Here is a 54428-nt window from a genome sequence, read left to right as displayed (position 1 = left end):
TCATCCCTGTTCCCCGTCCCTTCCTCTTCTCCCTTTCCCTCTCTCTTTCCCTGTCTTCCTTAATCTCCCTTGTTTTCCATTCTTGGCCTATTTTCCTCATCTCCCACACTGTTCAACCTTGCCACCATTGCCTTGTTGTTTATACTACCTTGTCTTCACCTCATCCCTGTTCTTCGTCTGTCCTCTGTCCCCTCTCCTTCCACTTTTCCTCCCTCTTCCTTAATCTTCCTGCCCGATTGTCCCTCTCCCTTCCTATCCTTTGCCTAGCCTCTGTTCTTAGTGTTCTGCCTTCCCATCCCCTGTTCCCCTTTCCTTTCTCTCCCTTTCTTTTCCCTAATCTCCTTGTTTGCTTTTCTAGGGGTTGTTTCCTTTCTTTCCCTTTCACCTTCCTCTCATTCCTCAATTTTTCCCTCATTCCATGCTCTTTTTCTCTCCTTGTGTTCTGCCTCTTCCCCTTCTCCTTTCTCTCCTCTTCCACTTATCTACATCTCCCTCACTGTTCAGACATATTCGTGTAGATTCAGACCCTTTACCAGCCAGCCCCTTCCTTGTTTCATCTCGCTGGTTCTTCTCTTAGTGCGTTTCAGTCCCCCGCCCATCGCTCTGCCGCCACCTCGTTTCTGTCTCATCACGCTAGGCTCCTCCTCGCCTTGGTTAACGTTGTCGCCTTCCTCTGTCCCCTTTCATTAGTGTTAGTGTTAGGCTCAAGCTTCTATTTCACCAGTCTTCCCTAGTCGTGATTATTGTTGTCCGGCGTGGTCTGATCTGTCTTTCTTTAGCTCCTGTTTTGTACCATCTGTTTTCTTTCATTCACTTTCTCTTTTCTTTCTTTCCTGATTCAAAGTTCTCTCTCTGCCCTTTCTTTTCGTCGCTTTTGTTCCTGTTATCTTCCTTCCCTTTCTACAACTTCCCCCATTTCTCCCTTTCCTCACTCCGAACTCCTCCCCAGCACTCTCCTTCTCCCGCGTCTGTTCCCCTCTCTGCCCTCCAATGCCTTCCATCTTCGCCCCACAAACCTCTACCTGACACTTTTCCTTCTTTCCTCTTCTCTTCTAGTACTCCTCCCTTTCTTCCTCTACTCTACCTCACCCCATCTCACACCCTTCCCCTCTATTCCCTATTACTAGTTGTCCCCTTCTTCCACCCTCCCTTCCTCATCTCCACTTAAACCTGAAAATCCAACACCTCTAACTGTCCCCAAAATGGAGTAAAAAGTCAAGCAAGCCACAAAACTCTTAATAAATACTAACATGTTGCTTCAAAAATCTGGTGTTATTTTCAAACCCAAGTCACCAACATAAATAATAAACAGAGGACCCAATACAGAGCCTTGTGGAACCCCTTTCATTACAAAGGCCCAGTCAGGTTACTAATGATGATTTAAACTCAGTTATTTCCTACATATCAAACAAGCCTCAGTTCATTCCATTACTTTCCCCGCTATTCTGTGAGCCTTTCCTTTTCTCAACAGGCAGCATGATGTGAAAATATTGCATCAGTCTTTATTTACGGAAATGTACAGATACTACACTACCTAATGGCTTTTTACACTGCACAACTTACTTCTGTCTTATGTACACAGAGTTTGGCACAACACAGCAAGGCTCACACCGGCCTGGACGGCTGCACTTCCCGAGCCACTTGTGTTGGTCTGTCCAGCAGTGTTGAGCCTGCATGCTGTTCTCAGGTCCTTGGCGGCCTCTAGCTAGCAGCACAACCATCTGAAATATTACTTTGGATTAATAATGGGTATGTTAGGACTTACAGTAATGGGTACTTACTGTATGGCCATTCTTTTTAAACATTTTGGTGCCCAAGCTCACATATTTAACAAGGGTTTCATAAGCTTGGGTCATTCCCTGGAGTAGTAAAAAAGGAAGGCACTAGACTAGAAGAGAGCCAAGCAGAATTACCTTGACGCCCAGCAATCACCGGGGTAGTTTTTCTTTCAATGCATTAGTTCAACCTTGTTCCTGTCTTCTCCACTGTAGAAAATAACGAACAAACAAAATACTGTACCAGAAAGGAGGAAAACAATATTACCCTCTTGACACCCAGCAATCACCGGGGTGGTTTTTCTTTCAATGCATTAGTTCAGCCTTGTTCCTGTCTCCTCCACTGTAGAAAATAACGGACAAACAAAATACTGCACCAGAAAGGAGGAAAACAATATTACCCTCTTGACACCCAGCAATCACCAGGGTAGATTTTCTTTCAATGCATTAGTTCAACATTGTTCCTGTCTCCTCCACTGTAGAAAATAACGAACAAACAAAATACTGCACCAGAAAGGAGGAAAACAATATTACCCTCTTGACACCCAGCAACCACCGGGGTAGTTTTTCTTTTTGTGCATTACTTTACCCTTGCTCTTGCCTCCTCTACTGTTGAAAAATAAAAAGTGAAAAGAGTGCACCAGACAAGAGAAAACGGAATCACCTCGACAAACAGCAATCACCAGGGTAGCTTGGTGCCGTCCTGCTGGTAAAACTGTCCGTGGTGTGCATCGTTCATATGGCCGAGGAGATGCAGATGTTGGCAATGCTCTGTGCCGGTGTGAGGGGAGCGTTGCGGCCACTCATATCAGTCTGCACCCAGCCGGGCCACACGCTGCCCACCAGGGTGTTGCTGTCCCTCAGGTCAATGCTCAGGAACTTGGTGATTGCGTTGGGAGCCGTCTGGGAGGAGAGGAATGGATAGAGTCATGGGAGGCGCCAAGTATAGTAGCCTATAACATTCTATGCAGTAAGGTCCTATAAAAAAAGAACATATATATCAGTGAAAGAGTTAAACATTACTTCCACTCTTTCATCCCTTACTAACTATGCAAGAGTTGACCAGTGGGCTGAATGGATAGCGTGGGCACCGTGTTCAGGACGACGTGAGTTCAATCCCCGCCCAGTGCCAAGCTGGGATTTTTCAGCTGCCGCCGAGTGCCTTAAAAACTACCCACATGCTGTCCAGAAGACCACCTACCAACCCGGGCTCTAGAGTCTAGGATTAAAAAAGCTCTGGGAGGGCAGCATGAGCCAATGCAGGATGGCGCCACTATAAACACTCGCCTGTGCCAGAACGGGCTGGGCCGACCATCAGGCCCCACCGGGAAGAAGCCTTGGACCGACCATCAGGATCCACCGGGAAGAAGCCTACCAGCGCAATAGGCCACGACATTCATACCTTTCACTGGCAAACTCTGGAACAGCACTGATTCCTCCTATTGTATTTCCTTCTCCCTATCACTTCATTTCTTTTGAGAGGCAAATAAAAGACACCGGAAACTAAATTTGATCTTTTTTAAAATATTTCTTCTCTTTGAGGGAATGGCACATTACAGGCAGTTTCCCAACTCTTTTGTTTTCACCTTGGTCTGTTTCCCCAGATGTAGACGTGTCGTCCATTCACAGATGTAAGCAGGAGGCCTTGAGGACACATGTTGTTCATGTGTAATACTGCCCATGGTCTACACTAGTGCACCAAGCTTTGGGACACCTTGCTTCGCACATCACGGTCACTGATCTTGTTTTTGCTGATGATGCTGTATACACTTTTCTCAGAATTGCTGGAGGTTCTGATGATGGCTCTCAGTGTTTAGGACTTGTAGCTGCTGGGGCTGAAGGCCTCCTGGGCCAGAACCAAGGTCCAGGTGTTTGGAGGCTTTCTGGATGACACAGTTCAGTCTGTCCATGCATGTGGTGAGGATGTCCAAGTCCCCAGATGTTTCACATACCTTGGTAGCACAGTGCATGACAGTGGTAGGTCTCACCAGGAAGTCACTCAACGGACGGGCCCGGCCCACACGGACACTGAACAGTGACTTGGAGAGGCACGTCGATGCCTTTGGTGCCAAGTGCCTTCGCAGGATCACAGGGTATTGCTGGAACAACCTCGTATCAAACCAGCGACTATTCCAGGAAACTGAATCGAGGCCTGTTGCCAGCTTAGTCCGTGAACGCCAACTCCAGGTATATGGGCACGTGGCACGCCTCCTGGATGTTGATCCTGCTCATGGGGTTGTCTGTACGAGAAAACCCTGCGTGGAGGAGGCCAAGGGGCACCCACGTAACTCACGGCTGGGGCAAGTCAGCCGATCCTGCTGGGAGACATTCAAGTGCCCAAACACACCCATTTGACAAGGTTCTCAAAAGAGTTGTGGGCAGTTCCATGGGTAGTTTTATGACCTTGGTGATAGTTTGACGAGGCTTCTGCATCATGAATATGGAAGAAGACTCATGAGGATGTAATTGATCTCCTTTGTGGCCTTTGGAAAGAGTTGACGTGAGAAGCGGAAGTCTGAGAATACCGACCTACTTCTCAAAGGTTGTTAAAATTGTTCCTCAAAAGGACTCGTCACAACCTTGCTGGAGGGGGACTTTTACACGAGACCATCACTCAGGAGAACCCCATCAATCTACTGTTTGGCCTTTGGGAAGAGTTGACGTGAGAGGCGGATGCGTGCCAGAATACCAACCTATGTCTCAAAGGGGTTTAAGGTAATTCTCAGATGGACGCGTTACAACCTTGGTCTCTTCATTCTGTTTCCCGTCCCTTCCCTTCTCTTATTTTTTTCTATTGTTTTCTTTTTATCTTATTCCCTTTCCTTTCCTACTCTTTTTCTTCCTTTTCCTTTCCCTCTATTTCCTTCTCTCCTCTTCCTTTATTTTTCTATTACGTTATTTTTTTTCTTTCCTTTCTTGCTCTTTCCGTTCCCTTCCTTTTTCCTTTCCTTTCCTTTTTTCTTTCCTTTCCGTTCCCTTCCCTTCCCTTTGTTTTTCTTTCCTTTCGTTTCCTTTCCTTCCCTTCCGTTCCCTTCCCTTCCCTTCCCTTCCCTTTCCTTTGCTTTTCTTTCCTTCCCTTCCCTTTCCTTACGTTTCATTTCCTTCCCTTCCCTTCTTTTCCATGGCACTAACCTTTGTACAAATATACCTTAGTGGGCCTCATCACCCTCATCAAAGTCTCCCACAGTATTGCTCCACTTACCATCACCTTGCAATGCTATTTTCATGCTGTATACTCTTAACCCGGTAGCAGCGATGGGACAAATTTGTGGCTTTACCGTGTAACAGCGATGGGTTAAATTTGTGGCTTTACCATGTAGCAGCGATGGGTTAAATTTGTGGCTTTACCGTGTAACAGCGATGGGTTAAATTTGTGGCTTTACCATGTAGCAGCGACGGGTCAAATTTGTGGCTTTACCGTGTAGCAGCGATGGGCCAAATTTGTGCCATGATATAAACCCCCCAAAACAGATGATACATAATCTGATCACAAATCCTTTGGTATATATTATGAAATGGTTTGAGTGAGGGGTGATTTTTTCTCATTTTTCTCGCTTGGAGGGACCATTAAGAAACATGATCCCCGCTGCTACCAGGTTAAGAAAAGCATAGCAACTGAATGCTTTTAGAGACCCTTCATGTGGCCTCTCTACCCAAGACTTTTTCCTCAAGCCCTATGCTGTCCAACTTTCTGATGCAAGAGTTAACCAAAGCCAAACTGTAATTCGTAAATCAGGACGAATATAACGTCTGGCTGAGATGTATTAAATTTGTATCCATAACTGCAACCTCATTTTTTTTTCATTCCTTTCTTTAGCATTTCCTTATATAATTATGACATTTCGGGAGACAAGCTCTGAAGTACCTTGCTGGCCCTGTACGGGTAGAGTCCACCTCGGTCGTTGTTCTGGATGGAGCCGAGGATTGAGGACATGTTGCTGACGGCCGCTCGCCGCACCCACAGGTCGCTCCCCTCCGCAGCCTTCAGTTGATGAAGCAAAGCCTGAGAGAATAGAGTAGGCATTAGAGTTAAGCATTGCTGTCATCTGCCAGACTTAGGGCTTCAGGATGTGAGACTGTAATAGAAAAGAGAGGAAGAGAAGGGAAGGAAATAGACAGAAAGTAAAAGGAAAGGAAGGAAGAAAAGGAGCAGGCAAGGAAAGGGAATGAATTAAAAATGCAATGAGTCTGTGATAGAAAAGTAGTTTACCGTAATAGAAAAAGAAAGGAAAGAAAGGAAGAGAAGGAAAGGAAGTATTGGGAAAGTAAAAGGAAAAGCGGGAAGAAAAAGAGCAGGCAAGGAAAGGGAATGAAATAAAAAAGCAATGAGTCTGTTACACAGGTTACTGTATGAAGGAAGCTCTGCCAGGTATGACACCGCCCCTTCCCTTCACCCCCAATGAGTCTGTTACACAGGTTACTGTATGAAGGAAGCTCTGCCAGGTATGACACCGTCCCTTCCCTTCACCCCAATGAGTCTGTTACACAGGTTACTGTATGAAGGAAGCTCTGCCAGGTATGACACCGTCCCTTCCCTTCACCCCAATGAGTCTGTTACACAGGTTACTGTATGAAGGAAGCTCTGCCAGGTATGACACCGTCCCTTCCCTTCACCCCAATGAGTCTGTTACACAGGTTACTGTATGAAGGAAGCTCTGCCAGGTATGTCACCCCCCCTTATCTTCATCCCCAATGAGTCTGTTACACAGTTTACTGTAAGTCTCATGACACATCAGCTTCCTGGTTACTGCTGAGAATGAAAGAAGAGAAGAGGTGTTAGACTTCAGCATTACTGTGATTTGCTTCAGGGTAGGAGACTTGGTGCTCTGGTAATTGGTTTGTTAAATAGAGAACTTATGTATACAGTCCTGCCATTTACTACACCATCCCTTCCTTTCACCTGTCAATTAGTACATTATATCAAGGCTTTAATATTAGTTTATTACATGGTGTACTGCATGAGGCCCAGCCTGATACTACACCCTTCACTCCTCAGCTAGTCCTTTATACTGAGTGATACAGAGGTTATGAAGCTCTGCCAGATATCACACCATCCCTTCCCTTCCCTCCTCCAGTTATCTGTTAAATAGTGTTTCCTGTAAGTCTCATCACACATCTGTTTCCTGGTCATCTTTGAGAATCATAGTGACTGATCCCATGCTCTTTAGAGCCCCGGCACTACTCTGAAGGGCGCATATAGATTGACCAAAGGTGAGTGTCTAGGGGGTGGCTCTAGGCACCTCCAGCCAACTGTAGCATTTGTTGTTGAGGCGACTGACTGAGTGTGTAGTACAGGTGAGTCTGAGGCACCTGGAGCTTCATGTCTATTCACACTGTGTGCTGCTACTGATAGGTGGGAAACACTTATAGTGCCCCTTCTACGTCCTGGCCTGTAGTGCCAGTAGGCTTTCTTGGTTGGGCCTGGTGGTCGGCCCAAGCCTGTTATGGTGCAGGCAGGTGTTTATGGTGCCGCCGTCTATAGTTGGCTCATGCTGCCCCCCGAGCTCATTATTGATTCACTTGTACAGTTCTTGTAGAGTCCGGGTTGATGGGTGGTCTTCAGGAGAGCATGTGGGTAGTCTCAGGCCACTCAGCGGTGACTGAAAAATTCCCAGGTGGTAGCGGCGGATTCTAGCCCACATCATCCACAACGTGGCAAACATGGGAGTGGCACGCTAACCACTCAGCCACTGCCTCCTCTCTTGTCTTGAATGACTTTAATGTTGCTTCAGGCCACATTGTGTGTTGGTCTCCATGGCCCTGGTTCCAGGGGCACCAAGAGACAATCTAAAGTGGAGGAGGCCAATGGATCCTACCATGAGGTACTTCACATGGGAAGGGCCCTGTATAAAGACTTGCCCGGAGGGATGGCCAGGGAAGGGGTGGCAGGGTGGGCGAGGTTAGAGTCCCTTGATAGAGAGAGTTCCAACAACCTAAGATTTGGATGCCATTATTGGCCCTGTTCTCGCCGTGCTTTTCAAACGCTGGCACACGCTCTCTTTTGTATTTCTGTTGCACAGCCATACGGGTCGTTCACTGAAACTGAGCACACTTGTTTCAGACCTGCACACCTTCCCCTAACAGCCAGCAGGGAGCCGGCAGCCAACGAGCTGTGGGAAAATAAATATGAGACAGTTTGTGTCTACATCAACAGGTATCGCCAACCCACCATTACGCCCTTACACTTTACCATAATTTGGTCATCAGCCGTTGGAATGTGCCGTTAGAAGGTGACAGGAGATTATTATTAGCCTTACGATCAGCCACTGTCTCAGCATAGGCACTCAGTAACCCACGTAGCCTGTGATATATGCGTGTCACGGCGGGCTGCTGACGACCTTGAGAGGCGGCAGCGCTCAGAGGGTACCGAGAGACTTCACACAAGTCTGGGTGCTTCTCTTTGAGTGTTGCTGCTGTGATGGATGGATTTAACAATACTTTTCGCTGTAAAACATTATCGGCAGCAGTTGGGGAAGTCTTTCTATTACCTACATATCCCTTCATCGCCTGACCCTTGCCTGCAGGGAGGGACGCTGCCTCCTGAACGTCATGAGCCTTGATATACTTGTCATGGGCCACGTGGCTGACACACTACCCAAGCTCCATCAATGCAAAGGCACGTTGCTTCCTTTCCGTTACCTGCTTGCAGTAAACTTTAGCATATGGAGAGAAAATTAGTGTAAACTAATTATCTGGGGGTGGAGGGGATCCTGATTCCATTACTCGCCGGGCTGCTCTCTTTATTGTGTTAACACACACACACACACACACACACACACACACACACACACACACACACACACACACACACTATTGCTGCAATAAATCTTCTGTGCGATTCCAAGGTATTGTGAAGATAAGTCATCAATGATTATAATTCAATAACATTTAATTTCATTTAGATACTTATTATTGATTAAAAAAATAATACAGTAAACTACTAAGGCCATGTAAACGTGTTTCATTTTGCTTGAGGGTCAAAACAGGTTTAGAGAATACTGTAGGAAAATGTCTTCAGCATATTATAATGACATTGGTACCCATGAAAATGAAGACCATGCAGCCTTATACATTAGGCTACTAAATAAAGATGGACTTATAACCCAAGCCAGAGGAGTTACATAAGAACATAAGAACATAAGAACGCAGGAGTCTGCAAGAGGCCGGCAGGCCTGTACGAGGCAGCTCCTTTGACCCTAAGCTCCCGTGTATCTAACCCCACCTAATATCGCTGTCCATGAATTTATCTAGTCTATTTTTGAATGTGACAATTGTATTGGCACTCACCACATGACTGCTAAGCCTATTCCACTCATCCACCACCCTGTTAGTAAACCAATTTTTGCCTATGTCCCTGTTGAATCTGAATTTATCCAGTTTAAACCCGTTACTTCGTGTCCTACCCGGTTCTCTTACCAACAAAACCTTATGAATGTCTCCCTTATTAAAGCCCTTCATCCATTTATAAACCTCGATCATGTCTCCACGCACCCTTCGCCTTTCTAGAGAATGCAAGTTTAACTGTTTGAGTCTTTCCTCGTATGGCAAGTTTCTCAACCCCTGAATCATCTTAGTCATTCTCCTCTGCACCGATTCTAACATTTTGATATCCATTCTATAGTAAGGTGACCAGAACTGAGCCGCATAGTCAAGATGAGGTCTAACTAATGCTAAATATAGTTTGAGGAAGACTTCGGGGCTTCTGTTGCTTACGCTCCTTGAAATAAATCCCAGTACCCTATTAGCTCGATTTCTAGCTTGAATGCATTGTGCCCTTGGACGGAGATCAGAGCTCACTAAGACCCCTAAATCCTCTCACCCCAGACCTACTTATGAGTGTCATTTAAGCAATAGTTATGTGAGGGTTGTTCCTACCACACTCAGAATACTGCACTTCCCTACATTGAACTCCATCTGCCATTTATCCGCCCAGTCATATAATCTGTTGAGTTCACCTTGGAGAATACTAGCGTCCTGATCCGACTCAATTACTCTACCGATCTTGGTATCATCTGCAAATTTACTAACATCACTACTAATTCCTGTATCTAAGTCATTGATATAAATAATAAACAAAAGTGGACCTAATACCGAACCTTGTGGGACCCCACTCGTAACACATCCCCAGTACCACTGGTAGCCTGGTAACATATAGTGCCATGTCTTTCTCTGTTTCTGTGGTGGATAGTGGAGTGCTTCCCACATGGTATTGGTGTACTGGATATCCCTTCACTGGTAGCCTGATAACATATAGTGCCATGTCTTTCTCTGTTTCTGTGGTGGATAGTGGAGTGCTTCCCACATGGTATTGGTGTGATGGATATCCCTTCATTGGCAGCCTGATAACATATAGTGCCATGTCTTTCTCTGTTTCTGTGGTGGATAGTGGAGTGCTTCCCACATGGTACTGGTGTGCTGGATATCCCTTCACTGGCAGCCTGGTATTATATAGTCCCAGGTGGAGTTCGTAATTTGACACAAGTGTCGTAACTCGAAACAAGGATTTTTAATAATGTACGGGGGTTACGTTGCAACCTCCAAACGTTGTAGGTTGAGGATGTTGTAACCCAAGGATCCCCTGTACTACACACACACACACACACACACACACACACACACACACACACACACACACACACACATAATTATATGGTCATGTGTTGCAAGGCCATCAGTAACACAGTGTTCTATGGCATCAGGGCAGGGGGTGGCAAGAGGCGTTACATGGAGGGGGCGCAAACTGTAATTTTTGCATTTCATTATATAAAAAACAAAACAATACAAAAAAAGCTTCGTGAGTGGAGGTTAAATGGTGAGTGTGTCAACCAAGGGTGTGGACGCCCTAAGCACAGGCAGGGAAGCAGCGGAGGAGCTTCAGATAGCAATGGTTTGTACTTCATGGCAGGAACACATCAACCAGGAACATGATCAGGCAGGTTTAGGACACACTGCATCTAAGGGAGTCATGTTTACTCTTTTGGATTCTATCCCTCTCTGTTTCTTTATCTCCAGTTTCCTTTCCGGCCGTTCTATCTCTGCTGTGGTAGACGGTCACTGTCCTTGCCCTAAACCTATCAACAGTGGTGCTCCACAGGGCTCTGTTCCATCACCCACTCTCTTCCTGTTATTCATCAATGATCTTCTTTCCATAACAACTATCTTATCCACTCATACGCTGATGACTCCACTCTGCATTATTCAACTTCTATCAACAGAAGACCCTCTCAACATGAATTACAAGACTCCAGACTGGAGGCTGCAGAACGCTTAGCCTCAGACCTTGCTATCATTTCCGATTGGGGTAAAAGGAACCTTGTGTCCTTCAATGCCTCAAAAACCCAGTTTCTCCACCTGTCCACACAACACAAACTTCCAAACACCTATCCACTATTCTTCAACAACACTCAGCTGTCACCTTCAACGCTAAACATCTTCGGTCTATCCTTAACTCAAAATTTCAACTGGAAACTTCACATCTCCTCTCTCGCTAAATCAACTTCCTCGAGGTTGGGCGCTCTGTATTGTCTCCGCCAGTTCTCCCCCGCGCAGTTGCTATCCATATACAGGGGCCTTGTCCACCCTCGTATGGAGTATGCATCTCGTGTGGGGGGGCTCCACCCACACAGCTCTTCTGGACAGAGTGGAGTCTAAGGCTCTTTGTCTCATCAGCTCTCCTCCTCCTACTGACTTTTAAATTCGGCCGACATGTTGCCTCTTTCTATCTTATATCGATATTTTCACGCTAATTGCTCTTCTGAACTTGCAAACTGCATGCTTCCCCCCCTCAAGTGGCCCCGCTGCACACGACTTTCTACTCATGCTCATCCCTATTCTGTCCAAACCCCTCATGCAAGAGTTAACCAGAATCTCCATTCTTTCATCCCTTTCACTGGTAAACTCTGGAGAAGCCTTCCTTCGTCTGTATTTCCTCCTGCCTATGACATGACCTCTTTCAAGATGTGTATCAAGACACCTCTCCACCCGAAATTGACCTCTCTTCTGGCTACTCTTTACTTTTTACTTTTGTGGGAGAGGCGAGTAGCGGGCTTTTTTTTGTTGCACTTGAGCTGGATCCTTTGATGTAAAAAAAAAAAAAAAAAGACTGAGGAAGCAAAAATGTGTAGCAGGAAAGGGATCTCTCTTTTTCTCTCTCTCTCTCTCTCTCTCTCTCTCTCTCTCTCTCTCTCTCTCTCTCTCTCTCTCTCTCTCTCTCTCTCTCTCTCTCTCTCTCTCTCTCTCTCTCTCTCTCTCTCTCTCTCTCTCTCTCTCTCTCTCTCTCTCTCTCTCTCTTCCACATTTTATTTCGTTATTACTAAATTTTTCTCCTACGTACTGCTAATAATTTATTGTTATTTAAATAATCCACATATTAGCATATAACTACTTCATGCCAGCAAGCAGCAGGAGAAGGTTTTCTTACATGAAGGGAGGCAGATCAGGAGCAGGAAAGAACCCAGGAACACAGACGCCCATCTATACACTGCTGCTCCAGGCCAGGAAGCAGAAAAAGAAGGTTTTCTTACATGAAGGGAGGCAGATCAGGAGCAGGAAAGAACCCAGGAACACAGACACCCATCTATACACTGCTGCTCCAGGCCAGGAAGCAGAAAAAGTAGGTTTTCTTACATGAAGGGAGGCAGATCAGGAGCAGGAAAGAACCCAGGAACACAGACGCCCATCTATACACTGCTGCTTCAGGCCAGGAAGCAGCAGGAGAAGGTTTTCTTACATAAAGGGAGGCAGATCAGAAGCAGGAAAGAACCCAGGAACACAGACACCCATCTATACACTGCTGCTCCAGGCCAGGAAGCAGCAGGAGAAGGTTTTCTTACATGAAGGGAGGCAGATCAGAAGCAGGAAAGAACCCAGGAACACAGACGCCCATCTATACACTGCTGCTCCAGGCCAGGAAGAAGCAGGAACAGGTTTTCTTACATGAAGGGAGGCAGATCAGGAGCAGGAAAGAACCCAGGAACACAGACGCCCATCTATACACTGCTGCTCCAGGCCAGGAAGCAGAAAAAGGTTTTCTTACATGAAGGGAAGCAGATCAGGAGCAGGAAAGAACCCAGGAACACAGACGCCCATCTATACACTGCTGCTCAAGGCCAGGAAGCAGAAAAAGAAGGTTTTCTTACATGAAGGGAGGCAGATCAGGAGCAGGAAAGAACCCAGGAACACAGACGCCCATCTATACACTGCTGCTCAAGGCCAGGAAGCAGAAAAAGAAGGTTTTCTTACATGAAGGGAAGCAGATCAGGAGCAGGAAAGAACCCAGGAACACAGACACCCATCTATACACTGCTGCTCCAGGCCAGGAAGCAGCAGGAGAAGGTTTTCTTACATAAAGGGAGGCAGATCAGGAGCAGGAAAGAACCCAGGAACACAGACGCCCATCTATACACTGCTGCTCCAGGCCAGGAAGCAGCAGGAGAAGGTTTTCTTACATGAAGGGAGGCAGATCAGGAGCAGGAAAGAACCCAGGAACACAGACACCCATCTATACACTGCTGCTCCAGGTCAGGAAGCAGAAAAAGAAGGTTTTCTTACATGAAGGGAGGCAGATCAGGAGCAGGAAAGAACCCAGGAACACAGACGCCCATCTATACACTGCTGCTCAAGGCCAGGAATCAGAAAAAGAAGGTTTTCTTATATGAAGGGAAGCAGATCAGGAGCAGGAAAGAACCCAGGAACACAGACGTACATCTATACACTGCTGCTCCAGGCCAGGAAGCAGCAGGAGAAGGTTTTCTTACATGAAGGGAGGCAGATCAGGAGCAGGAATGAACCCAGGAACACAGACGCCCAACTATACACTGCTGCTCCAGGCCAGGAAGCAGAAAAAGAAGGTTTTCTTACATGAAGGGAGGCAGATCAGGAGCAGGAAAGAACCCAGGAACACAGACGCCCATCTATACACTGCTGCTTCAGGCCAGGAAGCAGCAGGAGAAGGTTTTCTTACATGAAGGGAGGCAGATCAGGAGCAGGAAAGAACCCAAGAACACAGACACCCATCTATACACTGCTGCTCCAGGTCAGGAAGCAGCAGGAGAAGGTTTTCTTACATGAAGGGAGGCAGATCAGGAGCAGGAAAGAACCCAGGAACACAGACGCCCATCTATACACTGCTGCTCCAGGCCAGGAAGCAGAAAAAGGTTTTCTTACATGAAGGGAAGCAGATCAGGAGCAGGAAAGAACCCAGGAACACAGACACCCATCTATACACTGCTGCTCCAGGCCAGGAAGCAGAAAAAGTAGGTTTTCTTACATGAAGGGAAGCAGATCAGGAGCAGGAAAGAACCCAGGAACACAGACGCCCATCTATACACTGCTGTTCCAGGCCAGGAAGCAGAAAAAGAAGGTTTTCTTACATGAAGGGAGGCAGATCAGGAGCAGGAAAGAATCCAGGAACACAGACGCCCATCTATACACTGCTGCCCCAGGCCAGGAAGCAGACTGAGGTTGTCCTGTCCTCATTGCTGTGGCCTGTAGGATCATTTTAAGAGACTACTTCCTCAACAGCCCCTTTGATAGTAGCCCCAATCTACTACTTCAACACTTCTATCCCATCTCCACTTATTCCACGCCTTGCCGGAGAATATAACCACAAGACAACAGAAGTATACATGCTGACTAATACCTTGGCTGTTGACGCTGCGCTGGCTGTGGACTTCAGGATCTTGTTCATACAAGAACAGCTGCTTCTGGAAACACAAGATGCTGTCACAAGCAAGGTCCATCTTATTAATGCCATAGGAGTGTTTAGTTTAGGCAAGAGTCTTCCTCACCTACAGAGCGCAGGAAGCGGATGAGGTCTTTGCTGAGGTTCCACTCCCTGGTTTCTGGAGTGGCATGGAGGAGACGCGTTGTAAGGCAGCGACTCACGGAGGCACTCTCCAGATTCTGTCCCGGGGAAGCAAGGCAAACTTTATTTATGGAGACAAAATTACCTCCACCAAAACAAGGCAAAAAGTGTGTTAACGGTGTGACTAGAAACCACATTCATAAACTATTGTCAGATAAATGCCATGAAATTAGACAAAACTAATAGCCCACCTTGCTTCTCCTTCCTCACCCTCCTGCAAAATGATGAGGCATGAGGCTGCTGTGTCCAGCTGGGGAACCTCCAGTGCTCGTATGAAGAGCTGCCTGGGGCTGCCGGCTGCTGATAGAGGTAGTGCCAGAGTTCCAGCTCTGCCTTGCAGGCACACTCCACCACCGTCTGGAGGTACACCGGAAACTCCCCGATGAACTCCAGCACCGGGGCAGCAGGCAGTCTGGGAGGCCTCCTCCTCTAGGGCCAGATACCCTTGTCAGTTATCACCACCACTACCATCACAGAAATACAGAATATCAGACAAACAAGAGAAATTCCCTTAACCCCTTGGGTGCAGACTTCCTACCAGAAGACCTCACCAAGCTACAGGAGTGGAGCAACAAGTGGCTGCTACAATTCAATGAAGAAAACTGTAAAGTCCTGCACCTTGGGGGGGGATATCCAGCACACCAATACCACATGGGAAACACTCCACTATCTGCCACAGAAGCAGAGAAAGACCTGGAACTATAATTATGTTACCAAGCTAACAATGAAGGTGAAATCCGTGCCAATTGCAGCGGACGGATTAAGAAAAAAAACATGAACATGACAAACGTGACACACCCCAAAAAAACGGTATTTGAGAGAATCCAAACATTATTGTAGAAATTTAGAATCTCTTCTAATTTAGTGTCATTTTGAAAAGTGTTATTTTGATATTCATTAGTGGCAAGACCCTATCACTACTGCACAAAAACGAGATTGAACCACAATAAAGAATGACTTACAGTGCATTCAGCCACAGGGAGGGGCTGGTGGTGGGAGGCAGTAGTACACAGGCCGGCAAGGAGGCGTCAGTCTGGGCGGCCAGCAGGATGGATGTCCTCCTCAAACATGACAACTGCCGCCCACAAAAACATGATCAAAACTAACATATAGAAAAAGTGTAAATGTATGCTCTGTCTTCCCATACCAACTATTGCAAAAAGCAGAATAAAAACTTCCTATACCAACTCTTCTTATACTAACTCTTCAATAGTTCCAATACCAACTCTTCAACACTTCAACACTTCCTATTCCAACTTTTCTTATACTAACTCTTCAATAGTTCCAATACCAACTCTTCAACACTTCCTATACCAACTTTTCTTATACTAACTCTTCAATAGTTCCAATACTTCCTATACCAACTTTTCTTATACTAACTCTTCAATAGTTCCAATACTTCCTATACCAACTCTTCTTATACTAACTCTTCAATAGTTCCTATACCAACTCTTCTTATACTAACTCTTCAATAGTTCCTATACCAACTCTTCTTATACTAACTCTTCAATAGTTCCTATACCAACTCTTCAACACTTCCTATACCAACTTTTCTTATACTTACTCTTCAATAGTTCCTATACCAACTCTTCAACACTTCCTATACCAACTCTTCTTATACTAACTCTTCAATAGTTCCTATACCAACTCTTCAATACTTCCTATACCAACTTTTCTTATACTTACTCTTCAATAGTTCCTATACCAACTCTTCAACACTTCCTATACCAACTCTTCTTATACTAACTCTTCAATAGTTCCTATACCAACTCTTCAACACTTCCTATACCAACTTTTCTTATACTAACTCTTCAATAGTTCCTATACCAACTCTTCAACACTTCCTATACCAACTCTTCTTATACTAACTCTTCAATAGTTCCTATACCAACTCTTCAACACTTCCTATACCAGCTTTTCTTATACTAACTCTTCAATATTTCAATACTTCCTATACCAACTCTTCTTATACTAACTCTTCAATATTTCAATACTTCCTATACCAACTTTTCTTATACTTACTCTTCAATAGTTCCTATACCAACTCTTCAACACTTCCTATACCAACTCTTCTTATACTAACTCTTCAATATTTCAACACTTCCTATACCAACTCTTCTTATACTAACTCTTCAATATTTCAATACTTCCTATACCAACTCTTCTTATACTAACTCTTCAATACTTCAATACTTCCTATACCAACTCTTCCTGTAGCAACCCTTCTTGGAACAACTCTTGCAAAAAACAGAATCAAAACTTCCAATACCAATTCTTCATATACTAACTCTTCAAAAATTCCTCTACCACCTCTTCAATACTCCAACACTTCCTCTACCAACTCTCCCTAAGGCAACCCTTCCTCTAACAACTCTTGCAGAAACAAAATCAACACTAACATTGAGTGAACGTTGAGGTGTATGGTTTGCCTTCCTATACAAACTCTTTGGCAGCAGGATTTCTGAGGCATGAAAATTTATGTCTCCCGAGTCATTATCCCAATCCTGGTGAACAGTCTTGCAGGCCAGTTATGTAATACCACCCTGACTAACAGCTCCAGCCATGCCCCCAGGGCCTAGGAGCAGTAGCGTGACAATGTTTTCTGCACTAATAATGCCGTAAACCAGCCATGTGGGATGCTGGCTACCTACCTCCTTCACTACATCAACATAAGGTTCCACAGACATCCCTTAGTGCCAGGCAGCAGTGAAGGAGTGCCTCATTACAGTGCCAGTCAGAGTCACTCCAGTGCAAGGGGTGCAAAGGATAGCCAGCGTAATGGAAGCTGATTTGTCAGTGTTTATGGAGGAGCCATCGAGCACTGAATGCTGCTAAATGCCACTCATCTGTACACTCTTTCATAGGGGCAGTGATTAGAGGGATTGGTTTAGTTTAGCGCAGTTATTGTTTTGACCTTGACTTACTTCCTCTACTGTAAAAATAATAATAATAATAATAATAATAATAATAATAATAATAATAATAATAATAATAATAATAATAATAATAATAATACAAACTTGACTGCTTGAATATTGTGGGACTCAGTGAGGTGAGGAGGGTTAGGGAGGGACCCAAACTGTACACACTGCATTCACATTAATCCTTTTGTTTAGCACTAAAGGGAAATACTGTCCATGATTCCCTTGAGAAAAGTCTTAATTCTTCAACAGCAAAACCTGCCGTGTGCGAAGTATAAAAGATTACACACGAAAATGATTAGTCAAGTTAAGCGTCACCTTCCCAGCGGCTGTATGGACGCATGGAGTGAAGGGCAGCGTGATTCTCCGGGCCATGAAGGTGTGGGACTTGTCCGAGGAGTTTGGGAACAAAGGGAGCCACGCGCGTGTGCCGTGAACCCCACTGTGGAGCCAGAGGGCGTGGCTCAGGTGGAGCTTGTGGCTCACGGTGCAGTACAGCCTCACAGCTTGACGCCAGCACGATGGGAGTCATCTGGGCGCTGTGGAACTGGGGAGAGAAACAGACAGGCAGAAAACAACAAAGTGATGTTAACCTTAGTATAGTGTGCCCCGATGCACATGACTTTTACTCAAGCTATCAGTTTTGGATATGGGAATGTCCAAAACTCCTATGAAAGCCTAGTCAAATATGTTTCTTAGGTTCATGGTACAGAAAAAGGGTCAAACTACCACCAGGGTCATAAAACTACCCCTGGAAATGCCCCAAACTCCTACGAAAGCCTTGTCAAATACATGTGATTGGGCGCTGAAATGTATAAAGAATATGACCGTAAGACACACAAGTAGTTTGCCTCAATTAAATACGTAGTTTGACATGCCTGGAGTAAGTTTTTTGAATAAGCAAAGTTTGCAAACATTTCTGAAGGCTTCCATGGCCTTTGTATGACTTTAAGAATGACTAACCAATCTTCATTATGAGGAAGAACCAGCTAACCTAACCTAACCAATCTTCATTATGAGGAAGAACCAGCTAGCCTAACCTAACCTAACCAATCTTCATTATGAGGAAGAACCAGCTAACCTAACCTAACCTAACCAATCTTCATTATGAGGAAGAACCAGCTAGCCTAACCTAACCTAACCAATCTTCATTATGAGGAAGAACCAGCTAGCCTAACCTAACCTAACTTAACCTAACCAATTTTCATTAAGAGGAAGAAGCAGCTGTTTTGTCATAAAGGTGTCGGAGATAATTTTAGCGACTTTGACTCTGGCCAAAAGTAGGCGACTCCAGTGACTGCGCTCCACCCCCCTGCTACTTACCATATTGGTTATAGTAATGGCAAGAGACAGTGGACGGTCCTCGGAGTGGTCCCAGCGCAGAGACACAGTCAGCAGGGAGCCAAATGCACTCCACAGCAGCAATCCTCCTCCTGTCCAGCTCATGCCCAGCACAGTGCCATCAGGAGCCCACTTCATGAAAACAAAGGGATGAGAATATGTAAATAAATAGATAAATAAAGACAAAGCAAAGTAATAGAAGCACTATTACTCCCTTCTTTTCTTGAGTCTTGACCGACAGAAGCTTGAATAAAAACAGCAAATGCATAGAAGCACTTTTACCACCTTTCATGCCTTGGCCCACAGAAGCTTAGATACAGACAGCAAAGGAATGGAAACACTCAACACCTCCTTTCTATTTAGCTTTGGCCCACAGAAGCTTAGATAAACACACAGCAAAGGAATGGAAACACTCAACACCTCCTTTCTATTTAGCTTTGGCCCACAGAAGCTTAGATAAACACACAGCAAAGGAATGGAAACACTCAACACCTCCTTTCTATTTAGCTTTGGCCCACAGAAGCTTAGATAAACACACAGCAAAGGAATGGAAACACTCAACACCTCCTTTCTATTTAGCTTTGGCCCACAGAAGCTTAGATAAACACACAGCAAAGGAATGGAAACACTCAACACCTCCTTTCTATTTAGCTTTGGCCCACAGAAGCTTAGATAAACACACAGCAAAGGAATGGAAACACTCAACACCTCCTTTCTATTTAGCTTTGGCCCACAGAAGCTTAAACAAACACACAGCAAAGGAATGGAAACACTCAACACCTCCTTTCTATTTAGCTTTGGCCCACAGAAGCTTAAACAAACACACAGCAAAGGAATGGAAACACTCAACACCTCCTTTCTATTTAGCTTTGGCCCACAGAAGCTTAGATAAACACACAGCAAAGGGATGAACACACTTTTACAACCTAATTTCCTCTTGAGCCTTGGCCCTCAGAACCTCAAACAAAGATATAGGAGCCTCAAAGAGCTGCCAAAACAGCCTTGTGTATACACAGGAAAGAAGTGTTTAATATATCTTTGGGTACATTATTAGTCTCACATTGAACAAACACTCTCAGCAATGGGGTGTGAGACAAATAGTGATGGATTAGGTAAGGGACACTCACCCACTGGCCCTGGTGACTCTCCCTCCGTAGTCTCTGTCTGAGGGCACCATAATGTGGGACACCTCCAGGCCGCCTGTTGCCTCACTCACCGGGGTCCAGCCACACCACGCCCTGGGAACTGTGAGGTGGAGGTGGCTGAGTGGTCAGCATGCTGGCACCATATCCAGGAGGGTGTGGGTTCATGTCCTGCCCACCGCCACAAGCTGGGATTTTTCAGTCACCGCTGAGTGGCTCAAGACTACCCACATGCTCACTAGTCTCCCGCAAACCTTCATTCCAAAAATGTTAGTGACTCAGTGCACATCATCCTTCCCTTTGATCTTCATTGCTAAACCTTCATGAGTCTTGGTACAGGCCAAGGGCACACAAAAAAATAGAGATTACAATGAAAAATCTATACAAAACAACATGTATACTTCAAGGACAGGCTGTTTTAGAAGGTATAATTACTTCTTACAGCTAGGGAGGCAGCTTTAGGTCAAAACATAAAACAACATCAACAAAAAAGTCCTGCATAGTAAGTGAATAACTCACATCAGGATCAAATTTGAGGTGGTGAGGAAAGCTGCCCTGCCGTCGCTGAGGACCACCACCGGGGAACACGCCAGGTCCACCACATGCACCCCCGGAGCCTCTAGGGGCACCGCTGCAGGGCAAGACTAAACACACCAGACTCCCCCCACACATACCACAGCCCCTAAAGACCTGACCTTACCTGAAGAATGATGGCACTTTGTTGTATAGAAAGTAAGGAAGCATATATGATATTTCTGACTCAAGATCTATATTAACTGTTTGGGGTTTTGTTGGGTTAAGTTTAGGGTATCTTCAAACACGTGATAGCCAGCACCTTATGGTATAAATCAACAAAGAATGACCTCACTTTGTTGTATAGAAAGTCTCATTAATAGGGAAGCATATATGAATCTTCTGAATCAAGGCCTATAGTAACTGTTGGGATTTGTTAGGCTAGGTCAGGTTAACTTCTACAGTGAGAGGCTTTTCAAACAGGCTATGGTCCACAAAGTCAAGAGCCTCGGAGACTCACCCTTCACTGCCAGCTGATCATTGCAGAATGGGACGCGCCGCAGGTCCACGCACCTTGTAGCTGTAGTTGACGGAGCCGTCCCAACACAGCTGCTGGGTATGGCCCGGCACAGTAGCAACCATCAGCTCCTTCCATAGACACACCAGCCCAGTCACGCCTCTGTTCACCTCAGTCTGAAAAGCCTGAAAAACACCATCAAACTGAAGGCATTGACGGGAAGGAAAAGGGGAGGGAAGGGGAAGGAAATGAAAAGGTAAGAAGGGAAAGGAAGGGAAGGGAAGGGATGGAGGGGAATAGATGAAGAGATGGAAAGGAAAGGATGGGAAGGAAGGGAAAGGAAGGGCAGGGAAATGAATTGGTAGGAAAGGATGGGAAGGGAAGGGAAGGGAAGGGAGGAGAAGAGAAGGGAAAGAAAGGGAAAGCAGGGGAAGGAGGGGAAAGGATGAAGAGATGGCAAGGAGAGGATGGGAAGAAACGGAGAGAAAGGGAAGGGAGGGGAGGGAAACGAATTGCTAGAGAAAGGGATGAGAAGGGAAGGAAGGGGAAGGGAACGGAAGGGATGGGAGGGAAACGAATTGGAAAAGAAAGGGATGAAAAGGGAAGGAAGGGGAAGGGAACGGAAGGGATGGGAGGGACACGAAGTGGAAAAGAAAGGAATGAGAAGGGAAGGAAGGAGGGAAGGAAGAAAAGAATTGCTGCCAATCACAGTAACACAATTGGTAGAGAAAGGGATGAGAAGGGAAGGAAGGGAAGGGAAGGGAAGGGAAAGAATTGCTGCCACTCACAGTAACACAATTGGTAGAGAAAGGGATGAGAAGGGAAGGGAAGGGAAGGGAAGGGAAGGGAAGGGAAAGAATTGCCACCACTCACAGTAACACAATTGGTAGAGAAAGGGATGAGAAGGGAAGGGATGAGAAGGGAAGGAAGGGAAGGGAAAGAATTGCCACCACTCACAGTAACACAATTGGTAGAGAAAGGGATGAGAAGGGAAGGAAGGGAAGGGAAGGGAAGGGAAAGAGTTGCCACCACTCACAGTAACACAATTGCTGTATCCTTGACATGACATTTTGTGGTAAAAACTAAGAATGGCCGACATTTTCCTGTGTTACTCCCCAAGGTTCTGAGGAGCGGCAAAATCCATCCCAGCACTCACTGTGGAGATCATGAGAGGCGGACGGGCTCACAGGCATACAGGTTGGAAGACTCCCGCTTGGGGGGGGGGGGGGGGGGCTGGCAGGTCCCTCTGCTCGTAAACCTCCCGCCGAGACTCATCAGCCACGACAGAGTATAAGATCAGCCGATTCTTGTTGGTCTGAAAGTCACTGGGTGATTAACGTACAAGATTGCCTTCTCTCTCCACAGCAACAACAACTACACCGACTGACTACATATACTCTTTTATCTCTATTCTATTATATTTGGTTTGAAGGCAGCTCATTTATTCGCTCTTTTATAGGGGCAGTGATCAACATACAAAGGGAGCACCAATTCATAAACCAGGCCATGGAAATGACCCCCACAAATCCTAGGAAAGCCTTGTCAAGTGTGTGTGCTTGGGGGGCGAAAGGTTTTGGTTTATGAGGCCCAGCCTGAAACACTTATGCCAACCACCACCATGGATGTGTCCTGGCACCTCTCCAGCACCTGGCTGGTGCCGCTGCTGTTCACACACCAACCACCACCATAGATGTGTCCTGGCACCACTCCAGCACCTGGCTGGTGCCGCTGCTGTTCACACACCAACCACCACCATGGATGTGTCCTGGCACCACTCCAGCACCTGGCTGGTGCCGCTGCTGTTCACACACCAACCACCACCATGGATGTGTCCTGGCACCACTCCAGCACCTGGCTGGTGCCGCTGCTGTTCACAGACTCCTCCGGCCTCTGCTGGACAACACAGGCACACGGCACACTTCTTGGGGTGAATTGAGACACTTCTTGGGGTGAAGTGAGACACTTCTTGGGGTGAATTGAGACACTTCTTGGGGTGAATTGAGACACTTCTTGGGGTGAATTGACACTTCTTGGGGTGAATTGAGACAGGTGTAAAAACTGTTTTGTATGGTAAATAAACGAACATCCTCTTACTTGTTGTTGAATTTTCTTGACATCTGAATGAATCAAGATCACTTCAAACAAAAATACCCACCTTTCAGACATTTAGGTACCTGTTTTTTTCCCCTTTGGAAAATACCATGATGAATTTGTATCCCGGGTAGCTAGTAAAAAAAAGAGAAGTAACCTACGTATTGTTACTTTCTGTAAGTGCCAGGGGAGTGGTTACATCATGCTGTGTTTTACATGCATTTTAAAGTCAGCAGAAGCTTTATCAATCCTTCTAATTGTAAAAGGCGGTGTGCCTGACAACAGCACTGGTCCACTGATCAAGTGTGTCATACTAACCTCACCAACATAACCACGTTTGGGCCAGTCCTACTGAGTGTTCATCCTTCTCTTTAAGAATTTAATTTTTACACTGGTTATACAAACTTTTAGAACTCTTGCTATGTATGCCCTCCTATCATGGGTTACCTCATAGTATTTCTCTTCCTCAGGGTAAATCTTCCCAAATTTCCTAGGAATAAAGCTCACATAAGTGTCTTGCTCACTCTCCATCATAAGATATCGTCTGGCGATCAAGAATTACCCTAGACCGAGCAAGAATTTTCCCAAATCTAGGGAAATTCTTAAATTTCTTGTTTTAGCACATCAGATTTTCAAGACTACCCCCAAATTCTTGACAAGAATCAGGGGTCCCGCACAAGCCGCAGCAGAGCAGAGTACGGCCACTTTCTTGCTGGCCGCACCTCTTTAGGCCTATGGCAAGGACCATTTCCTGAGCTTCCTACGGGTAACCCTGCCAGGTGGGGTTGGATATAGAGTTCACGAGGTTACTGTTGTGTTACTGCTGCACCACAGAACATTTTAAAGCATCATTGTAGGATAAGTAGGAGCTTTCCGGTATGAAAACATTGTAAATCATCAGAGACAAGAAAGTGAAACGATGCCATTTGTCAATATTTTGTTGAAAAAAGGACGTTTTAAGAAATTCCGTCGCATACAGTGACGCTAAGCAGCTAGGGAAATGTACCCAATGAACTTTAGATCTTGTAATTGTGACAAAATTAACGCATGTTGTCCTTGATGAGTGATAAAATAAGAAATAGTGTTGATTCATCTTGTCATGTGAGCAAGAAAGAGGACTCTGGCGGATCACGGGTGGGAGGTGAAAACAGTCTCAAGAAAGCCAGATATCACCAGATGTCGCCTATAGTTTTCCTATGTTGTCAGTGACAGGATCCACCACCAGGGTGCAGCACCAGCCAATGTTTGCTGGCACTTGCTAAAATGTGTCTCAATTCTCCTCATAACTTTTTTTTGTTGGGGTGAATTGAGACAAAATTATTCAGACTATTACAGCAAAAATATTGAGGATATTTTATTTCTGTTTAATTCATATCAAACCTGAACTATTTAACAATCCACATGCAAAAAATAATGCATCTAAAATCTCAAATAACTTCAGGAGTAAATTTACCAAAACTACACAATTTCACAGGGATAAAAATTCTTACCCTTAGGGAGAATGGATTTTACATGCCTGTGGTTCAATATATCCCACCCAAGACAATATTCAAATCTTTATCATATTTATTTATAACTGTACCTGACATAACAACTGCACCTGACATAACCTGAAACTAATCAAACATAACCTGGCCCATGGCTCAATATATCCCACCCAAGACAATATTCAAATCTTTATCATATTTATTTATAACTGTACCTGACATAACAACTGCACCTGACATAACCTGACAAACTAACCTAACATAACCTGGCCCGTGCCTCGATATATCCCACCCCAGACAATATCTATTTCTATATCATAAACAATATAACCTAACCTGACCTAGATCTATGTTCAGAGAGTTGCCCATCTCACTGCGGTACTTCTCACCCTAGCCATGGGTTAGATCTCATTATTCCATGCATTTTGAACCCCATATATATGCATTGCAAATTGACAGCAATGATGCTACCGATTTTTAGAAAGTTAGTGTCTTTTTTGCGGGCCGCGGTGTTGTGGGCCCCGAGCGTTGGAGGGATAGCTTACGACTCTCAATAATTTGGCCCACACTCGCCTGGTAAGGTTAGATTAATTCTACGGTGTTCTACCTACTACTGTTGTGTTTCTCAAGTTATGCGAAATAATTACGGCTACCACTGTTTACGCATGTCATATTTGACTGCTCCGGTGACGGACGCGGCGGCGGTGCAGCCGGTGTTTCGAGAAATACCCCCTTGCAGAATTAAGTCGCATATACATGTGGGGGGAGTCCATGGGTGGTGCTGCCCCCCTGGTTAGAAGGGGGGCGAGGGGGGCGAGGCCCCCCATTAGCTGTTAGGTCATAAAGTTTGGTTGGGATAATTTAAATATGTTCCCCCACCCTAAACCCTCTGCGAGGTATTTTGCAGCTGTGGCGCCGGATGATGAAATTGCAATAAGTCACTTTTTAGTAGTTTCCGAAGAAAAAAAATATCTCCAAATGAAAAAGCACAATATTTTGACCAGAAATAAATAGCCAGTGTATCATATTTTGAGACGGGCAACTCTCTGAACATTTACCGCCATACCTAACTAAAGCTAACCTAACATAACCTGGTCCGTGCTTCGATATATCCCACCTCAGACAGTATCTATTGCTATATCATAAACAATATAACCTAGCCTGACCTTACCGTACCTGACATAACTTAACTAAGACTAACCTAACATAACGGCCTGTGCCTCAATATACCCCACCCCAGACAATATCTATTTCTTTATCATAAACAATATAACCTAACCTTATATAACCTGACCTTACCATACCTTTACCAAATATATTCCTCGATATACCCCACCCCAGACCATATTTTCAAGGAAATTAATATCTCACAAACATCATCTTTCCTCAATTATTAATGGTGATGGCAGCAGTGCCTGGCACCCTCCCGTCCCAGATACCAGACTACACCCACCCACCCTAGACAGCCCTCCCACACACACTGGCCACCACCCAAGACAGCCCTCCCACACACACTGGCCACCACCCAAGACAGCCCTCCCACACACACTGGCCCACCACCCTAGACAGCCCTCCCACACACACTGGCCACCACCCAAGACAGCCCTCCCACACACACTGGCCACCACCCAAGACAGCCCTTCCACAGACACTGGCACACCACCCAAGACAGCCCTTCCACAGACACTGGCCCACCACCCAAGACAGCCCTCCCACACACACTGGCCACCACCCAAGACAGCCCTTCCACAGACACTGGCACACCACCCAAGACAGCCCTTCCACAGACACTGCCACACCACCCAAGACAGCCCTCCCACACACACTGGCCCACCACCCAGGACAACCCTCCCACACACACTGGCACACCACCCAAGACAGCCCTCCCACACACACTGGCCCACCACCCAAGACAGCCCTCCCACACACACTGGCCCACCACCCAGGACAACCCTCCCACACACACTGGCCCACCACCCAGGACAGCCCTCCCACACACACTGGCCCACCACCCAAGACAGCCCTTCCTCAGACACTGGCACACCACCCAAGACAGCCCTCCCACACACACTGGCCACCACCCAAGACAGCCCTCCCACAGACACTGGCACACCACCCAAGACAGCCCTCCCACACACACTGGCCCACCACCCAGGACAGCCCTCCCACAGACACTGGCCCACCACCCAAGACAGCCCTCCCACACACACTGGCCCACCACCCAGGACAGCCCTCCCACACACACTGGCCACCACCCAAGACAGCCCTCCCACACACACTGGCCACCACCCAAGACAGCCCTCCCACACACACTGGCCCACCACCCAAGACAGCCCTCCCACACACACTGGCCCACCACCCAGGACAGCCCTCCCACAGACACTGGCCACCACCCAAGACAGCCCTTCCACACACACTGGCCCACCACCCAGGACAGCCCTCCCACACACACTGGCCAGCACCCAAGACAGCCCTCCCACACACACTGGCCCACCACCCAAGACAGCCCTCCCACACACACTGGCCACCACCCAAGACAGCCCTCCCACAGACACTGGCCCACCACCCAAGACAGCCCTTCCACAGACACTGGCCCACCACCCAGGACAGCCCTCCCACACACACTGGCCCACCACCCAGGACAGCCCTTCCACAGACACTGGCCCACCACCCAAGACAGCCCTCCCACACACACTGGCCCACCACCCAGGACAGCCCTCCCACACACACTGGCCACCACCCAAGACAGCCCTTCCACAGACACTGGCACACCACCCAAGACAGCCCTTCCACAGACACTGGCACACCACCCAAGACAGCCCTTCCACAGATACTGGCACACCACCCAAGACAGCCCTCCCACAGACACTGGCCACCACCCAAGACAGCCCTCCCACACACACTGGCCCCCCACCCAGGACAGACCTCCCACACACGGGCCCACCACCCAGGACAGCCCTCCCACACACACTGGCCCACCACCCAGGACAGCCCTCCCACACACACTGGCCCACCACCCAGGACAGCCCTCCCACACACACTGGCCCACCACCCAGGACAGCCCTCCCACACACACTGGCCCACCACCCAAGACAGCCCTCCCACACACACTGGCCCACCACCCAGGACAGCCCTCCCACACACACTGGCCACCACCCAAGACAGCCCTCCCACACACACTGGCCACCACCCAAGACAGCCCTCCCACAGACACTGGCCCACCACCCAAGACAGCCCTTCCACAGACACTGGCACACCACCCAAGACAGCCCTCCCACACACACTGGCCACCACCCAGGACAGCCCTCCCACAGACACTGGCCCACCACCCAAGACAGCCCTTCCACAGACACTGGCCCATCACCCAAGACAGCCCTCCCACAGACACTGGCCCACCACCCAAGACAGCCCTCCCACAGACACTGGCCACCACCCAAGACAGCCCTCCCACAGACACTGGCCCACCACCCAAGACAGCCCTTCCACAGACACTGGCCCACCACCCAAGACAGCCCTCCCACAGACACTGGCCCACCACCCAAGACAGCCCTCCCACAGACTGGCCACCACCCAAGACAGCCCTCCCACAGACACTGGCCACCACCCAAGACAGCCCTCCCACACACACTGGCCCACCACCCAAGACAGCCCTCCCACACACACTGGCCCACCACCCAAGACAGCCCTCCCACACACACTGGCCCACCACCCAAGACAGCCCTCCCACACACACTGGCCCACCACCCAAGACAGCCCTCCCACACACACTGGCCCACCACCCAAGACAGCCCTCCCACACACACTGGCCACCACCCAAGACAGCCCTCCCACACACACTGGCCCACCACCCAAGACAGCCCTCCCACACACACTGGCCACCACCCAAGACAGCCCTCCCACAGACACTGGCCACCACCCAAGACAGCCCTCCCACAGACACTGGCCCACCACCCAAGACAGCCCTTCCACAGACACTGGCCCACCACCCAAGACAGCCCTCCCACAGACACTGGCCCACCACCCAAGACAGCCCTCCCACAGACACTGGCCACCACCCAAGACAGCCCTCCCACAGACACTGGCCCACCACAGAAGTGATAGAAGAAGTTGAGTTACGAGCAGTCAGTGTGAAGGAGTTGGTTGAGGTGGCGCAAGATGTGGTGGACATTTTGCAGCGAGCCGAGCATGCACATGTGGAGTCAGCAGATGCAACTTGGGCTGAGGTCACCAAACGTAAGAGGAAAGTAAAGAAGAATTTACTTGTTGTCAAGGCCTCTACACAGGAAAAGAAGGCAACAGACATGAAGGATGAAGTCTCCCAGGCATTGAATGGTATTCAAATAACTGATTCAAGATTTACAAATAGAGGTAACATTGTCATGAACTTTGATAATGAGAACACAAGGGATGAGGCTGCTCAAAAACTGGAGTCTGTTGAGCAAATTAATACCAAGAGTGTTGGAAAGATGAAACCAAAGATCATGATATGCAATGTGCATAAAGAGGAAACCAAGGAAAAAATAAAGGAGACCATCTTAGACTGCAATGAGTTCTTACATGCCATTGGGGGTGTTGAGGATAAGACTGAGTTGTTTTTTAGCAAGCCTGCGGCTGGCGGCACGAAGCACTACATTTTGAGGTGTGACCCAACTGTAAGAGAGCTGATTCACAAGAATCATGACAAGCTAAAATTAGAATGGGGAATATACACAGTGAGAGACAGATATCATGCAATTATATGCTATCATTGTCAGAGATGTGGCCATCTTGAGGCCAACCGTACTGCCAAGACCAATGGAGATGCCCAAAATGTTTCAAATGCACAAGCAATCATAAATCACAGGAGTGCACCATGGCCGAGAAGAAATGCATAAATTGTGTGAGGTACAAGAAGCCTGAAATCAACCACTCAGCGAATGACCAGTGTTGTCTAGTTTTCCAGACTGAAAATGAGAGAATTCGTAACATGACTGATCATGGCTATTAATTATAGTGTCTGTACTGAAACATAAATTGTGTGTGATGAATGTTCAGTGTGCTGGAAATAATTGTTGAATATTTAATTGTGATACTATAATGAAAATAGTGGACATGAACATTGAACTAGTTGTTATATGTGATATTATTCGTAAAAGAAATTAAGACACTCACTCACTCACTACAATGTTTGAGAATAAGTGCATGGAAGACTATTATTGAGGCTAACGTTGAAATTGTTGACGGCCCTCGTAGAGCGCTGCATCAGCGGCGGAGCAGGGCCTGAAACCTCATCAACGGTAACAGTAACCCAAGACAGCCCTCCCACACACACTGGCCCACCACCCAGGACAGCCCTCCCACACACACTGGCCCACCACCCAAGACAGCCCTCCCACACACACTGGCCCGCCACCCAGGACAGCCCTCCCACACACACTGGCCCACCACCCAAGACAGCCCTTCCACACACACTGGCCCACCACCCAAGACAGCCCTCCCACACACACTGGCCCACCACCCAGGACAGCCCTCCCACACACACTGGCCCACCACCCAGGACAGCCCTCCCACACACACTGGCCCACCACCCAAGACAGCCCTCCCACACACGGGCCCACCACCCAAGACAGCCCTCCCACACACACTGGCCCACCACCCAGGACAGCCCTCCTACATACACTGGCCCACCACCCAAGACAACCCTCCCACACACACTGGCCCACCACCCAGGACAGCCCTCCCACACACACTGGCCCACCACCCAAGACAGCCCTCCCACACACTGGCCCACCACCCAGGACAGCCCTCCCACACACACTGGCCCACCACCCAAGACAGCCATCCCACACACACTGGCCCACCACCCAAGACAGCCCTCCCACACACACTGGCCCACCACCCAGGACAGCCCTCCCACACACACTGGCCCACCACCCAGGACAGCCCTCCCACACACACTGGCCCACCACCCAAGACAGCCCTCCCACAGACACTGGCCCACCACCCAAGACAGCCCTCCCACAGACACTGGCCCACCACCCAGGACAGCCCTCCCACACACACTGGCCCACCACCCAGGACAGCCCTCCCACACACACTGGCCCACCACCCAAGACAGCCCTCCCACACACACACTGGCCCACCACCCAGGACAGCCCTCCCACACACACTGGCCCACCACCCAAGACAGCCCTCCCACACACACTGGCCACCACCCAGGACAGCCCTCCCACACACACTGGCCCACCACCCAGGACAGCCCTCCCACACACTGGCCCACCACCCAGGACAGCCCTCCCACACACACTGGCCCACCACCCAGGACAGCCCTCCCACACACACTGGCCCACCACCCAGGACAGCCCTCCCACACAACCTGGCCCACCACCCAGGACAGCCCTCCCACACACACACTGGCCCACCACCCAGAACAGCCCTCCCACACACTGGCCCACCACCCAAGACAGCCCTCCCACACACACTGGCCCACCACCCAAGACAGCCCTCCCACACACACTGGCCCACCACCCAGGACAGCCCTCCCACACACACTGGCCCACCACCCAGGACAGCCCTCCCGAACACACTGGCCCACCACCCAGGACAGCCCTTCCACACACACTGGCCCACCACCCAAGACAGCCCTCCCACACACACTGGCCCACCACCCAAGACAGCCCTCCCACACACACTGGCCCACCACCCAGGACAGCCCACCCACACACTGGCCCACCACCCAGAACAGCCCTCCCACACACACTGGCCCACCACCCAAGACAGCCCTCCCAGACACACTGGCCCACCACCCAGGACAGCCCTCCCACACACACTGGCCCACCACCCAGGACAGCCCTCCCACACACACTGGCCCACCACCCAAGACAGCCCTCCCACACACACTGGCCCACCACCCAGGACAGCCCTCCCACACACACTGGCCCACCACCCAGGACAGCCCTCCCACACACTGGCCCACCACCCAGGACAGCCCTCCCACACACACTGGCCCACCACCCAGGACAGCCCTCCCACACACACTGGCCCACCACCCAAGACAGCCCTCCCACACACTGGCCCACCACCCAGGACAGCCCTCCCACACACACTGGCCCACCACCCAGGACAGCCCTCCCACACACACTGGCCCACCACCCAGGACAGCCCTCCCACACACTGGCCCACGACTCATGACAGCACTCCCACACACACTGGCCCACCACCCAAGACAGCCCTTCCACACACACTGTCCCACCACCCAGGACAGCCCTCCCACACACACTGGCCCACCACCCAAGACAGCCCTCCCACACACACTGGCCCACCACCCAGGACAGCCCTCCCACACACACTAGCCCACCACCCAGGACAGCCCTCCCACACACACTGGCCCACCACCCAAGACAGCCCTCCCACACACACTGGCCCACCACCCAGGACAGCCCTCCCACACACACTGGCCCACCACCCAGGACAGCCCTTCCACACACACTGGCCCACCACCCAGGACAGCCCTCCCACACACTGGCCCACCACCCAGGACAGCCCTCCCACACACACTGGCCCACCACCCAAGACAGCCCTCCCACACACAATGGCCCACCACCCAGGACAGCCCTCCCACACACACTGGCCCACCACCCAAGACAGCCCTCCCACACACACTGGCCCACCACCCAGGACAGCCCTTCCACACACACTGGCCCACCACCCAAGACAACCCTCCCACACACACTGGCCCACCACCCAAGACAGCCCTCCCACACACACTGGCCCACCACCCAGGACAGCCCTTCCACACACACTGGCCCACCACCCAGGACAGCCCTCCCATACACACTGGCCCACCACCCAGGACAGCCCCTCCACACACAATGACCCACCACCCAGGACAGCCCTCCCACACACACTGGCCCACCACCCAGGACAGCCCTCCCACACACAATGGCCCACCACCCAGGACAGCCCTCCCACACACACTGGCCCACCACCCAAGACAGCCCTCCCACACACTATGTCCCACCACCAAGGACAGCCCTCCCACACACACTGGCCCACCACCCAGGACAGCCCTACCACACACACTGGCCCACCACCCAAGACAGCCCTCCCACACACAGTGGCCCACCACCCAGGACAGCCCTCCCACACACACTGGCCCACCACCCAGGACAACCCTCCCACACACACTGGCCCACCACCCAGGACAGCCCTTCCACACACACTGGCCCACCACCCAGGACAACCCTCCCACACACACTGGCCCACCACCCAGGACAGCCCTTCCACACACACTGGCCCACCACCCAGGACAACCCTCCCACACACACTGGCCCACCACCCAGGACAGCCCTTCCACACACACTGGCCCACCACCCAGGACAACCCTCACACACACACTGGCCCACCACCCAAGACAGCCCACCCTTGGATGGCACAGACACTCTCGTTGGTGTTCACATTTACTGCCGTTGATGATGAGCGTCACCATCGCAGGGCCGCCAACACTATAATGATGTTAGCCTCCATAAATAATCCTGGGTGCACTTGTTCATACAACATTGTAGCGAAGGAGTGAGTCTTGATTGCTGCCATGAAGGTTACAAGCTGGTGATGTCAGCCTAAAGGTGAACTGGGACCAAATCCGAGTGGAACTTGAACTTGCCGACTGAGAAGCGCTTATGACAGAGAAGGATGCCAACACCTCACTGATGCTCCTACAGGAAAAGGCCCTGGACATCTGCAAACGGTGGACCCCACGGAAAGGTAACCGGACAAAGCAGCTCATCCCAAGGGACAGGAAGATACTAATGAGAAAAAGGTCAACTCTGAAGAAAAAATTACTCAGTGTTCCAGAGCACCACACAACAACAAGGAGTCGGATTCAAGACCAGCTAGTTTCCTTGGAACATCAACTGATGGAATCCCATGAGCAAGAGAGAACCAGAGATGAAAGAAGGGCAGTGTCAAACATCAAGGAGAACTCAAAATACTTCTTCACGCGCCCCAGTAGGCCCTCTGATAACGGACGGTAATGAGACTGTGAGCTGCCCAAAGGAAATGGCCCAGCTGCTCCGCCAACAGTACGACAGTGTCTTCAGCACCCCACTGCCGAACAAGATGGTAACAGACCCTATCTCCTTCTTCCAAGACCCAACAAAAGATCACCAGCTGCTCACCGATATAGAATTAGAAACCGGGGACATTGTAGCAGCCATCAACAGTATTGCACCGGACTCAGCAGCAGGACCGGACGGCTTCCATGCCATACTGCTAAGAAACTGCAGGAATGAACTGGCAAAACCACTTCAGCTACTGTGGCACAAATCACTAAGTGAAGCGACAGTCCCACCACTATTAAAGACCGGGATAGTAACTCCCATCCACAAAGGTGGCAGCAGAGGACAGGCCAAGAATTACCGTCCTGTGGTCTTAACATCACACCTCATTAAAATAACAGAGAAGATCATCTGCACAAAGCTCGTCAACCACCTAGAAAAGAGGAATACCTTAAACGAGGGACAGCACGGATTTAGGACAGGTCGTTCCTGTCTCTCACAGCTACTGAAGCACCACCAAGGAATACTCGAGGCAGTGCGGGAGGGCAGGAACGCAGACGTCATCTACCTAGACTTCGCCAAGGCCTTCGATAAGGTGGACCATGGGCTACTGCTACACAAACTCAGGGCTCATGGTATCAGTGGTAACCTAGGAAAATGGATCCACAGTTTCCTCACAGGCCGAACTCAACAAGTGTCAGTCCAGGGCAGTTTATCTCGACCCAGCCCAGTCAATTATTATTATTATTATTATTATTATTATTATTATTATTATTATTATTATTATTATTAGGTATTATTGGTATTATTATTATTATTATTATTATTATTATTATTATTATTATTATTGTTATTATTGTTATTATTATCAGTATTATTACCATTATTATTATTGTTGTCATTCTATTATTATTAGCACAACTGCTGTGTATCATCATCATCATTGTAGTAATGATAGGTATTATTATTATTATTATTATTATTATTATTATTATTATTATTATTATCATGATGATGATGATGATGATGATGATGTTATTAGAGAAGAACGTAAACAGAGGTGATATATTATCATTATTACTTTTATTATTATTACTATTATCATTATTAATCATTATTATCATCATTATCATTATTATTTCATTATTATTATCATTATTGTCTTTTTATTAGTAATACTAGTATTGTTAGATTATTATTTTGAATACTTTATCTAATGTTACTTGGGCCAAAAAATTTAGTACTATACATGTCCAGAAAAAGAAGAAAAAAAACTTATAAATACATACCAATTGTTGCCCCAAAAGCTCTAGCTTCCTATGGGCTACTTGCACAACAAATTTATGTTATATCGACCTATGTATACAAATTGCAAGTATAATAAAATGTTTCAAATGTTTCAAAAGTGGCATTCCTCAAGGCTTGGTGCTGGGACCACTCCTGTTCCTGGTCATGATACAAGACATCGATCAAGACCTCCAGCATGCCCAGGCCACATCCTTCGGAGACGACACGAGGATCCTTAAACATGTACAAGCCCACAGTGACACTGCCCTGCTACAAGCTGACGTGGACCGAGTATTAACTTGGGCAGAGGAGAACAGCGTGCTGCTAAACAGTGACAAATTTGAGGTACTTAGATATGGCCCACTACAGGAGCTGAAGACCACGACAAGTTACCTCTGCAACCAGCAAACCATCGAAAGCAAACACCACGTCAAGGATCTTGGAGTGTATGTGAGTGATGACGCCACCTTCACGTTGCACTACGACAAGATCACAGCAACAGCCCAAGAACTCACTGGTTGGATACTACGCACCTTCAGAACCAGGAAACAGGACTGTATGCTGACACTGGAAATCCTTGGTGCTCCCTAGGCTGGAGTACTGCTGCCAGCTGTGGTCCCCACACAGAGTGGGAGATATATCAAGGATAGAGGCAGTGCAGAGAACATTTACCAGCCGTATTGAGGGTATGGAGCACCTAAACTACTGGGAAAGGCTACAGCACCTGCATCTCTACTCACTACAGCGGCGCCGAGACAGGTACACCATCATGTACGTGTGGAAGACACTTGAGAAGCTGGTACCAAATGCCGGCCTCCAGGAGCACCACCACCCAAGGCGCGGCAGGCTGTGCTACATCAAGAGGACTGAAGGTGTGTCCTCAAGAGTGAAAACCATCGTGCACAACAGCTTCACCCACACTGGAGCACGCCTATTCAATGCAGTGCCTCCCAGCATAAGGAACCTGACTGCAGTAGCACCCGACACCTTCAAGTACCAGTCAACAGTACCTGACCAGCCACCAGCGCCAGGTTATCCAAGTGGCAACGGAAATCGTCTTGGTAAAGATTCGTTTTAGGTCCGTGCCAGTATCTCATAATCTACTTTATGAAACATCACTATCTCTTCATATATCTTTTCTACAAACCTTCAACAAGAGGAGAGGAGCCAGTGGGAAGCAGCGGAGGTCCACCTCAGCTGTGTCCGTAGTCGACGAGATTCAACAAAGTAAATAACCTTGGCATCACCATAGTCTGCTTCACTAAGCCTCTCCCTCGCCCAGCCTCTTAGCACTGACAACAACACAGCCATAGAACAACACATTACAGGGCAACACAAGAATCTTTGTCTCCATTTTATGCGGTAAATATGGAGGAACACACCTTGCAATGAACGCTGCTCACCAACACACACACACACACACACACACACACACGTCAACACGCCCCGCCAGGCACTACTCGGCCTTGGTCTGGGGCTCGGGTCTCCCTTCCTCCCTCTCCACCATTACCAAAACACAGCAGAAGTAACGATTTCTGTCATAACTACAAGGGAATCTCATTACTGGGGCACGTGCGGCTGGGTGTTGTGTGTGGCGTGGCTTGACACTTGGTGTGTGTGGTGGTGGAAGGTGCAGCTATATATTTAGCGTCCGTGGCTATATATATAAAAAAAAATTATAGGTACTGTACCGCTGTACCGCTACACTGCTTTCACAAGTGTGTGTGTGTGTGTGTGTGTGTATTTAGCTATTTGTAGTCTAGGTGGCCCGAGCTAAGCTCTAATAGTCCCGTCTCCATAAATACATTCATCCAGCCTTTCCTTCATTTGGTGGACACTGCTCGCCTCCACCACCTCTTCCTGCAAGCTGTTCCATGTGTTAACACTTCTGTGTGAAAAACTATAACCTACTTTTTCAAGGCACTCAAACAGGTTCCTTTATTAAGTTTCTTTCCATGTCCTCTCAGCCCCTGTGTCCTCACAGTTGAGAAGAGATCCTCTCTATCCACCTCATCAAACTTATTTACCAACTTATACAGCGTGATCAGATCTCCTCTCTTCTTTGTTCCAGTGTCGTCAGGTCCATCTCCTTCAATCTGTGTGTGTGTGTGTGTGTGTGTGTGTGTGTGTGTGTGTGTGTGTGTGTGTGTGTGTGTGTTTACCTGGTTGTAATTACCATGTCTTTATCTGCTGTCCAATTAAATAAAGCAAAATAGAACGTGCAAAACAGTCAAGCAATGTTTCATATCCATTATTATTATTAATATTGTTATTATCATTAGTAGTAGTAGTAGTAGTAGTAGTAGTGTAGTGACACGACTTGCCTGATGGCCGAGCCTCCCATAACCCACTTAGCCAGGGGGGTACCTCTTTGGCCGACTGGAAAAGGAGCGGCTCTCCCGTTACGCTGGTCGCGGGTTCGATCCCCGGCGCCGGCAAAACTTCCCTTGTCTAGATTCATTTCTCGTGTGTTTCGTTACACGCAGTGGTCGTGTGGGAGTATAGTAAAGAGAAAAATTCAGGCATTTCAGTAGTAGTAGTGGTACAATTAGCATATACCCAGATAGAAGGAGAAAGTATATATTGAACAAAAGACATGTATGAGCTAGGAGAAGGAGGAGGAGGAGGATTGGAGGAGGAAAATAGAGGAAGCGGAAAAGAAGAGTGAAAACTGAAAAGAGAAAGAGAAGAAAGACAAGATGAGAGGAGGAAACAATAAGAGAAGATAGAGGGAGAGATGGAGATAAATAGAAAAGATGAAACGAGGAGGAGGAGGAGGAGGAAACAATAAGAGAAGATAGAGGGAGAGATGGAGATAAAAAGAAAAGATGAAACGAGGAGGAGGAGGAGGAAACAATAAGAGAAAATAGAGGGAGAGATGGAGATAAAAATAAAAGATGAAACGAGGAGGAGGAGGAGGAAACAATAAGAGAAGATAGAGGGAGAGATGGAGATAAAAAGAAAAGATGAAACGAGGAGGAGGAGGAGGAAACAATAAGAGAAGATAGAGGGAGAGATGGAGATAAAAAGAAAAGACGAAACGAGGAGGAGGAAACAATAAGAGAAGATAGAGGGAGAGATGGAGATAAAAAGAAAAGATGAAACGAGGAGGAGGAGGAGGAGGAGGAAACAATAAGAGAAGATAGAGGGAGAGATGGAGATAAAAAGAAAAGATGAAACGAGGAGGAGGAGGAGGAGGAAACAATAAGAGAAGATAGAGGGAGAGATGGAGATAAAAAGAAAAGATGAAACGAGGAGGAGGAGGAGGAGGAGGAAACAATAAGAGAAGATAGAGGGAGAGATGGAGATAAAAAGAAAAGATGAAACGAGGAGGAGGAAGAGGAAACAATAAGAGAAGATAGAGGGAGAGATGGAGATAAAAAGAAAAGACGAAACGAGGAGGAGGAGGAGGAGGAAACAATATGAGAAGATAGAGGGAGAGATGGAAATAAAAAGAAACGAAACGAGGAGGAGGAGGAGGAGGAGGAGGAAACAATATGAGAAGATAGATGGGGAGATGGAGATAAAAAGAAAAGATGAAACGAGGAGGAGGAAACAATAAGAGAAGATAGAGGGAGAGATGGAGATGAAAAGAAAAGATGAAACGAGGAGGAGGAGGAGGAGGAGGAAACAATAAGAGAAGATAGAGGGAGAGATGGAGATAAAAAGAAAAGACGAAACGAGGAGGAGGAGGAGGAGGAAACAATATGAGAAGATAGAGGGAGAGATGGAAATAAAAAGAAACGAAACGAGGAGGAGGAGGAGGAGGAGGAGGAAACAATAAGAGAAGATAGATGGAGAGATGGAGATAAAAAGAAAAGATAAAACGAGGAGGAGGTGGAGAGGGCAGAATGAAGCGGATAGATAAATAGCTAGACAGACAGATAGATTTACAGAGGTTATTGCATGATAACAGATAATAAGCCAATAGATACTGAGGTTATTGCACAGGGATAGATAGATAGATAGATAGAAGGCAGAGATATAGATAAATAGACAAACAGATAAACGGATATAGATAAGTAGATAGATAAACAGATAGACAGACAGACAGACGGGCAAATACACAACAAATGGTCAATAGATAGAAAGAGGTTATTGCAGTGATAGACAGATAGACATACAGATAGGTAAATAGATACATAGATATAGACTCAGTATAGCCGTAGAAACACTCCTATGTTAATTTTCCCTCCCTTGATAACGTAACTCCTCCTTTTCCTCCGGGTCTCAAGGTCAAAAGGTCAACCCCAAAAACGCAACCCCGATGTAATTTTTGGAATGTTAAAGTTTCCATTATCGCGTATTGAGGCGACAGGAGTTATCTTGAGGATGATTTATAGGCCTACAGCACCCCTAGGATCCAGTATAGGCCTCAACGGGAGTGGCTGTACGCCCGATGCGGCCAGGTGCCATTCATTCTGCCTGGTTGATTGAGAGAATGTGGAGGTGCCGTCAAGTGTATATTTCTCCCTTTTTCAGGCCATGGCGGGGACTCTAGTGTGGTTTATGTTTATCTTCCTGGTACAATAGGCTTAGTTATGTAATATTCCCCGCACTGTGCAGGTATATACGCCCTCGTAGGCCTGTGAAAGGGTTACTGTGTTGAAAAGTGTTGCCGTTTGGCCGAGTCGACTTGCATATTTTAGGTACGAATCGTGTGTTGCGGCGTGAGGGTGTCATGTGAGGATATATTTAACCCTATTTTTAGGCCATAGCGGTTATTGCAGTGTTGTTCCTGCATATCAAAGTGGTTAGTTATCTTGTTCAGTCTGTTGTTAAGCACACTGAGGGATAGCAAAGCCCCGTACAAGCCTGTATATGTGATGGGAGGTGTTGCCGTGGGCCCAAAGTCTTGTTGAATAATTTCCTTTTTGCCGCGTGAGGGTGCCATAAGCCGATATATTTAATCCTGCTTTTAGGCAATACCGATCATTGTGTTGTTGTTCTTCAGTATTGCAGTGGTCAGATATCTTCACTAGTACACTGTTAGCCACGATGCGTGATAACAAAGCACGGTATAAGCCTGTATACATGGTAGGAGGTGTTGCCGTCTCCCACAAGTTGACCATTTTTTCCTTATGTGTGTATATGAGCATTTGACGCTTCAATATGTCTTTCTATGCTAAACAAAGCTTAGGTATTGCAACAGACGTGTTTTGTACCAGTGTGGGAGCCCCTGAAGCCGTCTATCATTGAGTTATGTGACGTATAGTTTTGTGGTCATTGAGGTCGCCAGCTGATGGCAGTTACTATCAGATTTAAGTATTCCCGGTGTCTTTCTCTGCTAAATAGAAGCCTAGGTATTGTAATGGACGAGCTTTGTACTAGTTTATGAGCCCCTGAAGCTGTCTATCATTGTGTTACGTGGTGCGAGTTACGGGTCATTGGGGCCGCCAGCTGACGGTCGATCGAGTAGCTGTCATATTATTTCTCCACGTTCTGAGGCTTTACCGGCCATGCTGGTGTTGCTAATATTTGTTTTGGTGATATGTTAATCAACGTTCTGTTTATCATACTGTGTGTTCTGTTTATCATACAGTTATTGCCTCTTTGAGCTTAATTTGGAAGTATGGAAACTGTAGGGTGTTGCCATTCCTCACTACTGGATACATTTCTCCATATGTTAAGGCTGTACCGGTCCTTATTATGTCGTGTAGGGTTGTTTTAGTGCTGAGATATGTTCAGTAGTCTTCTGTTTATCGTACTGTGCAGTAATAACGTACACCAGTGTCAGCGAATAAGGCCGCAAATATGGCAAATATGGCGGGAGGTGTTGCCATTCTCCACGCCTTTACCGGATACATTCCTTCATAATTTTAGGCTGCAGCGGCTATGCCAGTGTTGTTTTAGTGTTAAGATATGTACACTAATCTTCTGTTTGTCACGCTGTGCAATGATAACGCCTGTATCAGCTTGTGTAAGGCTGTATATATGGTAGGAGGTGTTGCCATTTTTCAGTTGAATAAAGTTTTGCTTACGTGTTCATATATGAGTACTTCACGATTCCCTAAGCCTTTGTACGCTAAGTAACAGGCTAGATCGTGTACTGGACGTGTTCTCTACCGGTCTGGGGCTCCTCAAGGCTCAAGCCATATCAGTGCCGTACTATGCCTCACGTGGGTGTTGAGGTCACTGGGCCCGGCGAGCCCGTCAGCTGTTTAGGCGCGAACTTTAAATCTTGCATCACAGCCTCCGGAGACGTACGTGTTTGCTGATACATGAATGAACACCCACATGGATAATATTACGTCATAATGGATAATATTACGTCATAATGGATAATATTACGTCACAGCCTCCGGAGACGCACGTGATTGCTGATACATGAATGAACACCCACATGGATAATATTACGTCATAATGGATAATATTACGTCATAATGGATAATATTACGTCACAGCCTCCGGAGACGTGTTTGCTGATACATGAATGAAAACCTCCATGGATAATATTACGTCATAATGGATAATATTACGTCATAATGGATAATCTTAATTGCGTTATATTGGATAATCTCACGTCATTAGCCGGAGATGTGTTTGTTGATTCACGAATCCCTCGATGAATAAGACACCCCAGAGTGGACCCAGTGGTGACAGAGGACAGGGAGACACAATTAGAGCCGCAGTGACAGGAACGTAGACCCGATGGGACACAATTGCTCTATAAGCCTCAAGAACACGGCATCAACAGACGTACTGGAAAACTCAAAGTGCCAGTCAGTATCATGCAGGTGAGAGTCTGTTGTCCTGTGTTCACCCTGTGCCAGGCATACTCAGTCACAGGACTGGAGGTACCTTTGCTACGTACCCGCTTGGAAACAGTACCTACTGAAAAATCAATGGGGAGTGACCACAGTTGGGAAAATTATCCGGTACATCCACATCTCCAACCATCCGAAGTCAGAATTAAGTCTAATATGTTGCCAGATGTGACAAAAGTTGGGTCAGACGCCCACTGGTGCAGACCAGGAGACATGAAGCAGTGCATGAATGGCTGGTGGAGTGGAGGGCAGTGTACTGACGGGGGCCTTCCTTGATGCCAGGCAATTACAGGCAAGTTGAAATCTCCAAAAATAATTACTTCCTTAGATTGTTATAAATAAAATTCGTTTGTACAACTAATGGGCTGGGTCATCGGAGCAGGACGCAGGGAGACAGGGAGACACTTAAAACCGTACAGCAACGTTGCCATGGCCTGAACAGCCGCCAAACCTTACAAGAATAAGATGCAATGCCTGAAATGTTCCCTGGAATACACCACTACTGGGTATAAATGAATGTAATGGTTCAGAGATCTCCCAGCAGGACGCGTTGAGATGTATTGAAGAGATGTGTTGCATGCATGCCAGTGCGTGTGTGCTGCATAAGTATTGGGGAATGTATGATATAGAGAGTTTTGAGATGTATTGAAGTAGCCAGCAGCAGCAGCATCCAGTCTCCTCCTGTCATGTCAGTCATCACATCACTTCACATTCATCTCTTCCTTTCTTCATGTCTTTTTCTCCTTTTCCCTTCCCGTGTGCCTTCTTCATTCCTCAGGAGTTCACGCCATGCAAGTCAACCGTTCTACTTTCCTTTGGCATGCTAGTTTGCGCTGGCAGAGCCAAAGAAGCAATTGGGTTCTTCACTGAACTGTACCTGCCATCTGGTGGCCCGGCTGGAACCACCAAAATAAATATGCATCTGTAAGGTGCTCTGGTGGGTGTCATGAAGGGTATTAATTATGTATGGTGCTGTGGTGGGTGTGTTATGAAGGGTATTACATCTGTAAGGTGCTGTGGTGGGTGTGTCATGAAGGGTATTACATCTGTAAGGTGCTGTGGTGGGTGTGTTATGAAGGGTATTACATCTGTAAGGTGCTGTGGTGGGTGTGTCATGAAGGGTATTACATCTGTAAGGTGCTGTGGTGGGTGTGTCATGAAGGGTATTACATCTGTAAGGTGCTGTGGCAGCCTCACAGTGTCTGTCAACCTCACAGTGTTGTTCAACCTCACAGTGTCTGTCAACCTCACAGTGTCAACTCACAGTGTTTAACCTCACAGTGTCTGCCTCACAGTGTCATTCAACCTCACAGTGTCTGAACCTCACAGTGTGTCAACCTCGGTGTCTGTCAAACTCAAAGTGTCTGAACCCTCACAGTGTCATTCAACCTCACAGTGTCATTCAACCTCACAGTGTGTGAACCCTCACAGTGTCATTCAACCTCACTGTCTCATTCAACCTCACAGTGTCTGAACCCTCACAGTGTATGAACCTTCACAGTGTCATTCAACCTCACTGTCTCATTCAACCTCACAGTGTCTGAACCCTCACAGTGTCATTCAACCTCACTGTATCATTCAACCTCACAGTGTCTGAACCCTCACAGTGTATGAACCCTCACAGTGTCATTCAACCTCACAGTGTCTGAACCCTCACAGTGTATGAACCCTCACAGTGTCATTCAACCTCACAGTGTCTGAACCCTCACAGTGTCATTCAACCTCACAGTGTGTGAATCCTCACAGTGTCATTCAACCTCACAGCGTCTGAACCCTCACAGTGTCATTCAACCTCACAGTGTATGAACCTCACAGTGTCATTCAACCTCACAGCGTCTGAACCTCACAGTGTCAGTCAACCTCACAGTGTGTTAACACTCACAGTGTCATTCAACCTCACAGCGTCTGAACCCTCACAGTGTCATTCAACCTCACAGTGTATGAACCCTCACAGTGTCATTCAACCTCACAGTGTCTGAACCTTCACAGTGTCATTGAACCTCACAGTGTGTGAACCCTCACAGTGTCACTCAACCTCACAGCGTCTGAACCCTCACAGTGTCATTCAACCTCACAGTGTGTGAACCCTCACAGTGTCATTCAACCTCACAGTGTGTGAACCCTCACAGTGTCATTCAACCTCACAGTGTGTGAACCCTCACAGTGTCATTCAACCTCACAGTGTCTGAACCCTCACAGTGTGTGAACCCTCACAGTGTCATTCAACCTCACAGTGTGTGAACCCTCACAGTGTCATTCAACCTCACAGTGTGTGAACCCTCACAGTGTCATTCAACCTCACTGTCTCATTCAACCTCACAGTGTCTGAACCCTCACAGTGTATGAACCCTCACAGTGTCATTCAACCTCACAGTGTGTGAACCCTCACAGTGTCATTCAACCTCACTGTCTCATTCAACCTCACAGTGTCTGAACCCTCACAGTGTCATTCAACCTCACAGTGTCATTCAACCTCACAGTGTCTGAACCCTCACAGTGTATGAACCCTCACTGTCTCATTCAACCTCACAGTGTCTGAACCCTCACAGTGTATGAACCCTCACAGTGTCATTCAACCTCACAGTGTCTGAACCCTCACAGTGTCATTCAACCTCACACTGTCATTCAACCTCACTGTGTCTGAACCCTCACAGTGTCATTCAACCTCACAGTGTCACTCAACGTCACAGTGTCTGAACCCTCACAGTGTCATTCAACCTCACAGTGTGTGAATCCTCACAGTGTCATTCAACCTCACAGCGTCTGAACCCTCACAGTGTGTGAACCCTCACAGTGTCATTCAACCTCACAGCGTCTGAACCCTCACAGTGTCATTCAACCTCACAGTGTATGAACCCTCACAGTGTCATTCAACCTCACAGCGTCTGAACCCTCACAGTGTCATTCAACCTCACAGTGTGTGAACCCTCACAGTGTCATTCAACCTCACAGCGTCTGAACCCTCACAGTGTCATTCAACCTCACAGTGTATGAACCCTCACAGTGTCATTCAACCTCACAGTGTCTGAACCTTCACAGTGTCATTGAACCTCACAGTGTGTGAACCCTCACAGTGTCACTCAACCTCACAGCGTCTGAACCCTCACAGTGTCATTCAACCTCACAGTGTGTGAACCCTCACAGTGTCATTCAACCTCACAGTGTGTGAACCCTCACAGTGTCATTCAACCTCACAGTGTGTGAACCCTCACAGTGTCATTCAACCTCACAGTGTCTGAACCCTCACAGTGTGTGAACCCTCACAGTGTCATTCAACCTCACAGTGTGTGAACCCTCACAGTGTCATTCAACCTCACAGTGTGTGAACCCTCACAGTGTCATTCAACCTCACTGTCTCATTCAACCTCACAGTGTCTGAACCCTCACAGTGTATGAACCCTCACAGTGTCATTCAACCTCACAGTGTGTGAACCCTCACAGTGTCATTCAACCTCACTGTCTCATTCAACCTCACAGTGTCTGAACCCTCACAGTGTCATTCAACCTCACAGTGTCATTCAACCTCACAGTGTCTGAACCCTCACAGTGTATGAACCCTCACTGTCTCATTCAACCTCACAGTGTCTGAACCCTCACAGTGTATGAACCCTCACAGTGTCATTCAACCTCACAGTGTCTGAACCCTCACAGTGTCATTCAACCTCACACTGTCATTCAACCTCACTGTGTCTGAACCCTCACAGTGTCATTCAACCTCACAGTGTCATTCAACGTCACAGTGTCTGAACCCTCACAGTGTCATTCAACCTCACAGTGTCATTCAACGTCACAGTGTCATTCAACCTCACAGTGTCTGAACCCTCACAGTGTCATTCAACCTCACAGTGTCATTCAACCTCACAGTGTCTGAACCCTCACAGTGTCATTCAACCTCACAGTGTATGAACCCTCACAGTGTCATTCAACCTCACAGTGTCATTCAACCTCACAGTGTCATTCAACCTCACAGTGTCTGAACCCTCACAGTGTCATTCAACCTCACAGTGTCATTCAACCTCACAGTGTCATTCAACCTCAGTGTCATTCAACCTCACTGTGTTATTCAACCTCATAGTGTATGAACCCTCACAGTGTCATTCAACCTCACAGTGTCATTCAACCTCACAGTGTCATTCAACCTCACAGTGTCTGAACCCTCACAGTGTCATTCAACCTCACAGTGTCATTCAACCTCACTGTGTCATTCAACCTCACAGTGTCATTCAACCTCACAGTGTCATTCAACCTCACAGTGTCATTCAACCTCACTGTGTCATTCAACCTCACAGTGTCATTCAACCTCACAGTGTCATTCAACCTCACTGTGTCATTCAACCTCACTGTGTCATTCAACCTCACAGTGTCATTCAACCTCACAGTGTCATTCAACCTCACAGTGTCATTCAACCTCACTGTGTCATTCAACCTCATAGTGTATGAACCCTCACAGTGTCATTCAACCTCACAGTGTCATTCAACCTCACTGTGTCATTCAACCTCACAGTGTCTGAACCCTCACAGTGTCATTCAACCTCACTGTGTCATTCAACCTCATAGTGTCTGAACCCTCACAGTGTCATTCAACCTCACTGTGTCATTCAACCTCACAGTGTCTGAACCCTCACAGTGTCATTCAACCTCACAGCGTCATTCAACCTCACAGTGTCTGAACCCTCACAGTGTCATTCAACCTCACAGCGTCATTCAACCTCATAGTGTCTGAACCCTCACAGTGTCATTCAACCTCACTGTGTCATTAAACCTCACAGTGTCTGAACCCTCACAGTGTCATTCAACCTCACAGTGTCATTCAACCTCAGTGTCTGAACCCTCACAGTGTCATTCAACCTCACAGTGTCTGAGCCCTCACAGTGTCACTCAACCTCACAGTGTCTGTCAACCTCACTGTGTCAACCTCACAGGGTCTGTCAAGCTTAGTGTCTGTCATCCCCACAGTGTCATTCAACCTTACAGTGTGTCAAGGAGAAGGGTAGGAGGGAGGGGTGGGAGTAGGGGAAGCCAGGGGCGGACCATCGCTGTTTAAGACACTTGAGGGAGGGGTGTGTTGGGGTCAAGGGGGGTTGTAGGGGTTGGCAAGGGCTTATATATGTGGTTGTGGTGGGTTTGGGAGGGGTTACGTGGGGTTGTAGGGGAGTTGTGTTAGTTTGAAAGTGGGTTACAATAGGTTTAGGGAAATTTCACCGCATGACACCCCCGCTCCTAGCATGAAAATTGCTCTGGTCTCGTTAGTAAAATATAACCATAACAATGTGCGTATGTGGGTTTTGTGGGGTTATGTGGGGATTTTGGGGGCTATGTGTGGTTGCCGAGGGGCTATGAGGGGTTGGGAATGGCTACAGTGGCGACTCCTGGCAACTATAGGGTGCCATTTCTAAGCCCTCATAGTCACTCTATTAGCTTTTGTCAAAAGTATAAGGATCCTCTGAAAAAGTATAAACATGCCCCGCTATGTGCTGCCCCCTTTTGGCAAGCATGCGCTGTATAAGGGTATTATGTCATCGCTATAAGGGTAACCACGTCTACTATTTCTAAAGGTCTAATAGGAGCTTATTCAGGTTCTATTGACTGTTTTCTTTGGTTCAGAGTAAAGAAGAAAGGTTAATCTATCACCAGGGTTGTTAAGCTACTCATGGAAACGCCCACAACGCCCACGAAAGCCTTGTCAAATGGGGGTAGTTGGGCGACGTAAGGTTCAGGTACAGGTCACTGGGTCCATGCGAGGAGAGACACGGCCGGCGGGGTGACCACGTCGAGTATTTCTAAAGGTTAAATAGGAGGTCAATCGGGTTCTCGTTAGTATTTTTGCACATTCAGGGTAAACAAAAAAGGTTAAACTACCACCAGGGTCACCAAACTAACCCTGGAAACGCCCACAACGCCCACGAAAGCCTTGCCAAATGTGCATACGTGGGTGCCAACGGGTTCAGGAAGAGACACAAAGACGTCGCGGGTGACCACGTCGACTATTTCTAAATGCTAAAAATGAGCCTAATCGAGTTCTCATGACTGTGTTCTCAGGTTCATGGTAAAGAAGAAAGGTTAAACTATCACCAGGGTTATCAAACTACGCCTGGAAACGCCTACAATGCCCACGAAAGCCTTGTCAAATGGGCGTACATGGCCGCCCGGCAGGTCCTTGGGTACAGACGGGAATACACAGGGACGGTGGAGGTGACCAGGTCGACTATTTCTAAAGCTCAACTAGGAGGTCAATCGGGTTTGCATGAGTGTTTTTGAACATTCAGGGTAAAGAAGAAAGGTTAAATCACCACCAGGGTCATCAAACTACCCATGGAAACGCCCACAACGCTCAAGAAAAGCTTGTCAAATGTGCTTATGTGGGGGCCGAGCTCGACATGACAGAAAGACGGCGGGCCGCGGGGGCGAACATATCCACTATTTCCAAAGGCTAAAAATGAGTCTAATCGCACTCTATGGACTGTTTTCTTAGGCTCATGGTAACGAAGAAAGGTTAGTCTTCCACCAGGGTCATTAAGTTACCCCAGGACACGCCCACAACGCCCACGAATGCCTTGTCAATAGGGCGTTCTTGAGCTCCGAAAGGTTAGCCAGAGGTCACGGAGTACGCTGTGAGGTGGCTGGTGACCGCTTCATCTATTTCCCTTGTGGGTGGTTTTGTGGAATTTCTGCTGCGTTTTATTCGTTTTGGGCGTGATAGAGCTGTTTCCTTAAACATAGGGAAGCTGTGTGCCTAAGAGAGCAAGTAATTGGTCTTCCCGTAGCCATAGAATAAATAGGGTGAGTAATACATGAATGGGTGACGCAACCTTGCAAGATGCCCCGCCCACCCGCCTCTCTGCAGGGCTCAGACGCCTCCGCCTCACAAAATAACTATTTTCAAAGGCCAAAAAGTAGATTAAAGGGTTATCATGACTGTTTCCTTAGTCTCAGGGTGAAGAAGAAGGGTTAGACTACAACCAGACTCATTAACTACCCCTGGAAGCGCCCACAACGCCCACGAAAGCCTTGTCGGATATGTTTCCTCAGACGCCTCCGCCCCTCACATTAACTATTCTCAAAGGCCAGAAAAGAGGTCAATCGGTGTCTATTGAGTATTTTTTTTAAAGTTTACAGTAAAGTGGAAAGGTCAAACTACCACCAAGGTCATAAAACTACCCCTGGTAACGCCCACAACGCCCGCGAAAGCCTTGTCAAATATGTATTCGCACATCACCTATAAAGGCCTAATAACATCTTTTTCCTTATTTTCCCTCCATGAATCATAATAATAACATCAATAATTATAATAGTTAAAAATAATTATAACATTGCGTATAGTAATCCCGTAGACTCTGCGTACAGATCCATCGGCGGCTCAGTCCGCATCAGTTCCTGCGCGGCGTCCCTGATGGTGCTCGCGTGACCCGTGATATTAAATCCTTTTTATCGTTTTCCGACAAATTACGCAGTGCCAGCGAACCACAGTGCCAGGGAAGAAAGAAGAGGTGCCAGAGATTATACAGTGTCAATACCAGCCCCTGGAAAAGCTTACATCATGCGGAAAATTGGGTGAGAAGTGGAGGGGAGGGAAAGTGCCACCCCGGGGAAATTTCAACCTTGTATTTGTACATTTTTAGGCGAATTACGTGTTCCCGGAATGTTGTGCTGCCATAGAAAGAAAGAAGTGGTGCCAATGGTTATACAGTGCCATTTATAACCCCCTGGAAGGCTGAAATAAGAGAAAAGATGAGAGAAGTGAAAATGGCGGGGTGTCATGTCTTACACCCCGCTTTAGCGCCAGATATTTTTTTTTCCATTTTTAAAGTAAACTGCTTTTCCTCAAAGTGCAGCAGTGCCATACAAAGACAGAGGAGGTGGCATAGATCATACAGTGCCAATCTTAACGCGTGGGAATGTTAAAATAAGGTTGAAAAAAGAGAAAAGCGGAGGGTGGAGGGCAAGACAGCGGGGAAGTCGTGTGTTGAAAAGGAAAATTAACGAAAAAAAAAAGAAAATGATAGCAAGGAAAAGACAAGGTGAAGAGCGTGTGGAAATGCTTAGAAAATAATAATAAAGTAAGATTCGTGTGAAAATTAGTGAGAAATAGCCTAGAAAATAATAGTAAGGTAAAGTCATGTGAAAATTAGAAAATGCATAGAAAATAATAGAAAGGAAAAATAAGGTCAAAGATATAAAGTGATATTCAAATAATGAGAAAAAGCTTGGATATTAATAATAAGGAAACATTAGTTAAAAATAATGTGAAAGTAAGTAAGAAAATGCCTAGAAAATTAGAAAAAAATAAAATAAGGTAAAAGAATGTGAAAGTATGTAAGGAAATCCTTAGAAAATTACAATAAATTAAATTAAAGCAAAATGATGTGAAATTTTGTTCGAAAATGCCTAGAAAATTATAAAAAGGAAAAATGAGGTAAAATAATGTGCAAATAAGTTAGAAATATCTTTGAAAATAATAATAATTATAACTGATAATAATAATAATGATAATAATGATGATGATGATGAAAATAATAATAATAGATAATGGTGATAGTAAAAGTGTCTGTGCGTGCGTGCGATTATATCAAGTTAATATTTTGTCACGAATTTAATTATATAGGTATATGTTGCAAGAACAGGAAGAAGAAGAAAAAGAACATCTACATCATGGGTTAGGTGAGTGTTATTATTATCATTATTATTATTATTTTTCTCAACTCCCAGCTACCTCTCTTTCTCTCTCTCTCTCTCTCTCTCTCTCTCTCTCTCTCTCTCTCTCTCTCTCTCTCTCTCTCTCTCTCTCTCTCTCTCTCTCTCTCTCTCTCTCTCTCTCTCTCTCTCTCTCTCTCTCTCTCTCTCTCTCTCTCTCTCTCTCTCTCTCTCTCTCTCATTCCTTCCGTTTTCTTTCGCCTCCTTTTCTTTCTATCTTTTATAATTTCTTCTATTTCATGCTTTCTTCCTTTACTTCCTTGTTTTATTTCAGAGAGAGAGAGAGGGAGTGTGTGGGGGATGTACTACCTCCTCTTTCCCCTCGTGGCGGTTACTCCTCCTCCTCCTCCTCCAGTCTTCCCCATCCCTTCTTCCCTCCTTTTCTCCTTCATTCATTCTCTATATGATATCTTGTTATTTGATTCATATTTCTCCTCTTCCTTCCTCTTTCTTCTTTCTCTCTTCTTTCGTTCTCTTTCCTTCCTTCCTTCCTTCCTTCTACGTTAGTTTGCTATAAAATTACTTATGAATTGCAGACTTGCAGATTGCAGACTCCTATGTTTTTATGTTCTTATGTTCTTATGAATTGTTCTAAATAAAACTTGGTCTTGATGGCTAAACTGAAGGAAATATACTACTACTACTACTACTACTACTACTACTACATAAATGATACCTCCGCCTATGTTTATTTTCCCGACACATAATCATGGAGGGCTCCATAGCTTGGAGGTTATTAGCCCCAACTCTGTTCGCTAATGACTGTGGCATCCAACCATATCACTAATACTACCTGACACTAAATCACCTATCATCTATTACGTCTTGATCCCTTCCCTACTCGTCACTCCCGACCCACCCTAATGTCACTCTCCACCACTGTGGCTTCATAGTCCATATTGGAGATGCTGGTGGCTTTTGGGCCAGAGTGTCTGGTGCCCCTGAGACATAGGATGGCCGACCTGAGCAGGGAGAACGAGAGGCGACACCTCATCCAGGCGACAACGTGACTCTTTGGGTGATGCTTCTTTTCTGAGATTACTTCCGCGAGGCGTGCGTAGAAACATTGGGCCCTGGGACCCATCACGCCGGATGTGGTGAAGACGAAGGGGGTGAAGCTGCCCTGATCCACATGTTGGATTCTTTCACCGTATGCCTTGTCTTCTCCTGCTCGTTCCTGTGGTGGGCGGCTTGCAGGGGCAGCTCACGGTGACAGGCAGCCATCGGGTCGAATATGCGGATGTCCATGAAGCCGCGGGCACTTACATCAACCCGTGCCTCCTGTGAGGTATTGGCTGTCCTGTACCGAGGGTGTTCGCCGTCCAGGGGAAGCAGTGCCGGCTCGGTAGTGACGTCTTGGCATACCTCCCCGAGCATGCTGGCTGTCAGATCCCTCACTTCATCGTGTCGAATACAGACGAAGCCTCCTTTTTTACATGTCATGGTGTGGGTGACATCACTACTACTACTACTTTTTTTTTTTTTTTTTTTTTTTTTACATTGCAGCCTATTGCGCCGGTAGGCTTCTTCCCGGTGGATCCTGATGGTCGGTCCAAGGCTTCTTTCCGGTAGGTCCTGATGGTCGGCCCAGCCCGTTCTGGCGCAGGCGAGTGTTTATAGTGGCGCCATCTTGCATTGGCTCATGCTGCCCTCCCAGAGCTCATCTTTGATCCTAGAATCCCAGCTTGGTGGCACCGGGCGGGGATTGAACTCGCGTCCTCCTGAACACGAGGCCGTTACTTTGACGACTCAGCCACCGCCTCCCCACTACTACCGTTCTACTATTACTAATAACATTATTATTATTATTATTATTATTATTATTATTATTATTATTATTATTATTATTATTATTACTACTACTACCGTTCTTCAATTACTACTACTACTACTATTATTATTATTATTATATTTATTATTATTATTATTATTATTATTATTATTATTATTATTATTATTATTATTATTATTATTATTATTATTACTACTACTACTACTACTACGGATGCTACTACTACTACTACTACTACTACTACGGGTGCTACTACTACTACTACTACTACTACTATTACTACTACTACTACTACTACTACTACTACTACTACTACTATATATATATATATATATATATATATATATATATATATATATATATATATATATATATATATATATATATATATATATATATATATATATATATATATATATATATATATATATATATATATATATATATACGCCCATCCATTAGAGTTGCGTTGTGAGCGGTATATTCTCTCATCTCCTTTCAAAAAGAAATTCTTGGGCCCCACCCCGCAAATGACTGTGTACGACATCAATATTTATTTAATATTACAAACCTTACTAAACATATTATTTTAAGCTAACGAGCTTGTGGTTGATACGACTATCAACCACCGTCGCCTCAAAGTCCAGGTCGGCAATGCGGGTGGTTTTGGGTGCAGGTGACATTGTTCCTCTCAGGGAGACCAAGGCTGACCTCAGGAGGAGAAGGACAGCCTGCATCTCATCCAGGCGACCACACTACTTGGCTGTTGTTTCTTATCCGCCAGTGTTTCGGCGAGTCTTGCGTAGAAGCTCTGCGCCCTTGGTCCCATCCCTCCTGCCGTCGTGAATACTACCGGGGTGAAGGAGAAGGTATTCTTTCTTCATATGCTCTGTTCTTCTCTTGTTCATTTCTTCTGTGGGCAGCATCAAGGGTCAGGTCTCTGTGGCATTGGGCCATGGGATCAAAGATCCTTATGTCAAAATATGCCCTTTGTCCACGAGTCCAAAACCCTCTGGCGCTAACATCCACTCGTGCCTCGTTCGGAACGTTAGCGGTGCGTCTGGCGAGGTGTTCGCCTTGCAGAGGGAGCAGCATGGGTTGCACAGTCACGTCGTGGCAGACTTCTTTCAGCATTTGAGCTGTTACGTCTCTTACTTTATCATGTCTCATGCAGACGAAACCTTCTCTCTTGCATGTCATGGCATGATTTTGGTTGAAGGGTGAGCCACAGTTGCACATGTTTGGGAGCCCATCCACTGGCCAGCCATACCTGAGGGCAAGGGCATCAGTGAATTCTTTTTTGTTTAAGTTGAAGCCTTTTGCCCTGATGGGTAGTGTGGCTAGCCAGTTTGAAGCGCCCACTTCCTGTGCAATATCTGTCCTCCTCCTTGTGTCTTCTGGGAGTTCTCTCATTAGGTCACTCAGAGTGTCTCTCTGTTTTTCTGCTCTGTTTATGGAGATTTCATTCCTTAGTGACCTAATATCTTGAGGGTTGTCTTTTCCCTTTTCATTTTGATTGGTAATATATCCGGTCAAGGAGGCTGTGATTCGTATTGAGTTCCCGAATTCAGACTCAGCCAGATTTTGCGGGTTGGTGATGCCGAGCCCACCCATTCTTGGCGGCAACTCCAGCAATCTTCTCTCCTGGTCACTGGGACATCTCCCATTTGCTATCGCCGGTATGAAGGTGTTTCTGATAGCATCTTCCAGAGGTTTTAGTAACGGAGCAACATCAGGAACTGTCCTCATGAGGTAGTTCCATTTATGCTTGACACCGTACGTAAATGCTGCGTAGGCTGCCTGCGGTTCTGTTTTGGCGATCTCGCTCAGCCTCTGCAGTTCGGACTCCCAGCGCTTTACAGCTGTTTTCACATATTCGGTTCTGTATTCAACTGTTCCAATGACTGCCCCGAGGTGTCTTTCGCCAGTCACTGACAGTTTCACGTTACTGCCCTGGAATGCTGTTTTGGCCCGATCGTATGCCTCTGGTTTTGCAATCACCACAGACTTCGTGGCGTTGGGACGGTACCCTATTTTAGGGCTGTGTTCATTGACGAGGTCCCACCATTTCCTGAGGTCTGCAGACTTTCCTACCCCGGTGAGGTCATCCGCATACACCACCTGTTTGACGTTGGTGTTTTCATGGCGGATGATGTCCTGCAGCTTCATCATTCCCAGGGCAAACATCGCCATGGTCACTGGGT

General features: G+C 47.1%; 1 long non-coding RNA gene and 1 pseudogene across 1 annotated transcript; both read right to left on the bottom strand.

The window, feature by feature from the left end:
• Positions 1–1488: 1488 nt before the first annotated feature.
• Positions 1489–20179, bottom strand: LOC126994009 (uncharacterized; annotated as a pseudogene).
• Positions 20180–20752: 573 nt separating this feature from the next.
• LOC126994008 (uncharacterized) lies at positions 20753–36404 on the bottom strand. Its single transcript, XR_007748733.1, has 3 exons — positions 36122–36404; positions 22231–22389; positions 20753–21259 (listed from the first exon to the last, which is right to left on the bottom strand). It is a non-coding gene; the product is annotated as an uncharacterized LOC126994008 (long non-coding RNA).
• Between the last annotated feature and the right edge of the window lie 18024 nt (positions 36405–54428).

This window comes from Eriocheir sinensis, unplaced genomic scaffold (assembly GCF_024679095.1).
Source record: "Eriocheir sinensis breed Jianghai 21 unplaced genomic scaffold, ASM2467909v1 Scaffold703, whole genome shotgun sequence".
Lineage (NCBI taxonomy): Eukaryota > Metazoa > Arthropoda > Malacostraca > Decapoda > Varunidae > Eriocheir > Eriocheir sinensis.
Note: the sequence above shows the minus strand (reverse complement) of the source record. Positions and strands in the feature narration are given on the sequence as shown.